The sequence below is a fragment of the Rhinichthys klamathensis genome, unplaced genomic scaffold (genome assembly GCF_029890125.1).
Source record: "Rhinichthys klamathensis goyatoka isolate OS25496 unplaced genomic scaffold, OSU_Roscu_1.1 h1tg000090l_1, whole genome shotgun sequence".
Lineage (NCBI taxonomy): Eukaryota > Metazoa > Chordata > Actinopteri > Cypriniformes > Leuciscidae > Rhinichthys > Rhinichthys klamathensis.
The window spans coordinates 2,894,295-2,966,383 of NW_026606629.1; the positions used below are offsets into that span (position 1 = coordinate 2,894,295).

General features: G+C 39.5%; 2 protein-coding genes and 1 long non-coding RNA gene across 3 annotated transcripts; all 3 read right to left on the reverse strand.

Moving 5' to 3' along the window:
* Positions 1–2,618: 2,618 nt before the first annotated feature.
* On the reverse strand, positions 2,619–39,310 carry zgc:113337 (uncharacterized protein LOC503741 homolog). Its single transcript, XM_056251828.1, has 9 exons — positions 39,223–39,310; positions 38,099–38,211; positions 37,924–37,999; positions 37,525–37,845; positions 34,394–34,723; positions 14,554–14,838; positions 7,665–7,766; positions 4,352–4,412; positions 2,619–3,922 (listed from the first exon to the last, which is right to left on the reverse strand). Exons 3-8 carry the CDS (start codon positions 37,991–37,993, stop codon positions 4,354–4,356), a joined length of 1,167 nt encoding a protein of 388 aa, XP_056107803.1. The 5' UTR covers positions 37,994–37,999; positions 38,099–38,211; positions 39,223–39,310; the 3' UTR covers positions 2,619–3,922; positions 4,352–4,353.
* Positions 39,311–42,689: 3,379 nt separating this feature from the next.
* LOC130085788 (uncharacterized) lies at positions 42,690–50,418 on the reverse strand. The gene is made up of 3 exons (XR_008807175.1): positions 50,338–50,418; positions 49,999–50,121; positions 42,690–42,744 (listed from the first exon to the last, which is right to left on the reverse strand). It is a non-coding gene; the product is annotated as an uncharacterized LOC130085788 (long non-coding RNA).
* Positions 50,419–60,430: 10,012 nt separating this feature from the next.
* On the reverse strand, positions 60,431–63,123 carry acod1 (aconitate decarboxylase 1). The gene is made up of 5 exons (XM_056251829.1): positions 63,097–63,123; positions 62,794–62,955; positions 62,611–62,700; positions 62,260–62,459; positions 60,431–61,591 (listed from the first exon to the last, which is right to left on the reverse strand). The coding sequence occupies exons 1-5, from the start codon at positions 63,106–63,108 to the stop codon at positions 60,622–60,624; spliced, it is 1,434 nt and encodes a 477-aa protein (XP_056107804.1). The 5' UTR covers positions 63,109–63,123; the 3' UTR covers positions 60,431–60,621.
* Between the last annotated feature and the right edge of the window lie 8,966 nt (positions 63,124–72,089).

Sequence of the window (72,089 nt, forward strand, 5' to 3'; positions counted from 1 at the left end):
ATATGGATTTGGATTTGCTTTGTGTATTCTTTAAGTGTAACAGCTGAATGAAGTATGCAAAAAAAAAGAAAAGAAAAAAAGAGCAAGAAATGTTCTCATGTCCAAAATCATGTGAAGCTCACTGTGCAAAAGCACACAGAACAGGATGAGTGCATGTTACGTAAAGGAAATGGAAACCGCAAGTGGGCTATTAAAATAAACAGACCAGTGACAGAAATAAGTGTTTAGCAGTTGGTTTGATGACTTTGAGGATTAGACTGGATTCATTTATATTTTAGAGACCATTTTTGTCCTACGGGTTGTGTTCAAGATGGACTGGCTATACCTGAGGAAGACAGCTTTGTTCCTGGATGTGTTTGTAGTTTTCATCCTCCATGTGTACACTGATGCACAAGGTGAGTTCATATTCATATATGATGTCCAAGATAAAATCCACCATTGATGCTGTGATTTTTAACTGACTAGTTCTGGGCTCATGAACGTTCTATTGAATTTACTTTTAGTAAAAGTGGAGCCAACTAGCATCACGGCTGTAAAGTTTATACTGAAACTAAATCATAGCTGTGTTCTTTTGTCATTGTGTTCTTTAGCGTCAGTTAGATGACGCTTCCGTTATGGGTAGGTTTAGGTCTGGGGTAGGGTTAGGTTTAGACCACTAGGAGGCGCGTCTCATATTGACGCTTAAGGGGTACCATGTGCGTCGGCATGTTGACGCATGGTCAAAAGCCCCAGTTAGATGACGCCTTGGGATGAGAATGGGCTGCTTAAATGGATGACTTTATTCAGTTGTATTGTTTGAGTAAAATGTACTTGAAACATATTATTGCAAAGTGAACTTAAAGGGTTAGTTCACCCAAAAATGAAAATTAAGTCATTAATTACTCACCCCCAAGCTGTACCAACCCCGTAAGACCTTCGTTCATCTTCGGAACACAAATGAAGATATTTTTGATTAAATCTGAGAGGTGGATCACTGCTACATAGGCTGCCTAAAGGAATGACACTTGACGGCCCAGAAAGTCATTAAAGAAAATGTTTAAATATTTCATGTGCCTATAGTGGCTCCACTATAAGTTTATCAAGCGACGAGAATACTTTTTGTGCGGAAAAACAAACAAAAATAACGACTTTATTCGACTATTCCATTGCTTCCTTGTGGGCCTGAGACGAGAGTTCAAGAGATTTCCAGGACGCATGCGCGAGAACTGACATTCTTCTTCTACTACTATGTACAGCACGCGTCTTCGTCTGCTTGTAAGACGCGCGCTGTGTAGTGTGTAGTAGAAGAAGAATGTCAGTTCTCGCGCATGCGTCCTGGAAATCTCTTGAACTCTCGTCTCTCGTTGACTTGAGCCTACTGTAGATTTTTGCCTTCATTTACAGGCTAGAGTCAACACTAGTTGCCGAAAGTCAGAGCAGGTCTACAGATTCTGGGTAGTCATAGTTCTGATTTTTGCCGACTAGAGTTAACTCTTGTCCTGTTCAGATTTAGTGTATTCCGGCCTTAAACCTCACATGTCTCAGACTAGAGGAGGCCAGCGGAGTCACGAGGCCAAAACAAATACGTGTCAAATGAAGCAGAATCTTAGTTAGTCACACTCACAGGACAACTCGCAATCTTATCCTCTCTCTGTAATATCAGGAACAAACTACAGTCTGTTTTCACAACGGAACAAAGCTGGTATCAGCAGCCTGACATGAGAACACAAGGGGCAGGTTTAGATCTATTAATCTGGAACTCTTCAGTGTGAAAAGAGTTTGATTTGGAAAGATCACAAGTACTGAAACACATTTTTCCTGGAATATTGTCAAAATTTATGACGCACGGTGAGGAACTAAAATGATGCCTATTCATTAAACTGACATCCCATTTACATTTATGCATTCACTAGAAACTTTTTTCCATGTGACTTACATTTTTTATGATTTTTGGCATTGCTAGCAAAATGCTTTACCAGCTATAACATAATAAAAAAAAGCTCCAGGCATATGTTGTGCATTTTTTTTAATCACCATATGATTTACACAACAGGAAAGAAAAATATTTTCCTATCTATCTGCTTTAAACCATCCCATGTGTACCAAGAATGTGGAAAACTGAAAATACCATAAATATAAATTAAAAATCTGTATCTACTGGACATTATTTTTCTCTTTCATGTCTTGACCACCAAAACTGCATCACATTAAATAGGTGCTGATGTGATGAAATGGACACTCTTTGAAATACAGTGGATCAAAACCATTCATCAAAGTTATACATGAATTTTGAACAATAACCATTCTTGTCTTAGGACAACTTTGATTAACTTTTTTGATTCACTTCAAATGTTGACTACTGTATGTCAACTTAATACAGTGATGATATTCATTTCAAGAGATCATTAAAAAAAAACTTCTGTTGCCCTCAGCACTTCCAAAGCAGCTATGCTAATAGACTGAAACTCCACATAATAAAGTACAAGGTGCAACACAATTACAAAGTCATTTAATATCATAACAGATTCAATAAAATCAAAGGCCGGACTTTTTTTTGCTTATTGATGCGAAGTTACAGAAACGCATTACATAAACGTAAAAGTCAATACCATTTACACAATAAATACAACATCCATATATCACAAAAGGAAAATAAAGTACTTTATTCCATAATTGGTTGAATAGACAAAATTCAGAGTGAATTTTTTTATTCTAATTAAAGGTGCGGCCTATACTCTCACATTTTCAAGAATATGGCAAAATTATTTAACATACATGGGACAGAATTAAAACTCTTTCGCCTTTTATCAGTTGTTATTACACTGGCTTGCACATATGCTCATGTTTAAAGCAACATGATTTTCCAGAAAGGAAGCCAGCAAAAATGCAATATTCGTCAGCCATTTAATTCCACAGCAGACTGCAGATAATGCATTTCCACTGGTACAGTGAACGCTTGGAGAAGCTGTCACGACCTCTCAGTGTTATCTGAGTGCATCTCCAGCATGGTTTAGTTTTCCCACCATTGCTCTGGGCTCAGAGACCAAAGAACTTAAATTGTATAGTTCTAGTTAGTCTCTAAATCTCTAGTTCAGTCTACTTAATCATTTAATAACAACAACAACAACAACAACAACAAAAAAAAAGAATGAGATATAAAATATTTAACGATTTCCTAATAGTATCCAAAGACTAGTGAAAAACAACTGTGTAGTTTTTAATCTACCTCACTGGACTTACATCCTTTCATCGGCAGTGCGAATGTCCACCTTAAAAATGAAGGGACAAAGCAAAATCAAAATTATAAGAAACTATGTATTTGATCATGATACAAGTTTTAGAAAACTGAAAAAAAGATAACTATAGATAACTATGCTTTTTTCAATAGAGAGTGTAATTCACGGTAGCGTTTTAATTAAGAGGCTGCTTACTGCAGAACCAATGGGTGGAGCTTGGCGTCCAGCCACGCCCTAACCTTATTCCTAGTTTTCTTATACTTTTTTGAGTGGATAGTTATTTTTTTTCAGAGAATACAAGAAGTTTTTATCGTACTTTTACATTTAGGGCTTCAGATACCAGACAGTAACATAGTGTCAGCCCAGATCCGGCCCACATCCGGGCCGTGTGGAATCCAGGTGTACCAGATGTGGGCCGGATCTGGGCCGACACTATGTTGCTGTTCGGGATGCCTTCTGGGTGGGTAAAATAACAGTATTAAAACAGACAAATACTAACTTAATTAAATTCCCTTCTGTGTTGAGATAAAATGCCTTCTACGGAAAACTTCATATTAGTGATGGATTTGCAAATTGTTCAGAACGTAGCATCTTTCCTCATGTAGAGATGTGTCACTGGTTGGAAAAGCACGGAACATGATAACAGGAGATTTCCGTCTTCACAGGTGTCTCAGCATATCCGCCTGCCTCGGTCAAAATTATCCACTCTGTGGAAACATGACCGAGCACAGAAGTGACTGTAACATCATAAGTTGTTAAAATATACATGTTAAATCCAATACTCTCACAGTTGTAACTTGACTATGTTTTAAATTCCAGAATGATATGAATGTCAGAATATGGGAAAATTTTGAAAATTAGAGATTTGTTGATCTGAATTTAAGAACTCATGACAATGAGAAGCCATGAGAATAATATGACATATGACATATAATATGACATTTTAGATAATAAATGTTACTATGTAAAACAATTGCTAGGTTAATTACTCACACACAATAAATAAAAAACTTGATTAATTTCTCATTTCAATAGATCAGGTCTAAAGGATTTGTGTTAAAAGGGCAGACAAGGCAATCACAGGGAAGCAGAAATAGGTCAAAGGAAGAGGCTTTGCACTTCCTGAAGACACCTACATTCAACTGTCTGTTTCTCTGTCTTCTCGGCCTCTTCTCTGTAATTGATGCTCTTCGGTCTCTGCTCATGTAGAATATGTGAACATCACAAACATACACATAAAAATCATAAGCCATAGCTATATTGGACAATGGTTTCACATTAATTTTAATGTTATCTATTGCTTCAAGTGTAAATGTGTTTATATTTATATATATATATATATATATATACACACTGAACAAAATTATAAATGCAACACTTTTGTTTTTGCCACCATTTTTCATGAGCTGAACTTTTTCTATGTACACAAAAGGCCTATTTCTCTCAAATATTGTTCACAAATCTGTCTAAATCTGTGTTAGTGAGCACTTCTCCTTTGCCGAGATAATCCATCCACCTCACAGGTGTGGCATATCAAGATGCTGATTAGACAGCATGTTTATTGCACAGGTGTGCCTTAGGCTGGCCACAATAAAAGGCCACTCTAAAATTTGCAGTTTTACTGTATTGGGGGAGTCCGAAAATCAGTCAGTATCTGGTGTGACCACCATTTGCCTCACGCAGTGCAACACATCTCCTTCGCATAGAGTTGATCAGGTTGTTGATTGTGGCCTGTGGAATGTTGGTCCACTCCTCTTCAATGGCTGTGCGAAGTTGCTGGATATTGGCAGGACCTGGAACACGCTGTCGTATACGCCGATCCAGAGCATCCCAAACATGCTCAATGGGTGACATGTCTGTGAGTATGCTGGCCATGCAAGAACTGTGATGTTTTCAGCTTCCAGGAATTGTGTACAGATCATTGCAACATGGGGCCGTGCATTATCATGGTGCAACATGAGGTGATGGTTGTGGATGAATGGCACAACAATGGGCCTCAGGATCTTGTCACGGCATGTCTGTGCGTTCAAAATGCCATCAATAAATATGCACCTGTGTTCGTTGTCCATAACATACGCCTGGCCATACCATAACCCCACCGCCACCATGGGCCACTCGATCCACAAAGTTGACATCAGCAAACCGCTCACCCACACGACACCATACACGCTGTCTGCCATCTGCCCTGTACAATGAAGAGAACACCTCTCCAAAGTGCCAGACGCCATCGAATGTGAGTCGACGAACTGCAGTCAGTTCGAGACCCCGATGAAGATGACGAGCATGCAGATGATCTTCCCTGAAATGGTTTCTGACAGTTTGTGCAGAAATTCTTTGGTTATGCAAACTGATTGTTGCAGCAGCTGTCCGGGTGGCTGGTCTCAGACGATCTTGGAGGTGAAGATGCTGGGCTGGTGTGGTTACACGTGGTTTGTGGTTGTGAGGCTGGTTGGATGTACTGCCAAATTCTCTGAAACGCCTTTGGAGACAGCTTATGGTGGAGAAATGAACATTCAATTCACGGGCAACAGCTGGTAGGCATTCCTGCAGTCAGCATGCCAATTGCACGCTCCCTCAAAACTTGCAACATCTGTGGCATTGTGCTGCGTGATAAAACTGCACATTTTAGAGTGGCCTTTTATTGTGGCCAGCTTGTGGCCAGCTCACACCTGTGCAATAATCATGCTGTCTAATCAGCATCTTGATATGCCACACCTGTGAGGTGGATGGATTATCTCGGCAAAGGAGAAGTGCTCACTAACACAGATTTAGACAGATTTGTGAACAATATTTGAGAGAAATAAGCCTTTTGTGTATAGAAAAAGTCTTAGATCTTTGAGTTCAGCTCATTAAAAAAGGGGGCAAAAACAAAAGTGTTGCGTTTATAATTGTGTTCAGTGTATATAGGGCACAGGTTGATAGGTCCTTTACATGCAACCTGCAAGCATTCACATTATTGGCCTCTGCTGATCCTTGCAGCAAATGAGATTGCTTGCTCAATTTAAATAGTCTGGTTCTTTGTATCTATTAGCAGTAGCAAGTCCATACTTGCTCTGTCGCAGTAGCAGCAGCATATCAGATCTAGTCCACCAAAACCAAATACATTGATATTACCATATTGAATAACATGCTAAAACTATACTGAATTGTCACAATTATATATATAAAATTTGCATGGCACAGGACAACAGTCATATATTGCAGTACACTCATATCATACAATAACTTTGATACACCTTTTCTATGAAAAAAAATTGAGGGAGCTTTTAAGTCAGGCTAAAATTCTGTGGAAGAAAACATTTATTTATTATCTTCTAAATGAAAAAAACATTGAAGCAGAATTGTTTTAAAATGAAAGAGGCTATTTTGTTGTAATTTCCCCAAAAAACTTAGAACCGTTTGGGTGGCAAACATCATGAATAATAGATTTGAAATCATAAAAACCTTGAAAAAAAAAACATATTTGAAAACTATCTTGTCTAAATGACAATTTTAGGGGCTGTTAGCACGGAACACATTTTAACACAAGTGCAGAGGAGTGAAAAAAAAAAGATGTGTTGAACATCTTTTAACTTGATGGCATTCTAAAAGTGTGCTCCTCATGCGTGAGATGCTGCACAAAAACGAAATGAAGAAAAAAATGCAACGTCTAGTGCATGTTTACATACAAAAATAATAGAAAAGCTAAGAGTCATTGAACCATTAAAAAAATAAGTTGTTGTTTGTATGACATAAATGATTTTAAAAAATAAATCAATCTAACAGAAGTACAAAGATTACTTTACAAGGTTTGTCCTTTTCATCCTCTTTGGACTAACTTAATTTGTCATTGACCCATGTTTGTTTCAAGAACCACACAGTAATGAACGCTCTTGTCAGAAGCAGCAGCAGTACTTTGACTTCAGAATCACTATGTTGGGTGTGTTTACATAAAAAAAATAGTGCCGCTACAGCGTGTACTGGCATGAACAATCTAGTAAGCCTTAGGTAAGTAAACATCATGGCCAGTCCACACATAAACAAGCTGCTATGGATCATTTTAATGAGTTATGTTCACTGCCCTGAGCAAAAGGCCACAAAGTGAAGCTGCACTCATACTATTTCCATGAAGCTATTCTCAAGGTTGTTAATTATTATACTTTCAAAACTGGACATCCACTTAGAGCTCAAACTGGAAAATTAAAGACAATATTTGCTTTTAATTGTGACAAACTATTTTCAACGACAAAACAAAACTGGCATCAATTTGTCAGATAACTGAACAGACATCTGAGAGCACAACAGGATATCGACATTTGCATGGTGGGATCTTAAACTTAAATAGGCTGGCCTGATGATGACAGAAATTTGTCTTTGTATATTACTTTGTATGATTTTGACTAAACATTTTGCTGAGCTGCATGTTCTGGATTGTTCTCATTGGTCTTTAAGATAGCTATGAATACTCACCATCCTTACGCAGGACACACTTCCACAAACAGAAACAAAGGCAGAGGACCAGAAGGAACGCTACTGTAGTCACAGAGATCAGGATAGTAAGTGCTGTGCCAACTGTTGAGAGAAGCAGAGAAAGCAAAATACTATTTTAGAGCATTTGTTCTCAATTACTATTTCACATTGTAAAAAAAAAATTTGAATATTTTATTTATTGAATGTTTCTTCAACTTCAGGCACTTTTATGTCACAGGGGTTGATTTTTATAAATCCCTTAAAAAGTTAACTTTTGTCATTTTCTTATAAGAAAGTGTTATATGAAGGTCTTGGATTAATTTAAATCAAAATAAAATGTTTACTCTCTCTGACAATTTGAAGTTTAGACAAATCGAGTCCCATTATTCATGTCCTGTGTTTGCTGAGGCGGCGAAACAGATTTTGGACATGTGGATTGCAGTTTGAGTGAGCTGTATTTGAAATGTCATCCACACTGTGTTTCTTGCCTGATTGATTTATGGCTGTATTTAGCTCTGAAGAAGAGTTTTAACTTTGGAGGTTCAAAGGCATATTTCCACTGGGCCACAGAACTGGCCCTCTGTGCCACTAAGCAGATGGCCTGTGTTTTTGGTCGCTCAACGCTGATATGGTTGTCGTGGAGAGGCTTCTGTGGTGTAAAACAAAAACAAAGGAAACCTCCAAGGGTTGTTTGGAAGATCCTTGATGCCAGTGGCTCAGGGAATTGAGGGGCGTAATGTATAATAAAAAATAATAAAATGAAAAAATATATAAAAATATATCACACCAAGTTGTCATACCCTCCTGACACCCTCAACAGATTGTCTCGCCAACCCCGCCACCTCAGTGTTTTTGGGAAGCAGCAATCTCCAGCAGGTTTTTTTCACCCTATTTCCACTCAGCAATGCTGTCGGAATGTGGCACTCGCCCCCCTCTAACAAAGGGTATCAGTACTAGTTCCCCTGGTCATTGTGTTCAGTTGATTCCCTGCCGGTGATTTGTTTAGGGGCACTGAATGAACAATTTCCAGCTGCTGAGAACACTGGAGTAGGCATCTCTACTTATCCCGCCACCACTGGTGATTCGGGAGGTGGAGGCGTCCGACGGGCCATTCGCCCCATCTTCACTCAAGAAGGCGAAAGCAGCTTCAGGGCACCAAACAGACAGATTCTATGTAAAAAATAAAATAAAAATCCTCTGTCAGACTTTGTGGCAGCATGGCAGCTTCTGCCCAATGTCTTTCAGTGGGTCCTGAACATTATAAGAAAAAGGATTCAGTTTGCTTTGCGTCCAAGGAATGTGTACCCTTCACAGAGAGAGGCAGGATTCTACAGTCAATATTTTATATTACCCAAAAAAGGGCGGGGCTTGCGTCAAATTTTAGATCTACGCGCCCTAAACAGTACTCTTTGGACATCCAGTTTCAAGAATCTAATCATCAAACTTTTAGCGCCACAAATTCAATTCTAGGATTGGTTTTGGTAAAGGATGCATATTTTCATTTTGAGATTTTGCCAGGACACAGGAAGTTTCTCAGGTTTGTTTTCGGGGGTGAAGCTTACCAATATCGAGTACTTCCTTTTGGCCTAGCTCTTTCCCCACGCATGTTCACCAAGTCCACGGATGCTGCTATGGCTCTGCTGCTACTTATAAATATTTGGATCAGTTAATCAAATTAACTTCATGTAGCTGAATTAATATTACTATCAGTTTATCTGTTCATCCAGCGAACACTCAGTATTGATCGTCTATCAACTCTTCAGAAAGGATATTTTCCATGGCCACAGAAAAATAACTCTTTCTTAGCATGTAGCTGTGATCATAATCGTTAAATTGACATTAATTTATAAGCAGACCCACACATAATACACATAATCACGCATACATGGGTAAAGTGAAAGTGACTGAAAAACCAGAACAGAGCAAGCTATTAAAAGAGTAATTTAAACTCCAGGAAGAACAATCAGTCCCTTAATACAAAGCTCCTTTCTTATCAATTTAGTATATTTTACGATACTTGCATTTGCATTAGCTGTTGAAGAGCCTCCGGATATACACTCACCGGCCACTTTATTAGGTACACCTGTCCAACTGCTCGTTAACACTTAATTTCTAAGCAGCCAATCACATGGCGGCAACTCAGTGCATTTAGGCATGTAGACATGGTCAAGACAATCTCCTGCAGTTCAAACCGAGCATCAGTATGGGGAAGAAAGTTGATTTGAGTGACTTTGAACGTGGCATGATTGTTGGTGCCAGAAGGGCTGGTCTGAGTATTTCAGAAACTGCTAATCTACTGGGATTTTCACGCACAACCATCTCTAGGGTTTACAGAGAATGGTCCGAAAAAGAAAAAACATCCAGTGAGCGGCAGTTCTGTGGGCGGAAATGCCTTGTTGATGTCAGAGGAGAATGGCCAGACTGGTTCGAGCTGATAGAAGGGCAACAGTGACTGAAATAACCACTCGTTACAACCGAGGTATGCAGCAAAGCATTTGTGAAGCCACAACACGCACAACCTTGAGGCGGATGGGCTACAACAGCAGAAGACTCCACCGGGTACCACTCATCTCCACTACAAATAGGAAAAAGAGGCTACAATTTGCAAGAGCTCACCAAAATTGAACAGTTGAAGACTGGAAAAATGTTGCCTGGTCTGATGAGTCTCGATTTCTGTTGAGACATTCAGATGTTAGAGTCAGAATTTGGCGTAAACAGAATGAGAACATGGAACCATCATGCCTTGTTACCACTGTGCAGGCTGGTGGTGGTGGTGTAATGGTGTGGGGGATGTTTTCCTGGCACACTTTAGGCCCCTTAGTGCCAATTGGGCATCGTTTAAATGCCACGGCCTACCTGAGCATTGTTTCTGACCATGTCCATCCCTTTATGGCCACCATGTACCCATCCTCTGATGGCTACTTCCACCATGTCACAAAGCTCTAATCATTTCAAATTGGTTTCTTGAACATGACAATGAGTTCACTGTACTAAAATGGCCTCCACAGTCACCAGATCTCAACCCAATAGAGCATCTTTGGGATGTGGTGGAACGGGAGATTCGCATCATGGATGTGCAGCCGACAAATCTGCGGCAACTGTGTGATGCCATCATGTCAATATGGACCAAACTCCCTGAGGAATGCTTCCAGCACCTTGTTGAATCTATGCCACGAAGAATTGAGGCAGTTCTGAAGGCAAAAGGGGGTCCAACCCGTTACTAGCATGGGGTACCTAATAAAGTGGCCGGTGAGTGTACAGTCGCGAGGAGAAAGTCTTGATAGTTAGGTACAATGGTGCTGAAGTTGTAATCAACTTCTTCCACATTGAATGAAGAAGCGATGGGGAACTTGCGGAGTTAGTTGGCTCTATTATGGTCGAGAAAGGTACACATGGCTCGATGTGTGTGAAGCCTGCCAGCACAACTGCGGCAGCGAGGCCCGGATGGGGTCTCATGTGAACAACCATCAGGAGCAGAAGTCAACGAGTGCTGAGGGAACTTTGTGTTGGCTTTTACGTTCCACAGAGGACACACCTTTACTCTGATAAATATATCATACACTGCATTCTATGATGTGACTCTACCAAAGTGTGAGTCATTAAACAAAGAGTATTTTGATAGGAAACACCACCTAGATGGGACTACATTAACTAGTTCTATCACCAGGCATGCATGACACTATACAATATTAAAAGACAATATACAAACAGTAATAATACACAAAGTGTACTTGGGAAATGCATGTTCATTCATTAGACAGATTTGTAAATGCATTAGTAGAAGGCATTCCATTTCTATGGGACTGCATGTCTGTTTGTTGTAGCCTGTACTTTTCTGTGCAGGCACTATCTCCCAGCGGATTGTCTTTGAAGTGTATAAGTTGGGGAAAAGGGTGGTAATGCTCAGTGGGGAAACCAGACTACACACAGTCTGCCTGGGTGAGGGGTGTGAAGATTACTGTAAGTGTAACAATGGTGTTTGATCCGTCCAGTCGTTACACAGAAGAGGTAACGGCATATGCTCAATCATATGAAGCATTTGGGGCTCAGAATAAACCTCAGGAAGAGTGTGCTTTCTCAAAAACAGAGAACCACTTTTCTAGGGGTAGTGTGGGATTTAACCAAGATGCAGGTACATCTGTCTCCTACACATGTAGATTTTATCCTAACCACTATGAGAGACATCAAGCTTGGCCAGCAGCTTTCAGTACTGCAAATTCAAAGGCTGCTAGGTATCATGGCAGCAGCAGCCAACATTACTCTTTTCAGTCTATTGCACTTGAGACCTCTTCAGTTCTGTCTCAAGAGCAAAGGATTTTATCTTTGGAATCATCCTTTTAGAGTCGTAAAAAAAGTAAAGTGCAACAGACTTCTTGTTATTTGGCTTGATTCCACAACAGAGGCCTGGCACTAGGGGCGTGTTGCCGTCGCAAGTCTCTCACGACTGACGCCTCTTTCACAGGCTGCGGTGCAGTATTCAATGACCAGCCCGTGGCCTTTAGGAGGGCCCTCATACCTCGTGGCACATAAATTGCCTCGAGATAAGGTCAGTGTTTTTAGCTCTGGAACACTTCATCCCACAGTTGAGGGGCTACCATGTGTTGGTCCGCATGGACAACAACTCGGTAGTTGCTGCATTTGCACTCTCTTTTCAAGCAGGTGCAGCAGATCCTGCTCTGGGCAGAGAACAAGTTCCTGTCTGAGAGCAGTTTACATTCCGGGGCATATAAATGTGGGAGAAGATTTCCTATCTAGGCAGGGGCCGAGGCCTAGGGAATGGCAACTCCATCCAAAAGTAGTGCAGTCCATTGCAGATAAACAACAGAGCAGAAGTGGATCTGTTTGCCTCCGAGGAGACAACCCACTGTTCCCTCTGATTCTCCCTCACACCTCCAGCTTTGTTGGGGCTGGGCAGCATGCTACAGGCGTGGCCGAGGTTGCGCCTACACGCTTCCCCCCCGATAGCTCTGCTCCCGTGAGTTCTAGCAGGTTTCGCCAGGACTGAGTTCACCTCCTACTAGTAGCACTGTTCTGGCCAATCCGAATTTGGTTTTCGTACTTAGTGTCTCTCCTGAACGGCCTCCCCTGGGGGATTCCAGTCCAGAGAAATCTTCTATCTAAAGTGCAAGGGACAATGCTGAGGTAACTGAAACAATCATAAACTCTAGAACTCCTTCCACTAGGAAGTTAAATGCCCTGAAATGGCAACTGTTTGTATCTTGGTGTGAGAAACTTGATGTGGATCCAGTTAACTGCCCTGTTAGTCCAGTACTGGAGTTCCTTTAAGAGCATCTCACAGCAGGGCTGGCTCTGGCTACCTTAAAAGTGTAGGTGGCTGCCATTTCCGCTAGCCACAAATCTCTAGAGGGTTCTTCTGTTTGGATGCACCCCTTAGTGGAGGATCCCTTTCCCACCCTACAGATAAAGCGTTGTGAATTTCGGTTCGCGTACCTCGAAGTGATAAAATAAAACAAAATTCTGTATCAAAATTTATAGGCAAGACAAGTAGTTTGTTTAGGCATGGGTTGTATGGAATTACAAACCTGCGCACATATTTTCAAAAGCACATAACTATAGAATCAATTCTGAATGTGCATGTGAACGCCGTCAGCGTTAATCACAGGTTCGCGTTTAAAGTCTGATCATTTCGACGGAGGTGAATCAATCAAAATTAACTTTACCTGGAAATAACATTATTCAAGAACCGCTATAAAGCCAAAACAATCTCTGTTACCTTAAATTATATGTTTATCTCTGTAAAGCTGCTTTGAAACAATCCATTGTTAAAAGCGCTATATAAATGAAGATGACTTGACTTGACTAGTGCCTCAGTTCTTGTGAGGTGCCAGACAATTGCGACCAATCTGCAAAGTGCAAGTTCCCTCCTGGGATCTAATATTGGTCCTGGGAGCCTTAACAGAGGACTCATTTTTGCCCTTGGAATCAGTCCCATACAAGATGCTGACTCTCAAAGTAGTCTCCTCCTGCTTAGACTTTGTTCCAGGTGATGTTAGAGCTATACTACACCCCAGACCAGACTATATTCCAAAGTTCTGGCTGGTCAGCAAGATATTGAAGGCTTTCTTCCCTCCCCCTTATGAGACATGAGAGCAAGAAAGCCTGCATCTGTTATGTATGGTTCGTGCTTCGAGGATCTATGTCCACTGCTCAGGCCAATGGACTAGATCAGGGGTCACCAACCCTGCTCCTGGAGAGCTACTGTCCTGCAGATTTTAGTTCCAACCCCAATCAAACACACCTGGACCAGCTAATCAAGCTGTTCAGGGTTACTTGATAATTACATGCATGTGTGTTGGAACAGGGTTGGATCTGAAGTCTGCAGGACAGTAGCCCTCCAGGAGCAGGGTTGGTGATCCCTGGACTAGATCTTCATGCTTTTGGTCTGTTTCAGTGTTTTCAATTAAGGGAATGCGGTCACCAAGCAGTGCATTGGATTACTGATGATGTCACCCTCTCCATAAGGCACGCAAGATTTGCCTCTAGGGGTCAGGGCTCACTCCACTAGGAAAATGGCCTCTTCATAGGGTCTTACTAGCACATATGCTTCATGATGTATGTGCTGTGCCTGGATGGTCCTCTCCACACCCGTATGTAACCCGGTTCACTGAGACGGGAATGTGACACTGTGTCGCGTTATGCCTGTGCTTCTTCTTAAAACAAATTTAATCTGTCAACGCGCATTTCTGTCTATTTAGAATTCCCATAGCATCATGCCAGGACGCAGTGACTCGTTCCCCTCTCAGGGAACTGAGTTGCATTCGTAACCTGAGATGGTTTCAGTTCAAGAAAATCAAGATCAAGAAAAAAAAAAGTGTATTCAATATAAACCATCGTAAGCAAAGTGCATAATAAAATAGTTCACACTCACTTTTAGTGTTCATGGAAACAGCAATGGCATTCTCCAGTCCTTTATGATGAACAAGACATTTGACAGAGATATCCTTCAGGAGTCCAGCCTGGATGGTCAATGTACTGATGACCAGAGTTGTCCCGTCACTCTGCTGGATAGCGGTGGTCAGAGGTTGACCAATGATCCGGTCATTTCCCTCCACGTTCCATACTATTTCAGCCTGTGGCCTGGCGACTGCAGTGCAGTTAGCCTCAATCACACCGGGAGATGCGGTCTTGTAGCTTACTTGAGGTTTTGGTAGGACTGTAAATATATATCATACAAGATATGGGTTTTGTGTCTTACTCCCAGAGAGTTTAGTCTGGGGGTGTAAAACATTTTTTTTTTACAATTATTTAGTCAGCATTCACAGCTACATTTGAATGACCATCAGTGGAGATAGATTACTTGGACCTGCAGAGTGAACAGTTACAGCATACTTAAACAGCATTAACATTAGAAATTACCAAATTGTCCACAAAACATTAGAAATTTTTGATGATACTCTGTTTGTTGTTAGGATGACAAATGTTTTAAAATCTAAATTTTAGGCTGTTTGCCTAGGCGTAAAATGTTTGAGATGGTCAATCAAATAATAGAAGGCAAGATTTACTGTTCACAGATACAGAACATGAATTCCAGATGCTTCAGTTTGAATGTTGAAAGAGTGCAAGGTAAGATTTAAATAGCTAAACATCAAGCATAGCGTCAGTTCTGACAGGTCACGTTAGTCAAGCTCTCATCAGCTGACTCTCAGCTGATCCATGTCTACCTATAGGAATACGATGCCTATCACTGTATACACATATAAGTTCCTTTAGTATTATCAGCAGCTATCGCGTTTCTCAGGAGCTAATTACCCTCCTCCATCCCCAGCTCCTCTCGCCCAGTCAGCATTTGGCATTCTGATTCCCCTTGAATCAGAATAAATTCTTGAATTATGTTGTATTTTAAAATCTTGAATTAATGATATCTGCAATACATTCATGTTGGTTCTGTTCTGTTTACCCTAAGGGGGGTTATTGCTGCTCTCCCTGCTCTTATCCATGCTAGGCTGCATGGATGCGCAGGGAGTTCTCGCCCATAATGGAACCATACCACCAATCCAAACTGTATGCTAATTGTCAATCATATTTGACGTCAGTGGTCCTGACAGAAATGTAATATTTGACAACTGTTTTACAACAGAACTGTTGAATGATCAACAGTGATATCCATTGGTGCAAACTACTCAACTTTTTTTCAAATGTAACTGTTTTAAATTAAAAATACAAGATAAATTTTTTTTGTGATTTTTGTAATTTATAACTACACTGAACAAAATTATAAACGCAACACTTTTGTTTTTGCCCCCATTTTTCATGAGCTGAACTCTAAGACTAAGACTCAGATCTAAGACTCTTTCTACGTACACAAAAGGCCAATTTCTCTCAAATATTGTTCACAAATCTGTCTAACTCTGTGTTAGTGAGCTCTTCTCCTTTGCCGAGAGAATCCATCCACCTCACAGGTGTGGCATATCAAGATGCTGATTAGACAGCATGATTATTGCACAGGTGTGCCTTAGGCTGGCCACAATAAAAGGCCACTCTAAAATGTGCAGTTTTATCACACAGCACAATACCACAGATGTCGCAAGTTTTGAGGGAAAGTGCAATTGGCATGCTGACTGCAGGAATGTCTACCAGCTGTTGCTCTGGAATTGAATGTTCATTTCTCTACCATAAGCTGTCTCCAAAAGCGTTTCAGAGAATTTGGCAGGACATCCAACCAGCCTCACAACCACAGACCACGTGTAACCACACCAGCCCAGGACCTCCACATCCAGCATCTTCACCTCTAAGATCGTCTGAGACCAGCCACCCAGACAGCTGCTGCAACAATCGGTTTGCATAACCAAAGAATTTCTGCACAAACTGTCAGAAACCGTCTCAGGGAAGATCATCTGCATGCTCGTCATCTTCATCGGGGTCTCGAACTGACTGCAGTTCGTCGTTGTAACCGTCTTGAGTGGGCAAATGCTCACATTCGATGGCTTCTGGCACTTTGGAGAGGTGTTCTCTTCACGGATGAATCCCGGTTTTCACTGTACAGGGCAGATGGCAGACAGGGTGTATGGCGTCGTTTGGGTGAGCGGTTTGCTGATGTCAACGTTGTGGATCGAGTGGCCCATGATGGGGTTATGGTATGGGCAGGCGTATGTTATTGACAACGAACACAGGTGCGTTTTATTGATGGCATTTTGAATGCACAGACATGCCGTGACGAGATCCTGAGGCCCATTGTTGTGCCATTCATCCACAACCATCACCTCATGTTGCAGCGTGATAATGCACGGCCCCATGTTGCAAGGATCTGTACACAATTCCTGGAAGCTGAAAACATCACAGTTCTTAACAGCCTAATAGGCCTTTTGTGTACATAGAAAAAGTCTTAGATCTTTGAGTTCAGCTCATGAAAAATGGGGGCAAAAACAAAAGTGTTGTGTTTATAATTTTGTTCAGTGTAAATATGTTTTCGACATATTAGACATATAAATAAGAGAGTATTTATGCACATTTTGAAATAAATATATTGTTTGCGAAGAGTTAAAATTGACTACTACTTGTTCTTTTTTCTGTTCTTCTAACTTTTTTTTTATTCACTTAAATCAATTTAAATCCTTTAATTATTGAATTGTTTTAAATAAAAAGGCCTTTACAAATAGTCCCCTCAATGTCAAAGACATGACTAATGTCCATGCTAAAAAGCTAAACCTTGACCCCTTGATCCCGACACATAGGCTGTGTCCGAAAACTTAGGCAGCTGACTTGTTGCCTCGCTGCCCTATCAGGCAATGGCTTTGCAGGGAGCGTTTGAGCGCGAAGGTACGTATCAAACCTTATTTTCAAGTCAAGTCAAGTCAAACTTTATTAAGATCCCTTATGGGCAATTTGGATGCAGCACAGATAAAGACACAAACTGACACACGCAGTACATCATAATAGTAATAATAGCAATACATATTACAAATTTCAAAATAGCATGAATATATAAAATATAGAATAAAAAATATAAAAACCTTAATAAATACCTTTAAGACGTATTTAGTAGTCTAATTGCACTCGGAACAAAAGAGTTCCGAGTTAAAAAAGAGTTAATTTTTGGTAATCTGTAACGACGACCTGAGGGCAGCATAGAGAACTCTGGATATAAGAAGTGTTCACTGTCTAAAATCACAGAATGGACTCGACTCAAAACATTTCTGTTAAACAGACCTGTCAAACATCTTTGCTCCTTACCTATGATCTTCCCACTGTTTTTGACTAATTTATTTAGTGAATTTTTTATATTTCACACTAAGATTTCCAAACCAGCAGCTAATGGAAAAGGACAACACTGGCTCTATATAACATTTATAGAACAATTCCATCAGTGTCTTGTCTATGTTAAATGATCTCAATGACTTCCGGTTATGAGGAGCGCATATTAGTCGCGCGCTCAGCCTGCTCCCGCCGTTTCATTTTTAATTTTCTTGCCAAACCTTCGAATTTTAAGTTATACTGTCAACAAAAGTTTAATAAACTGTAAGTGCTCGGAACACTTCATCATGTCTAAGGCTAAAGGAAAACATGCAGAAAAAGAGAAGGAGGGTTCTTCAACGGCTAGCATTTCCATGGCTGACATTAGCTCACTGCTGGATGAACACAGAGAAGCCCTTTTGGCTGATTTTAAATCCTCATTCGAGTCTCTTGCATCTACACTGGACAGCATTCATTCCACCATTACTGATCACGGGCAACGCATTGATTCTCTGGAAGTTAACGCCACTTCAGTTGACCAACGACTTCAGCATCTCGAGGGTGCCTACTCCGCTTTGCAGAAAGACAACGAGTTGCTCAAACTCAAAGTAGCTGATTTGGAGGGACGTAGCAGACGTCAAAACATTCGGATTATAGGCCTACCTGAATCGATTGACGGTCCTCGTCCATCAACGTTCTTTTCTCAACTACTTGTTGATGTCCTTGGTACGGAGGTCCTCACTTCGCCCCCTGAGTTAGATCGTGCGCACCGGAGCCTCGCTCCTAAGCCGGCTCCGGGAGGGAGACCGCGGCCTGTTTCCACCGATTCCAAGTTAAAGACGTCGTAATTCGCGAGGCTCGTAAACGGGGTGTCCTGCTTTATAAAGGCCATACGATTCGCCTGTTTGACGACTACAGCCCTGACGTGGTGAAGCAGCGCGCCGAGTACAGAGGTCCCATGACGGAGCTATACAAGCGCGGGTTCAAGCCGGCACTTCTTTACCCAGCCAGACTGCGCATCACTCTACCCAACGGAGATAAAACATGGCTCCAGTCCGCTTCAGATGCTGTTAAATTCATCCAGGACCAGGACTTAAACAAGAACTCGTAAGCTAGCAAATTGGCACTTTCAGTCTGCGGCTGATGTTGCTAAAACGGTGCAGACCTTTTTCCTGCCTTATTACGGACGGTAAATGCATGTTACTTTTTTTTTATATAATATAGGATATGTATATATTTTTTATTTTATTTTATTTTTTATATATAAGTCTTGTGTATTTGGTTTCTTATAACATAGATCTTTGTATGTACACCGGCTGTTACTATACTAAAACAGCAAGGTGAATGCTGTTTTAGTATTTTCTGTTGATTATATGACCTCATGGGTCTTACAAGTCCAGGCCTTGTTTTTTTTTCAATGTGTTTTATTCGAGTTGTTTGATATGGTTTAATTGTTCTCTTAGGTTTAATTGCACTTGTTTGTGGGGGCAGTGCGATTGTTTTAGGGAAGTAGTAATATTCGCTGATCGTTGTATCAGAGGTGTGTTCGTTGCTGGTTTCGTTCTCTACAGCAACCGGGTTGGGGTTAGTATGTTTGGTAACGCTTTAGATTACAGCCCGGAAAGTACTGTGTAATTAAGAGGAATTTACAGTGTAACTTTCTGTAATTATAGTGTACCTATAACGTACTTCCAATATAAGTATAAGGGAACAATATTTTAAGTTTGGGGAATAAAGGGGTAACAACCAGGAGAATTAAAAAAAATATTTATACTGTAAGCAGAGGTGGAAAGTAACGAATTACATTTACTCGCGTTACGTAATTGAGTAGTTTTTTTGTGTACTTCTACTTTTTTAAGTAGTTTTTAAAATCTGTACTTTTACTTTTACTTAAGTACGTTTTCTTTGAAGTATTGTACTTCGCTACATTTGAAATCATATCCGTTACTGAGTAAAAAATAATAATACAAGAAAAAAAAAGAAAAAACACACTCCGGAAACTAGCTACTGCATTGACTGAAGGGCGGGAGAACAAACGCGCAAAAAAGGTGACGCAGAACCAGCTGAAGCTGAAACCGAAGCGCCAAGCGAATTATGGCCAGTATGAAAATACTTTGTAGAAAAAAAGCGTGGTTGTCCTCGAGGATAGATATCCATTTTGCAAGAAATGTGGACGCAAAGTGGCTGCAAAAGGAGGATAGGACACCATCCCTCCTGCAGATAAAGATGTCCCGATTTACGTGATGCAGAGGGAATCCCGGAATCCAGTCATGAAAATGAAATTCACTTAACGCAGATGTCACGTAAAACACGCAAAATAATGGATGGATGAATACATGGAAAGTAGAACTGTGCAATAAATCCAATCGCGACATGGTCTGTGAATATTTAAGCTAAGCACAAATACTGCATGTAAATATATAACCCTATTTCTGCTGAGCTGCGCCGCTTTGTTTACTACATACTCAAGTAAGCGTTACATTCAGCGTCTCACAAACAATTTGAGGATATGAATACATGAACATTTCCAGAGCTGCTCTGAGAGAACGCCTAATGAGCATTTTCATAATTTTATTTGAGATAAACCATTGTCACTTTGAAACACTTTTTTTTACACTTTTGGTCTTCACTACAACCCGTCAAAATAAAAGTTTGGTTTTACTAGGAGAAATTAGGACAGAAATATATTACTATTATAGGCATACAATAGAACGTAATCTACTTCTCTAAATAATAATAATAATAACAACAACAACAATAATAATACATTTTATTTAAACATTATTTAAAGGAATATATTTTTTGTCCATGGTTTAATTTAGTAAATCTGTTTTCGCAGCGCTTCCCCAAAAAATAAAAGGACACAATTTTAAATTTACATTTGATTACAACCGTTTTTGATAATATATTTGGATTAAATCATAAAAAGAAACATTAATTTTCTGAATAAAATTTCATAGAACAATATTTTTCTTAAACATTTTAATAAATTATTAATGTTAAAAATAAGTTGTTAATCTAATTCATTATTAATTGTCAAATTTAATTGATTAGACATGTTTTATTGAAATTTGAATAAACAAAACAAACAAATGGTTTCAAGTTTGTTATAATAAAAGCATTTGTTCAACCCAAAAAAAATCCTGTTTTCATTAAAGGGGCACTTCACCTCTGGGAAGATGAATGTGTATTTAAAATGGGTCATTTATGTTGAAGAAATGTGAAATTATTTTTGAATTTGGAGCTTTCTAGACTGAGAAAAGCCAGAAAATGTATTTTTGGCTTATGTGGATGAAAGACAACAACTCCCAGAATGCAATTGCTTCGCTGCCCTAGGAGGCCATGCCTACCGGTAACAGCGCAGTAGTTAAACAACAAGTCTAGGCTACTAGTGAGTCTCCGTGACGAGTCTGCCCGGGATTTCGAGATCGTCCAAAATGTCCGGGATTCGGCTTTTGCGTTCTACAGTCGCCATTCATTATGTTTACTGTGGACGAGCATCACGAGCAGGATGAGTGAGGGCCGCGGGAGAACGTGGCCCTCACGGAGGAGCGGGAATTTTCTTAGCAATGTCAAAACACACATCAACCGATCACTTGTTTAGCGTTCATGTAAACACTACATTCAGATTCACCAATCGGAATGAATTCAGTTAGATTGAAACAAAAGGTGTGCATGTAAACAATGAATGGCGACTGCAGAAAGCAGAAGCTGAATCCCGGACATTTTGGACGATCTCGACGTCTGGGAAAAAGAGGATGGTAACCCCTACTACTCCGCTTTCTCCACAGAACAAGAGCCTGCTAGCTTAGCTTCCAAACAAAGATGGCTGACACTATGTGTACATTCTGTGAGTGAGATCCCACCCTCTATGGGCGGGTTGAGAACATGCGGGACAGCTCCTACTACTGGCTGTAGTCTTTAGCCTCTGGCCAAAAAATCCTCCGATGACGCAAAATGACGATTTTTGCGTCATCGGAGGATTTTTTCCAGACTAAAAATACATAAATCTCTCATATCAGGGGATAGGAGGGGGAGGGGGAGGAGGAGGAGGAGGAGGAGGAGGAGGAGGGGAGGCACGGTAATTCGAAAATACTACAGGTTTTCTACTGATACAAAGCTTAATGCTAAATCCTGAAGTGACCCTTTAATTTAACTGTCATTTTAACTGATGATAATAATAATAATACCCATAATTTAATAATACAGTTTATTTATTTAATAATTGATTAATACTGTAAACCGTGATATTTTCTGAGACGTTATCATACTGTGAAAATCTCATACCATTACAAGCCTACATGGGAGAGTCCCACCCCACCCCCGCTGTTAAAAAAGTTACTCAGTAACTTTTACTCTGAGTAAATTTTAAATGAGCTACTTTTTACTTTTACTTGAGTAGATTTTTAGACAGGTACTTTTACTTGTACTTAAGTAAAATTTAATTGAAGTAGTAGTACTTTTACTTGAGTAGAATATTTTATTACTCTTTCCACCTCTGACTGTAAGTATTATAGAACTAAGGGGTACTTATTCTACTATTATGATATAACAATCTTACATTTGGGAGCAATTTAGCAAGAACGTACCTTTTTGAAATAATGGTGAACCAGTACATACTGTATAGGATTTTAAAGAAATGACAGGGTACATATCTATGCATTTATAGAGTAATCTTTTTAACAAAAGTGCACTGAAAACGAAAACTATTGCAACTTTTGCTTAAATATTGGGGAAAGATACCGTTATAGCAGTTATACTTACATGTAAGTATAAGGGAACAATATGTAAAGTTTGAGGAATAAAGGGGTAACAACCAGGAGAATTAAAAAAATATTTATACTGTAAGTATTATAGAACTAAGGGGTACTCTACTATTATGATACAACAATCTTACATTTGGGAGCAATTTAGCGAGAACATACACTGCATACCTTTTTGTAATTGTGTACCAATACATACGGTATAGGCTTTTTAAAAATGACAGGGTACATATCTATGCATTTATAAAAAAATGTAATTTATTTTTTTTGATAGCAAAAGCTAAGACTACTGCAATTTTTTTTTTAAATATACTTGGAAATATGTCTGGTTTCATGTGGTTACAGGGTAAGTGGTACTTGTATAATAAATAAAGGTTTCCGAGTCAGTGATATAAGATTGTGTATGCATTTTTATTGTACTTACCCTGTAACTACATGGAACAAGAGGGTAACAAGCACCACTTTAATTTACAGCCCGCAACGTCACACTTACCCTGTAACTACATGAAACAAGAGGGTAACAAGCAACACTTTAATTTACAGCCCGCAATGTCACACTTACCCAGTAACTACATGAAACAAGAGGGTAACAAGCACCACTTTAATTTACAGCCCGCAATGTCACACTTACCCAGTAACTACATGAAACAAGAGGGTAACAAGCACCACTTTAATTTACAGCCCGCAATGTCACACTTACCCTGTAACTACATGAAACAAGAGGGTAACAAGCACCACTTTAATTTACAGCCCGCAATGTCACACTTACCCTGTAACTACATGGAACAAGAGGGTAACAAGCACCACTTTAATTTACGGCCCGCAATGTCACACTTACCCAGTAACTACATGAAACAAGAGGGTAACAAGCACCACTTTAATTTACAGCCCGCAATGTCACACTTACCCTGTAACTACATGAAACAAGAGGGTAACAAGCACCACTTTAATTTACAGCCCGCAACGTCACACCTACCCTGTAACTACATGCAACAAGAGGGTAACAAGCACCACTTTAATTTACATCCCGCAACATCACACTTACCCTGTAACTACATGAAACAAGAGGGTAACAAGCACCACTTTAATTTACAGCCCGCAATGTCACACTAACCCAGTAACTACATGAAACAAGAGGGTAACAAGCACCACTACATGAAACAAGAGTATCTTTCCCCAATATTTAAGTAAAAGTTGCAATAGTTTTCGTTTTGCACTTTTGTTAAAAAGATTACTCTATAAATGCATAGATATGTACCCTGTCATTTTTAAAAAGCCTATACAGTATGTACTGGTTCCACCATTATTTCAAAAAGGTATGTTCTTGCTAAATTGCTCCCAAATGTAAGATTGTTATATCATAATGGTAGAGTACCCCTTAGTTCTATAATACTTACAGTATAAATATTTTTTTTAATTCTCCTGGTTGTTACCCCTTTATTCCCCAAACTTAAAATATTGTTCCCTTATACTTATATTGTAAGTACGTTATAGGTACACTATAATTACAGAAGGTTATGCTGTAAAATCGCTTTAATTACGCAGTACTTTCCGGGCTGTAATCTAAAGCGTTACCGTATGTTTTGTTTGTGTGTGTGGTTTGGTTTGGTTTCTTGTGCTCTGTGTGTGTGTGTGTGTGTGTGTGTGTTTTCCCTATTTTTTTCTTTTTTTCTTTAATTTTGTGTGCTGCCTGCTCCTCCCTCTCTTCTGCTGCTGTGAATCTGTCATGGGTGCAGATTTGTTGGATTATACCACCTCTAACATATCCTTTCTATGTTAAACTGTAATGCCAAGTCTAGTGGTGGGTTGAGGTTTGTCAGCTGGAATGTGAGGGGGCTTAATTCACCTGTTAAACGCAATAAAGTGATTGATCACTTAAAACATTTAAAACGCTAAAATTGCTTTTTTGCAGGAAACCCACCTTAAACCATCTGATCATCTTAAACTTTGTAGAGGATGGGTAGGCCAACTCTACCATTCTTCATTTTCAAGTAAGGCTCGTGGGGCTGCAATATTAGTGCATAGGTCAGTACCTCTGTGCATCTCTAAAATCATATCGGATCCCAATGGTCGCTTTATTATTGTTACAGGTAAAATTTTTGGCATTTATCTGACGCTAGCTAATGTTTACCGCCCAAACTGGGATAATGAGGATTTCTATAAAAAATTTCTTTTTTCAATTCCTGATATAGTGTCTAGTCACCTTATTCTCGGTGGAGACTTTAATTGCTGACTGGACCCCTCACTCGATCGCTCATCCACTAAGCCCATCTCTCCATCTAAATCATCTAAAGTTGTTCATGCTGTCTCGGATGTATGGCGCTTCTTCAATCCCAGTGATAAGCAGTTTTCTTTTTTTTCTCCTGTACATGGTACTTTTACTCGAATTGACCTCTTTCTCATTGACAACAAGCTGCTTTCTTCTGTTAACAATTGTTTCTACAGTCCTATAGTTATTTCAGATCACGCTACTATCATAGTTGATATCTCATTTCCTGGTGTGTCCTTCACGCGATCCCCATGGCGTTTTAACTCGTTTCTTCTTACTGACCCGGATTTCATAAAAAACATTGATGGTCGCATTGATCTTTTCATTTCCACTAATGTTAATTCAGACGTGTCAGCGTCAACAATTTGGGAGGCATACAAAGCTTATTTACGTGGAGAGATCATTTCTTTCTCTGCCTTTCGGAAAAAAAAACACTGTTGAAAGGAGTATCTCTATCTCTAGGGAATTGGCTGACCTGCAGTCCAGATGCGAGGATGCACCTGAACCCGAACTTATAAAAGAATTGCTTACTAAAAAGTCTGAATTTGATATATTGGCTTCCGACGGCGCAATAGAAGCATTACTTAAGTCTCGTCACAGCTATTATGAATCTGGTGATAAGCCAGGCAAAATATTGGCTCACCAAATTCGACAATCTGCCTCGGCTCAACATATCTTAAAAATTAATACTGTCAATGGCACAACTATTAACCCTCAAACTATTAATGACCAATTCAGGAATTTTTATGCTTTGTTATACACTTCTGAGTGTTCATCTGATGAGGCTCAGTTGGATAGTTTCCTTAGGCCCTTAAACATTCCTTCCATTGACCCTGAGACATCTTCTAGGATGGATGAGCTTTTTACGGTAGATGAAATTAAAGATGCGTTACACTCCATGCAGAATGGGAAATGTCCGGGGCCTGATGGTTTTCCTATTGAATTTTTTAAAGCATTTACAGATAAACTTTCCCCACTACTGCTAAATATGTTTAACGAATCTTTACAATGCGGCATACTCCCTCCTACTTTAAGACAGGCGACTTCACTTTTATTGAAGAAAGGCAAGGATCCCCTTCTCTGTAGTAACCATCGCCCTATTTCTTTATTATGTGCGGATGTTAAAATATTAGCTAAAATGCTGGCAAGGCGTCTAGAGGCTGTTTTGCCTTCAATCATTTCTACAGACCAAACAGGGTTTGTCAAGGGAAGGCACTCTTTTCACAATGTCAGGCGTCTATTTGACATATTGTACTCTCCCTCAACTTCTACCACCCCTGAGTTGGTTATTTCGATGGATGCAGAGAAGGCATTTGATCGTGTGGAGTGGCCTTATTTGTTTCATACATTAAAAAAGTTTGGATTTGGCTGTAAATTTATCTCGTGGATTAAACTTCTTTATGCTTCTCCTTTGGCCCGTGTCCGCACAAACAATGATTACTCAGATTATTTTCCCCTTGGACGTGGTACTCAGCAGGGCTGTCCCCTTTCCCCCTTATTGTTCGCCATCGCTATTGAACCATTGGCAGTGGCCCTTAGATCTAGTCAAATGATGGGCATTATAAGAGGGGGCGCTGTGCACAAACTGTCTTTATATGCTGACGACCTTTTACTTTTCGTCTCTGAGCCAGACAGATCTATACCCCACGTTTTAGATCTACTGAAGGTATTTGGGCAGGTTTCGGGGTATAAACTGAATCTTCATAAGAGTGAACTCTTGCCTATAAATTCAGCAGCCATAGCTTACCCTCTTTCAAAATTGCCATTTAAGACATCATTAAATCAATTCAACTATTTGGGCATCTGCGTAACTAAGAACTACTCTGACCTGTTTAACTGTAATTTCTCTCCTCTGTTGGATCGATTGACCGAAGATCTTTATCGTTGGTCTCTATTGCCTCTTTCTCTTGCGGGTAGGATAAATTGTATAAAAATGAATGTACTGCCTAAATTTCTGTATCTTTTTCAATGCATACCGGTTTTTATTCCAAAACGTTTCTTTCACTCTTTAGATTGCACTATTTCTCAATTTATTTGGAATGGAAAAACTCCAAGAATACAGAAAGGCATTTTACAAAAAACTAAGGAGCTGGGGCGTTTAGCACTACCTAACTTCTTGTTTTATTACTGGGCTGCAAATGTTCGTAATATGTTAATCTGGTGCTGTTCCAGCGGTCAGCCTCCACCCTGGTTAAGGATCGAGGAGGCTGCTTGTGGCAGCACTTCGCTTACGTCTCTTTTGTGTCTTCCTCTCTCGTTATCACCTTTAACCTTCTCCAGTAATGTTATAGTTAAAAATTGTCTTAAGATCTGGCGTCAACTCAGGCGGCATTTTACTTCACAGTCAACACCTCTTCTATGCCCTGTACATTCTAACCCCCTCTTTCCTCCCTCTCTCATTGATAAGGCTTTTGCGGCCTGGGTGGACCACGGGATCATTTCCATTAAACATCTTTACATTGACGGAACATTCGCTTCTTTTGAACAATTGACTCAAGTTTTTAACTTACCAGGGTTCCACTTTTTCAAGTACTTGCAAGTCCGTGACTTTGTCCGTAAGCATTTTCTGGGATTCCCCTTGATCCCACCCTCCACCATTGTCGATACCATATCAAATATCAATCCTTATCAAAGAGGGGCCATCTCTACGATTTATAATACCTTTTTCACATGTTGCCCTTTGGATTCTGACAGTCTGCGGATTACCTGGGCTAGGGATCTTAATATAGAGATTGAGACAGAAACATGGCATTCGATTTTGAAACGTGTTCACACGTCATATGTTTGTGCTCGACACGGGGTTTTACAGTTTAAAGTGGTCCACAAGGTACATTGGTCTAAAAGTAAATTAGCCCGTATGTTCCCTGACATTGATCCAAGCTGCGACAAGTGTCATGTAGAACCAGCTAATCTAACTCATATGTTCTGGACTTGTCCTGCTTTATCTCTTTTCTGGGAGTCGGTTTTTGACTCACTTTCCGCTATTACTTCAGTCAATATCCATCCCTCTCCGCTAATCGGCTTGTTTGGAGTTTTACCTCCTAATTACTCATTGCCGTCTCATTTCGCAGAGTTGGTAGCTTTTCTTACACTGCTAGCAAGACGTTGCATTTTGATGAACTGGAAGGGTCCTCGAGTCCCTTCTCATACTCGGTGGATAAAAGATGCCTTATTTTTTGTTAAATTGGAAAAAATTAAACACTGCCTTCGTGGTTCCATGATTAAATTTTCAAGAATTTGGTTACCCTTTTTTGAGCATGTTAAATCTCTGCAACTGGACGCAGTCTCAATTGACTGACTGACCACCCAACCCTGCACTTTCAGTGGTTTTTCAGTTTTCAACTGGTATTATCGTTAGCAGCACACATTATTTTCTAAGTTTTGAGGTTACTCAACTTTACTTGCTGGACCTAGTTAAGGCTGACCTTGTCCTATTTCTGTATTATGACATAAAGCTCTTTTATATATTATATACTATACTAAACCTGTTAGTACTGTGAGGGATTTTGTGTTGGTGTTTTTGTATTAATGTTTTTATTTTAAATTTTTTTTATGTCTGTTTTTTTTTTTTGTGTTTTTTATTATATTATTAGTTTTTATATTATTTTTTATATTGATTGTTTGTCTTTGGTGTTGTGAAAAATTAAATAAATAAATTATATATAAAAATTAAAGCTGCAAGCAGCATTTAGCGGTGTTCAAGCAGTTAAGGCCTTTAAGGCCGTTAAGCACAAAAGCATCAAAAGACATTAAGTTTTATGTAGCAAGCATGATTTACCATGATATACTACATTTCAGTGTGATTTTTCATGATTTACCATGTTCCAGTATGATTTAACATGAATCTAACATGATTTTCCATAGTTTACCTTGATATACCATGTTATATGATGATTTACCATGATATAGCACATTCTAGAATAATTTACCAGGATTCTAGCATGATTTACCTTTTTTACTATGATTTACCATGTTTCTGGCATTATTTACCATGATTTACCACGTTGATAGCAATTATATGAAGCATAAGAACAATTGAAGTGATAAACTCTGACAAAATATGAATGTGTTATAAGAGTAATTGTTATATAAGTGATTTTATAGTGTCTATATACAAAAAAAAGACTATTAATAAGAAGAGTGGCCAGCAGAGGGCAGTAGAAGACCACTTATTGGCTCACTTTCATTTTCAACTACTTTGTTTCTCCAGTATTCTCCACTGAAGCAAACCATTTTTTTCATGTTAACTCCATAATGCATGCTTACACACACACACACACACACACACACACACACACACACACACACACACACACACATTTTTGGGATATGTTATTGTAAAAATCAGTTTTAATGGTATATGAGCATTTCACATATTTCTTTGCAATGTAATAATATAAAACTAATTAAAGAAAATGCTTTAAGCATTTGTTTGTTAGCCAATGCTGAAAGCTGATAAAAAAAGATTAAAAATGTCTAATGCTGCTGCTCCATCTAGTGGACAACAGTGCTATTACAGCCTACTTATACAATAGGCCATGTTTTTCATATAATTTAATCTACACACGCTCATTCTGATGTAGATAGAGACATTTGGAACTTCAGGAGCCAATGTGACTCAATTGTCACTTTAATAGACGATTTTTGACTAAATGTTATTGTAAATGTTAAAATAGTGAATTTATAAAGTCTAAATATTAATTATAGTTGAGTAGTGTGACAAAATGACTTTTTTTAAACAGCAGGGGGCAGTAAAATACCACTTATTGGCTGTTAGCCTTTTTCAAGCTGTTATAGCTGTTCTTGACCTTTTTTTAAGAAGCTATGAGCATTTATTGCAAAGATATTGGCTTTCGCTCAAGGCTACATATTGAAGTGACCCTATTATAGTCATCCAAATGAAGAAGTTATACATTTTCCTATAATTATTGTTCTAGAGAGTACAGAGCAATAGATGAATTTTGACAAAATGTGATTGTAAATGTTAAAATAATGATTTAATAAAGTCTAAATATCAATTATATATAAAAATATTAGAGAGTAGTATGATGAAATGACAGCAGGGGGCAGTAAAATACCACTTTTTGGCTGTTATAGCCATCCAAGCTGTTATAGCTGTTATAGCCATTCGATTTACACTCTATTATAGCCATCCAAATGAAGTAATTATACCTTTTCTGATAATTATTGATCTAGAGAGTCCAGATAATTGTACTGCACTGGTTTTAAACATTAAGATATGAAAATTATACGATCATAGATGGAAAAGACCATTTACAGCCAATACAGGCAATTTACCATAGGAAATGTATGGTTTTAAAGCTTTTCAACAGTTATAGCGCCACCTATTGTCCGATCTCCATGAAACTTTGCATGCTTCTTCACCATGGTATGACACATATGCTCATCAATTTTTGTGAAGTTCTGACTTTTTATTGATGATTTATAGGCTTTTGAGTGTGTTTTGACACGCCCCTTTTTATAAATGATCCTGTTATAATAAACCAAATGGCAAATTTCAACTTTTTTTCAATAATTATTGATCTAGAGAGTCCAGAGAATTGTCCTAGACTGGTCTGGTTCCGATCAGGCAAAAAACCAGGGACTAGTTCGCAAAAGTAGGTTTTGGACAAAATTGGCCATAACAAATTTTACATATACATCTTGTCCGTCTTGAGCCAAGGAACACAGTGGTGCAAAAAGCTTGATTCCAAGTCAAACGGTCTAGGAGTTATGAGCAATTTAGTACTTTTGGTTGCTGTAGCGCCACCTATGGGCCAATCGGGGTCATACTCTGCTAGGTTCTCCCCAAACTGAGGCCCTAGCACCTGGCCAGGTTTCAAGTCTCTAGGCCTTACGGTTTGGGCTGCACGATGCGTTTTAGGTTTTTTTTTTTTTTCAAATAGCAATTACAATAGGTTTTCAGCACTTCGTGCTTGAACACCTAAAAATGATCTCAATTTTCTAAGACAGTAAAGGCGCTGCTGTCCCTTTTTACACAGAGCTTCTGTGTTCAAATCAAAACGCAATCTTTTATCAATAATTGTCCCCAGATATTTATAGCTTTCCACGTATTCCACCTTCTTATTCTTAATAAATGTGTCTTGGGAAGGATGTGTTTGTGTTCTAAAGTCAATACTCATGTCTTTTGTCTTGGATACATTGAGCTGCAAACAGGCATCATCACACCATTTTACGAAATCGTCAACCACTGGACCATGGCACATTTCATTGTCTTCTAGAAGACTCTCAATAACTGTGTCATCTGCAAATTTTAAGAAATACCTATTTTTATATTTGCTTATACAATCATTTGTATATAAGATATACAATAAGGGAGACAAAACACATCCCTGAGGAGAACATGTAGATGTTATCAGGGGGGCTGAGAGACTACCATTTACTCTCACTTTCTGAGTTCGTTCAGTTAAAAAATCTAAGACCCAACCTACCAAGTTAAGATCGAGACCAAAATTAGTGATTAACTTATCTGCTAAAATATGGGGTTGTAGAGAATTAAAGCGGATGAGAAATCAATAAATAAGAGCTTGGCGTGTGTTTTACTACCCTCTAGATGCTGCAATACCATATTTAGTAGAGTTGCTGTTGCGTCTTCAACACCTCGCTTAGTTCTGTATGCAAACTGAAGAGTGTCTAACAGATTCTTAGTTTTACTTAACAATTCTCCTTTCACTAATTTCTCAAAGCATTTCATTATGAGGGATGTTAAAGCTATTGGCCTTAGGTCATTTAATGTTACAGCATGTGCAGTTTTCGGCACTGGCACTACAGTGGCTTCCTTTCAAAGTTTCGGAACTCTCTGGAGGGCAAGTGATCTTTGAAAGATATTACAAAACACTGGTGCCAATTGTTCTGCACAGACCTTAATTAAACGCCCTCCGATTTTATCTGGACCAGGGCTTTTTCTCACATTACAACCCTTGAAGACTTTCATCACAGACAATTCATCAAAAAAAATTATAGGCACAACCATAACTCGTTTTAGATTTCATAGACTCTGTCACAGGACCAAATTCAGGGACATCAAATCATAAATAAAACTTATTTAAGTCCTCTGCCAACTGACTACTAGAGTCATACCCTGGCAATTGAACTTTCTTGATCTCACACCCTTTAGTTCCGGTTATAAGCATCATCCCCTTCCAGACAGACCCCAAATTGTTCATACTCAACTCTTTCTCAAGATTTATTTTGTAATTTAACTTTGCTTTTCTCGCTTCTATTTTTATTTCCTTCTGCAGTTCAAGTTTTTGGCCAAATTACCCTCATGAAATGCTCTACATCTTTCGTTCATAAGTGCTTTGAGAGAATTAGTGAACCATGGCTTATTGTTTGGGAATATTTTAACTGTCTTGCGGGGTATAAGCATCTCTTCACAAAAGGAGATATAATTACTAATGACATCTGTAAGATCATCTATATTTGAGCAAGAGTCATAAAAAACATCCCAGTCCGTACACTCCAGACATCCTTGCAAGGATGCAGTAGACTCCTCAGACCACAAGCTGATGTTCTTAGTCTGTGGCCGTACTCTTTTTAAAACAGTTTTATATACAGGGACAAGTAGGACAGTATTTTGGACAGACTTCTGAGGCAGCATAACAGTTTAATGATCTACAACAAAATAGAGCGAGCTTTGGTGAAAACTAAGTGAATATTTAATGTCTACAATAGTCATTTCCCGCTAGAAATGACATCATAAGTGGAAAACGTTGATCAAAACTGTACATTTACACAGAAACTGACTACCAGCCGCAAGTTTCCGATGCCATCTTTATTTTTCTAGCTCATCTGTCAAAGAATGGAAAGCACAGGATTTGGGGATATCAAAGGCAGCGAAGGATGCATCTATGCTGCCTTCAAAAATCTATCAGATGAAGGTATCTCAGGAAACCGGAAGTGAAACTAACATTGCATTCGGACGTGCCTTGATGCCTTCCAATCTTGGAATGCGTCCTACGAATGCAGCATTTATCACTTTTCGGACTCAACCGCAATCATACATTGACTCTGAATGATAACCATTTGTGTTGGCTTGAAAACCAAGAGTTGGCTTTGTACAAAAACAGATCTGCATGCCTTCTCTGAGTGTTTACAGCCCACATAGTTTCACCAGTATTTCAAAGCTACAAAGATGCCCATTCAATCCACAGCATAGCCCAAAAAGAGGTATATGCTTGTCATTCCAACAGAGGATAAGCAATTCACATTCTTACAAAACCATGACACCAGAACAATACAAGATTGGTATGAATAAGAGATGAGTGAATGTAATTAAATTAATAGTTGATATATTGTGTCATCATTTACTCACCCTCATGTAATTCTGAACACATATGACTTTCTTTCTTCTGAGGAACACAAAATATATTTTGAAAATATTGATTTGAAAAACACAAAATATTTTTACTTCATACATTGAAAGTCTTGCTGTTTTGGTCCCACTGACTGTCATTGTATGAACAAAAACATTAATCAAAACATCTGTTCCACTGAACTGAAGATATAAAGTCATACAGGTTTGGAACAATACGAGATTATAAGTAAATATTGACATCATTTTAATTTTGGGGTAAACAGTCCCTTTAAGTAATCATTGGTGGTTGCATACTCTAGTTTGAACAAATGCAACAGTACAGCGCAAACGCAATAAGTGAACATCAATCAGAGAGAGACAGGGCAGGAGAACAAGAGCAGCACATAGAGAAAAGCACTGTTAGTGGAACAGTGACACAGTCATTCACTGACACAGTCTGAATAAATCATAGATCGCACAGTCTCACCCTCCAACAATGAGTTTCTTTCATATCTCTCTCTCTCTGTCTGTTGTCATCATTTTCTCTAGTGCTTTCGTGTTTAGCCTTGTCCTGCCCTCGCTACCACTCTGTGCAACAGCCCAACCAGCTATATACACTGAGGTGGATTTGTGTTTCACTCAGTTCAGAGTCTAAAAATCAAATATCACTGTTGAAAAATACACTCTGAACAGAATAACTGTATTATATTAAGTAAAAAAATTAATAATACATAAAATGTATATAATAATTATGTTAGGCTTGTGTGTATTTGGTTAAAGCTGTTAAAGGGATAGTTCACCCAAAAATGAAAATTCTGTCATCATTTACTCACGCTCAAGTTGTTCGAAACCTGAATGAGTTTCGTTCTTCTGCTGAACAGAAAAGAAGATACTTTGAAGAATATGGGTAACCAAACAGTTGATAGACCCCATTGACTTCCAAAAAATACTATAATAAAATACTATGGAAGTCAATGGGGTCCATCAACTGTTTTGTTTTGAACAGTAAACACTGCCTTATATGATTTCAATGGCCATCTTGACACTGATGAGCACTGTTAGCTCGCTGAGACAGGTCAACCTAAAATTAAACTTTTAAAACTTATTGTCATCTTAATGACAAATATTGGCATTATCCAACTAATGAAGATTTCACTGTAACAGTGGACTAAAACCCTGATGGACTTACCAAAAATAGTAAGGCAACTTGTGGCACTCTTTGTGCCATCCGGGTATGTGTGGAACTCACAGGTGTAGCAGGCCTCATCTTCAGCTCGGACCGGCCATAAAGTGAGCTCTGTGTCAGACAGGGAAGGGTTCAAGCTCGCACGGTCCACAAACTCTTCTTCTATTACAGGGTCACTCTGCTTTGCAAAAAATGCAACTTCACGGGATTCTGCTTTATTCACAATCTTCTTCCACAACACCTGCTTGACTTTCTCTGGCAGGGCATACCGACAGACCAGAGAGGCTTGTTTACCACCCACTGCAGTCTTATTGCCCTCTGGGATCACCGTTGCTGTAAAGCAATCAAAATAAGTGTATAGTACTAATAATGGCATGACAATATACATGTAATCTGTTATAGATATGAATACTAATATGTCCCCAGACAAACTGCATTAAACAATTGAGGTAGACTTTGGGAGTGAGAGATCTTGTGAGACCCAGATGAGACAAATAATATATCAAAAGCATCCAGAATACAACCCCCACATGATCAATGATATATTGGAGTGAGGGAAGGACAGTAGTCAACACATCCTCCCTAGAAATGATTGGCAGATGCTGAGCATCCATGAGACCAGCTGGATCTCTGCCTGAACCAGCAGATGTTTCTCATCTACATTCACATTCTCCTCCAGAATCCACAACGTCACATCCAAAAACACAACCATACTGTTTTACTGTTCCCACAATGTTATTTTATATGAGCCAAAGAACAGAAACTAATGAGATAAATGAGTTGATTATCACTGTTTCAAAGCATATAAAAAAAACAACTAAAGTAGTAAAGACACTTGTCTTTCATTCATTTAGCAGTTGCTGCATATCCCCGTGGCCATAGCTGCTTTGTCTTAAACTGATGTTCTATCACACTATAATCCATTGCGCTCTGAAAGGTCACAAAACTGTGGGCTTTTGATGGTACAGGGGATATCAAAGTCTACTAAAGGAGCTAAAGCTTTTTCCCATTTGTCTCCTGAACTCTAGAATAGCCTTCCTGACAATTTTCAGAGATCAGACACAGTGGCCCTCATTTATCAAAAGTGCGTACACCAAATTTCCAGCGTACACCTGGCGTACACCCAAAACCACGGTGACTTTGAGATGTATCAATATGGATGTTGGCGTATGGCACGCTCAAATCCTACGCCAGCTCAGGAGGTGGTGTACGCAGAAATGCGCAGAAAAACAATTCCTAACACCACAAAATGCACTGACAAACTAAAAGATATTATATATTATGACCCACTGTAAAACAAAAAAACAACAACATAGTAATTATAAACTTCAGTGTTTATTTTTGTGCAACATGGACTTCAATTTTTAATTTGTGTGACTTTACCAAAGCATTTGATTTGTAAGCATATGTATTCCTTCAGTTGCGAGCCTGTGCGCTTTACCCTGACGTTTCAGGGTTTGGCCCGGCAGGTGCGCACGGACTGGGTTCGGTAACAAAAGGCTTTCAATGACCAAAAAATTAGTCAGACCGACAAAATAATAAAAAATACATTCTTCTTCTTTTAAATAATACAAATAATAATAAAGACATTCTTCTTCTAAATAACAATAAGCGTCATTAATAATACAAATCATACTAATAATAATAAGAATATTACAAATTGTCATGCAATTATTAATGTGAATGAATGGTACTCCACATCACATCATCATCATCACTATTGTACACCCCAATACATGTAACGTGATTCGAAATTGAATGCTAATTCAAAAGACGTGCTGTAAAATATTGCATTGTGATAGGTCATTTCGGCTCCACGTCAGTGAAGTTTCTCTTCTTTGCCGTCTTCCGTGTGTCCACGGCGTAAAATCAGGGCGTGGGGGAAGCGGAGACTTGAATATATAGGGGCGTGTTATTCTAATGACGATCATTTTCAGCCGCAGGATTTATCAAGGGCAGGTATTGCGTACACCTGGATTTCAAAGGTACGCACAGCTTCATAAATCAGGCGGTGAGAGGAGTGTAAGCATAATCTTACGCCAACTTATACGCCCGTTTCTACGCAAGAATGATAAATGAGGGCCATTCTCTGTTTAAATCTAGACTAAAGAATCATCTAGCCAAGAATTCGCATAATGCTTCTCATAAACTTGTCCTACAATTATACCTGATGAAATAGTATGAACAGAAGCTATGCTAATTGTTTTCGTGCCAGCTTCAGTTTGGATCCATGCAGCCAACTGCGAAGACTTAAGATGATGCCAACTTTGGATCAATATAATAAAACTATCAAATATTATCCTTATATTGTTAAATTATCCTGTATTTTTTACTGTATCTTGTATTGTATTTATTACGAGCAGAAGTTGCAATAGCCGCCTATAAAAAGTACAATCAACTTGGATGTTTAAATTATTTAAACTTAAATTGCATTAAACTGACTTTAAAAAATGAGCTAAATCTTGTATACCAAAAAAAGTTGAAAATTGCTTACCTTATTTTGATGAGTTAAAGCAATTTAAAAACATGTTGTCATAACTTATTGATCATATACGTTTTTCAGTGTAACATGTTTTTACACTGAAAAACGTGTAAGCAGACACAGCGTCTGCTTAACTCAATACATGACGTTATCTAAACCACATAGCTGTATATTACTGCCATATGGATATTATTACTTCAATATTTTCTGCTTTGAAACAAAAAGTATTGCTAAAAGCACTATACATATAAACTTGAATTGAATTGGACTGAATGGAATTGAATCACTACACAGTAGTGGTGTGTTTTGTTCCTGAATGAATCTGCGTTTTTTTAACTAATCGGTTTTTAGTGAATGATTCAATGACACATTCATCTGATTCAATTCCTGTATAAATCAGCATTTTTCAACTAATCAGTTGTGTGAATAATTCAATCATTTACTCATTCAAACTTGTCGCCACCTACTGGTGTAACAATGTAATCTGCAAAATGAGTTTACATTTACAAAATGAGTTGCAAAATGAGTTTACATTACAATGAAAAATCCCCACCGTCAATTAAAGTCTCAGTGTTGTTGCACTGTAATGATGCTCACGTCAAATAGAACTTGCGTAGATGCATTTTCCCTAAATATCTCACCCAAGACTCACCTGTAACAGTAAGGCAGGTCTGTCCTTCCCTTGAGCCTCTTGGATAAACTTCAAAGATGCAAGTGTAACAGCCCTCATCCCTATAGCTGACACGTTTGATGGTGATGGCACTGGCATCCCGTGGAGAGGCCGCTAGCTCCACATGTTGTTGACCGCTCACGCTGTCTTGTTGACCAGGCTGGTAATTGATTAACGTCTGGTTCTGCACATCCAGCCAGCGGATCTGATGAACTGATTCTCCTTTAGCCTTGACAAGCGTACAGCTCAGAGTAAAGGGCTGTTCAACCATGGCCTCCAGACGTGCTGGAGCTGAGACCCTGCCTGAGACACACCAATACTGAGACTAATCCAAATAAACCACTTGCACACAGAACAATCAGACTACTGCAAATCACACACCTTGTAGTCTGGACACCATTACCAAAGACATACAGATCTGTAGACATCTTGCCAAGGAGACCACAAACATTTTAGCCTAGTGGAAAGGAAGTATTTCAGTAACTATAGCACCAAATTATACGCTATAATTGTAAAAAAAAAAAAAAAAAAAAAAAAAAAAAATTGTCTTTTGTACCTTTTGTATTGAGAGCGCATTTAACAGTCCAGGTTGGTCTTGTGGGATGAAAGTGAAGGTGGTGATTTCTGTCGATTAGAGTCGTTTCCAACATCTTACTGAAGGGCTGCCATCTGTGTTCACATTCCAGACAAAAAGAACATTTGTGAAAGTATACATTTGTAAAAAGGAAGGATTAACAATGTAATTAGATGTAAAAAAAGAAAAGAAAAAAATATTTAAAGATTTAAAATAGACTTATAGATTTGATATGTGCATTATAAGGTAACACTTTATTTTGATAATCCACTTTAGACATTCTTAACTATAAGTAACTTTGCAACTACAAGTCAACTTACCAACCCGAACCGTAACACCTAACCCTAACCTAACAGACAGTCTAGTACACTCTACTAATACTATGAGAGTTAGTTGACATGTAGTTGAAAAGTTACTTTTAGTTAGTAGAATGTTTAAAGTGGACTATCATTAAAATGTTAGTACAGTACATGTTAAATACACTTAATATAAAAGAGGGACCCATATACTTTGCTTACATATTTCTTTACCAACATTTTTTTTTAACTTGATGATCTGGATTGTATTGAGAAGGAAAAAAAAAAAGTATAAGATGAGTTTACGTGAAATTTTATAGTTTTCACGACTTTATAATTTCTAAAATAAATAAGAATGTATATTTAAACCAAAGACTTAGTTTTGATGTCAATGAATATTTCAGAAAAACACATTAAAGTGTGTTTGAGCAGTGTCATCTATAACTACACTAAAACAACAACATTCATGATCGTAAATCTTCATCTGTTTTAAGAGGTCAAAATGATTCCACAAGGGTTATATAAATATAAATAAATATATGCTTAGTTTAGTATAGACAGAATTTGCTGAGTAGATTGATTTTTATAAATAACATGTTTTTTAAACATTTTCTGTATATCTGAATCAAAATAATGTTTACACAATGAAATAAAATGTAAGGATAGTAAATATTAGACCTTGATTTTTAATAAACTGATCATTTATCAATGCTCAAATAAAATAAAATCATCTGACAGTGCCTTTTAGATAACAAAATGAGGCTTAAGTTTGATATGAAAGTAACCTAAGATGGTCAGACTGTTACATACCTCTATGTGGTGTAGATTCCTTCTGCTCTCAGCTGTACATGCACAACACACTCTTCAACACACTGATTCAACTGGACTGCAAACGGTCTTTTCTCCACCCATACTAACACACTGTACCAACGTCAAGCACGTGATGGCTCTGTCTCAATGCTCATTGAGCTGCCTTCTTAGACAGCATTGTCAGGCATCACAGGCATCTCAGCTCGCACACACATACTAAAATGGCACCAGTGTCCAAATACGAAGCTACATATTCAAATTAAACAGCCACATCATTTATAAAACTATATTTTAGCTTGTGCTGTAATTTATAAAGCTAGAATTCATGTCTTTACTAATCATTTTCAGAAAAGTCTTAAAATAATCATTATTGATGTACTGTACAGAGTATGTATTGGTATGTTACATTTCATTTTTGGTCCCACTTTAAATTAGGTGGCTTTAACTTGTCGGGTCGGCACATTCCAGGGTCGGCGGTGACAGGACTGGAGCAAAGCACGGGAACCTGGCTGGACAGGCAAGGAAAACAGGGCAAGGTAGGTAGGACACCACAGAAACCTGTACAGGGAAAACATCCACAACAATCAAGCACAAGACAGAGCACACAGGGGGAATCAATGAGGAAGATAATGAGAGAGTCCAGGAGGGGCAAATAAACCAATGACGAGGTAACAAGGTGGCAGGGCCAAGACTAGAGACTGACAGAATGGCACATGACACACAAAAACAAACAAAAAAGCCACAAAAGGCACATAGAAAACAAACATGACAGAAGCCATGGGTTCACACAAACACATACGACATGTAGAAGAGCACAACAAACAAACTTTCATCAGACAAGTGCTCAAACAGAAGAAAAAAAACAGTAGTACATGGAACATGGATGTCTGGACCCGACACTGAAACTGAACCGAAACTAGACTGAAGTGTCAGAACCCATTCACCATGCCCTGAACACCCAAAACATAAGACATTTGAGCACACAGCCCAGAGAACAACCCAAAGCCATACATTCACACAAAGGATAAGACAAACAATACACGAGTGTCAGGAAGCTGCTGTCACGACTAAACCAAGAATGCAACCAATCAAGGTGACAGAACCCTGACAGGCAGGCACAATGGAACCTTTGGCTGAACTGTAGTTTCTTTAGCATTGTTTAAAGTTAATATGTATGCCTTAGTTTAATACACAAGGGCTCGATTTTGCAGACAGGGCTTAGATTAAACCAAGATAAGGCCTTAGTTTAATTAGGACATTTAAGTAGATTTTATAAATGTGTCTTAAAAAACACATTAGGGCCTACGGGTGTGCATCTTGAGACTAAACAATGGCAGTGACATATTTTAACATTATGTCAATGCAAGTTGTTTTCAGTTAAAACAGCTCAATAATGCATTTAATCTGGGACTAGGTTTAAACCTTGTCTGTGAAACCAGGGGATATAATCCTAATTTGATACAAATTTAAATTTAAATTGAAAGACCTCACAGCTCAGGACTGTTCTCAGTCTGACCTCTAGTGTTCAAAATGGGACTGACAATTTTACTCAAATCTGAATGGAAAAGGAAGAAAATAATCTACAAATGTGGTCGTTTATTTTTTTGTCCAGAGATTTCAGTTTTAGTTTGCATGATCTGTTTGCCTTGGTCTATCTCAAGTGATTCCACACCACTGTTAATGTTCTAATTATAAAAACTGCTCAATCACCAAAATACAACAGAAATAGAAAAGTAAAAATGAACAAATACAGTACTGGTATTTTTGTTAGCCGTCAAATGCTTTCCGTATTGACACACTTAAGTGTGATTTCTTTAATAATAAGACACCACAGTAAAAAAAAAATCAATGTTTACAGTAACAGATGCATGTGCACCAATTTCCGAATTGCAGCCTTGACCACAACACACCACAGATGTCACAAACTTGTTGGCCTCATCTATCACATTCACCATACAGTATTCAAATTTCTTTGAAAGTCAAGTCAAGTCATCTTCATTTATATAGCGCTTTTAACAAAGGATTGTTCCAAAGCGGCTTTACAGTGATAATAGGAAATTAAAGTAACAGAGATTATTTTGGTTTTATAGCAGCTCTAGAATAAAGTTATTTTCCAGCTAAAGTTTTGATTGATTCGCTTCCGTTGCAACGATCATTAGTTATTAACTTAGGGGCCGCTAACACGACACCGTTTTAACAGAAAAGGTAAGGGATATGGGAGGGAGGCCTTCACAGGGGAGGGGCTAGTTGACACTTCAGGACTGCATTGTCGTTGTGTCCAGAAGCAGGTCCTTCATCAGATCTGAAAGTCCTCAACTAGTCTTTAGTCACTTTGTTAGTTTTATTCATTGTTTAGTTTGTTGGTTAAAGGTGCAAAATAATCTGCACACATTTAATAGAGCACACAACTACAACATTTTATCTATAGTTATAAAGAGGTCAGTTAACCACTGTTGCTAGATCACCACAGGACCACTGTTGAAACCAGCTGACATTGTCACTAGATTTAGAGACTTTTCAGTTTGACAAACAAGCCATTTGCTCTTGCAAACAGTTGTACAATGATAGAAAACCTTAATATCAAGTGTGCATGTTTCTTTCAACATACAGTATGAAGTATTTGCATTGAATCAACTGGAATTTAAAAAAAAAAAATCAAATATATACACAAACACACACTGCTTGCAGCACCACAGAACTGTCACACATTATATTATATGTCTTTAACTATATACTTACATTTAGACAAATAGGAACAATGTTCTGATTGAATTCATTTTCTGTTGCAAAACACTTGTGCTGCTATTGATGTGGGATACGGGTAAGGTTGGGGACAGGTTTAGTGGTATGGGTATTTGTGTAAGGGTGGGTTAAGATGTAAGGGAAGGGTAATTGTAGATGTAATTACAGAAATTAATTACAGATGTATTTATATGCAGATTTTATCAAAAAGTACAATGTAAAAAACACAATAAGTCCATTATAGTTTTTTTTATTTATTTAGTTGTTAGTACATAAATGCACTTAATATAAAGTGGGTCCCGCAGAACAGTAAAATAATAATAAAAAATTGTTATGTTGCTAATAGATACCACAAATACAAATACAAAATGTTTTCTGACATTTTACACAACAATTTCACTGTCAGTGGTAAACAAAGATTTTAGCGGTGAACTATCAAAAATCTACAACATCTACACTTAACACATATGAACAGCAACAGAAAAAAAAAAATCACTTAACCATAAACCAAAAAATGTTAGGTTTTTGTTGAGGGAACCAGGGTGGTGTGACTTCCGGTTTGGCCTACAGAAATGCATCATCACTGCAAGTGCAACGCTCACATTTATTTCTAAGAAAAAAAACAGAGGTAGTTTATTCACTGCGACATCATCATGGGTTTTTGCCTCTTTACAAATTAGGGGGGCTTTATCTGGTTTTATTATCTGACATCCTTCTGCCCACATGTGACCTTTTATTTCCTTGAATTATAAGCTGTTTTATTTGCGTAGATGGGCTCTTCTGCAAAACAGAGCAAAAGCAAAATCTGATTAGGTAGTAGCATGTCAAATGATTATTTATGTACTTCTTTGATTATGCATATTTAAATAAATACTGTCCTGTAAAATGTTACATGTACTTTATGTTTAGTTTTGGTTGTGTTTCTTCTGTTCCTGTTTTGCCTGCTTTAGTTCTCTAGTTCAGGGTTTCTCAACCTTTTGCCTACTGCGACCCACTTTTCTTTTGTATGCCAGTCATATGACCCACTAAATAAATCTTGAATCACTGAAATGCCTCTTTAGATCTATAGGCTACAACGCAGGCCTATATGCTTATTATAATTAATGATAATCACGAAAACACACAAACATTTTCAATAATTAGGCAGACTATGAGGCAAACTGATTTTTTTACTCACGTTAATGTGATAGCCTTGAGACTGCCGCTCTGATCAGGCCAGACTTGGTGGAATTTGTAAAAGTGTGACTCGTAGTGTCGCACACAAACTGTTGTCAGCCTATTCCTGCTTTTTGTTTTCGTTGCAGACACTGTTGAAAATCCCGACTCACAAAGATACCATAAAACTTTAAATAATAGCCCGGGCTTTTATTTTCCCAAATCGTCGAACTGCACCGGCTTGTAGGCCTATTTGAGACAGGCGTCTATATGAGACAGGCCTTTATAATTTAGTGTTGAGATGTTGTTCATTGAGATGTTGTTCCTAGAGTCTCTAATCTCTAAAAAATCTCCAAATGCTCCGCGTGAAACTGCGGTCTTCCAACCTTTTACTATCGTGTCAATTGATTTTGATTAATATGCGCGAGGGATAGAGAGCAAGACAGCGCTCGTGTTGTTTGAAGACGTGAGTGCGCGCGCGCGGCCGGGGCGCTCTCTCTCTCTCTCTCTCTCTCTCTCTCTCTCTGCGCGTTAAGCCTTGAAGTTTTACGGTAGTAGTGCTAAATGGGAAGAGAAACTTCGTTGCACAATCTGCAAGTTGTGGATATTCATTTCTGGTTTGAATCCAAGCAATGAAAATAGCCTATGATTCGTCGGAGGATCGGCTACGTTTACATGCACAACTTTTGTTTCAATCGGACTGAATTAATTCCGATTGATGAATCTGAATGTAGTGTTTACATGAACGCTAAACGTGCTGGGGTTAATGTGCGCGTTTATATGTCACAAGATTCAAATCGAATTATATGTTTTTGACATGCGCACACTGCACGAATACAGAGTTTCCCGCTGTTTGCGCATACTAACTATTCTCTTACATTGGTTCTTTATTTGTTTTAAACAGCAGACTTAATATTTATCCATTGCTGGTCATAATTTGGAGACAATGAGCATATGAACCGTTGTGCCGTGCCCGTGCTGCTTATTTATCACGCAGTAAAAATGCCCAGCACCCAAAACCAGTCTGTGAATGAGAGTCTGAAACAAGGACTGGTGGGATGTTGTCCTGCTCCACTTCACAGACGCTGAGTGAAAGGAGAATTTTAGAATGATGGTACGCTCATTTATACGACACTTTACTCAAAAGGAAGAACAGCTCGTTCAGCGCGTCATACATCAGTATGCTATGCGCAGTCCTTTAGTTTCGGTTTTCAATCCGATCAAGCGTTTATGTCCTCCCAGTTGGATTAGAAAAGGAATAAACCACCCCTTTCAATCGAATTGAAATTTTATTCGGATCGAGCTCAATCGGATCGATTAAGGTGTTTACATGAAGGCTTTTTAGTCCGATTGAACCGTCAATGCGTTTACTAACGTCTCTGGTTACTCACGTAACCGTGGTTCCCTGAGAGGAGGGAACGAGACATTACGTATGGGGAAATCCATTTTCCTCGAATCATGAAGTCTGATAGAATAACTCTTTTGCTTGCAAATAGCCAATGGCGGTCCCGCCATCACCTGATTGGCTGACACTGCTCAATATAGGTGACAGCGGGCGCCAAAAACCTCAGAATCTTAGCTGAACGAGAGTAAGGAGACTGAGAGTCCCTCCCACACGGCAGGTTACGTAATGTCTCGTTCCCTCCTCTCAGGGAACCACGGTTACGTGAGTAACCAGAGACGTTCCCTTATCGAGTCGGTCTCTCGACATTACATATGGGGAACAATAAAACCCCCGCCGCGTGGGAGAAACCCCGCCCAGCTCTCAGGAACAGACACCGGACCTGGTTGAAACATCTATTGGCACAGAGCCAACTCGGCATCTGCACCAACGAAGGCCCCTCCCATCAAGCTAAGCACGCTGAACTGAATGGAGGGAGATTGCAGCAAGTGATTGGTGCTTAGGAAAATACTGCCGGCTATGAATGCGGACATAACAAAGGGCACAATATAGTGAACATGATAGCTATGCTAATAATAACTCGCACTGTCTGACGACTAGTCGAACCGTGGCTAGAGCGCGCGCCATCGGGGCAGTCTAGCCTAGTCCAACGACAGCTCAGCTTTCTCTCCCTGCACTGACAGACATGTGGTGCGAATGAAGGGATATTCAAGTTATAGAATCTCGCGAAGGTATTCCGAGACGACCAACCTGCCGCGAAACAAATGTATTGAATAGACATGCCTTTCGCCCACGCCCATGATGACGCCAAACTCCTAGTGGAGTGGGCGTGCACCCCTATAGGGAAACGGCTTCCCGTGAAGCATAAGCCAGCCAGTGCACAGTCTCCACTATCCAGTGAGATAGCCTCCGTTTCGACAGCGCGCCGCCTCTTAGCACCCGCGTAGCAGACGAAGAGCTGCTCTGAAGTTCGAAACTGGCTAGTTCTGTTCACATAAGCACGCAGGGCACGCATGGGGCACAAGCGTACTTCTGAGACTCTGAAACACTAACCTCATCCGGGCAAAATGCTGGAATTGCAACCACCTGGGCTCTGATGAATATACGCAGTAGATAATAGCCCCATAATAGCATAGCACCTCAGTAAACAACAAACACATAGCCGTAGCTACAACTGTGAGTAGACGAGTTAGCACCGAATAGCCAGTTGTACTGAAGGAAACGGGGCAACATAACAGCATAGCACATGTACGTAACAGCATCGGTCGCTGTAGCGCATCCATGCATGTACATAACGCAGCATAAGTCGCCGTAGCGACAGAACTGCGTAGAGACAGAAACTGAGATGTACAGTTCGATCAGGATGGCTAGCTGCACGGAAACGGGGCAGCATTACAGCATAACACATGGTAATTGCACATCCGTGTACGTACATACATTCAGAAACTGTGAGTATGCACAGTAGATTAAGATAGCTAGTTTTGCACTGAAAGAAACAGAGCAACAAAATAGCAACACGCGTCCTTATACGTACATAAGTGCAGTGTAGTCGCTGTAGCGACAAACTGAAGCAGTTAGATAGGATAGCTGGTTGTTGCACTGAATGATAGAGGGCAACATAACAGCATAACACATCAGTGTGCACATTTTAAACATCTGTGTGTATAATGCAGCTCAAGTTACTGAAGCGACCGAAACTGCATGAATATGCGTACACAATGGTCCATTACATTGAAGGGCAGCATAACGCTTCAATATCTACACAGATGCAATGCAAGTCGCCGTAGCGACGACTGAGACTATGCACAAGCATAGTTACATTTTTGTGTACAAAAAACACAGCGTCAGAGGCATAGCGACATCGACTGTAAATACGTAGTTAATCGGAATAGCCGGCTGCACTGAGGATACAAGGCAACATATAACGGCATAAATCATAGACACATATCAATGTACATAACACAGCGTCTGTGGCATCGCGCAACAACTGTGACTACACAGTAAAAGAGTAGCCAGTTGCACTGAAGGATACAGGGCAATATATAGCGGCGTAATAGTTACACATATCAGTGCGTTGTGTGTACACAGCGTCAGTTGCATCGTACAACAATTGTGAATACGTAGTGATCAGAATAGCCATTTGCACTGAAGTATAGGGCAAAATATGACGGCATAGATCATAACACATATCAGTGTGTAGTGTGCACAAACACAGCGTTAGTTGCATCGCACGACAACTATGAATACGCACTGCGTAGTAATCAGGATAGCCATTTGCACTGAATGACACAGGGCAATATATAATGGCATAAATCATTACACATAACAGAGTGCGGTGTGCACAAACACAGCGTCAGTTGCATCGCACGACAACTATGAATACGTAGTAATCAGAATAGCCATTTGCACTGAATGACACAGGGCAATATATAAGGCATAAATCATAACACATATCAGTGTGTAGTGTGCACAAACACAGCGTTAGTTGCATCGCACGACAACTATGAATACGCACTGCGTAGTAATCAGGATAGCCATTTGCACTGAATGACACAGGGCAATATACAGTATAATGGCATAAAACATTACACATAACAGAGTGCGGTGTGTACGTAACACAGCGTCAGATGCATCGCGCACGAACTGTGAATACGTAGTAATCAGAATAGCCATTTGCACTGAATGACACAGGGCAATATATAAGGCATAAATCATTACACATATCAGTGTGCAGTGTGTACAGCGTCAGTTGCATCGCACGACAACTGTGAATACGTACTGCGTAGTAATCAGAATAGCCATTCCACTGAAGGATACAGGGCAATATACAACGGCAAATTCATATAGTGTGCAGTGTGTACATAAACACAGTGTCAGTTGCATCGCGCAACAACTGTGAATACGTACTGCGTAGTAACTAGAATAGCCATTGCACTGAAGGATACAGGGCAATATACAACGGCAAATTCATATAGTGTGCAGTGTGTACATAAACACAGTGTCAGTTGCATCGCGCAACAACTGTGAATACGTACTGCGTAGTAACCAGAATAGCCATTGCACTGAAGGACACAGGGCAATATATGGCATAAATCATTACACACAACAGTGTGTAGTGAGTACGTAACACAGCGTCAGTTGCATCGCACAACAACTGTGAATACGTACTGCGTAGTAACCAGAATAGCCATTGCACTGAAGGACACAGGGCAATATATGGCATAAATCATTACACACAACAGTGTGTAGTGAGTACGTAACACAGCGTCAGTTGCATCGCACAACAACTGTGAACACGTACTTGCAGTAATCAGAATAGCCATTGCACTGAAGGACACAGGGCAATATTTAATGGCATAAATCCTTACACATAACAGTGTGGTGTGTACGTAACACAGCGTCAGTTGCATCGCGCAACAACTGTGAACACGTACTTGTAGTAATCAGCATAGCCATTGCACTGAAGGACACAGGGCAATATATAATGGCATAAATCCTTACACATAACAGTGTGGTGTGTACGTAACACAGCGTCAGTTGCATCGCGCAACAACTGTGAATACACACTGTGTAGTAATCAGAATCGCCATACAGGGCAATGAATGCTGCGGCGGGGGCTGGGCACCAGCCACCGGGAAAGCATTGACTGCTATATGAAATGGTATAGCTCGTCCGCGGCATCATGCACGGGGACATAGATAGCCATCTCCTCGGGTTTCCCCGAGGCGGGTAATAATGTTGGGGAGAGAAGCTCTTTTGCTGAGACATGTAATGTACCTAGTTATTGAAACAGAACACAGCGGTTTCAGAAACAACACATTCTCGTCGAACTCTGGGCGGGAACACGCCCTCTTCGCACCGGTCCGACGAACACGTCCCGCGCTCTTTCCTCCCTGACACGCACATCAGGAGCGCTGTTTTTTTTTTTTTTTTTTTTTTAGCGACTTCCTGAACTGCCTCTCGCTTCAGCTTTACGGCCCGCGCCGAGGCCACCTTTCCGACGGCAGCTCCTTGGGCGCTGTCCACTCCAGCACCATATCTGCCACCGCCTCAGTGAGAATGGCCATAAGCTCCGCATCCAAAGAGGCGAGGGCGCCTTCAGACGGAGACTCGGACCATTGGCGTCGTCATCGTCGTAACCGAACGAGATAATTCCCGTGCTTCCTCAAGAGGGCGGTAAATGGCCTCAAGAGTAACTCACGGGCTCTGCCACGTGAGGATGGCGTGGACCTTGGGCCGACGTCAGCGCCTCAACAGAACCCGCGAATGGAGATCTCTGCCGTCTCCCGGTCCGCGGCTCGACGGCGGCAGACTGGGGAGAGGCAGGAGACACAAGGTCGTCGCTACGTGTAACGGCCAGCCTTGCACGAAGGATCTGATGGGAAGCTCCTCACAGGCGGGACATCCCGATCCCTCGAGTGCCGCCTCTGCGTGGTCCCGACCCAGGCACAGCACACAAGTTGTGTGCGTCCGGGGATTCAATGGGTCCACCACACGGGCGACAAAGAGACATAATATAATCCACCGGAACGCGAGAGGGGAATTAAAACTCCTTAATATACTCCGCTCTGAATGCGTACATCAACGGTGAAAACAGACTCGAGTGAAGAAAAAAGATTCTGAGGTTTTTGGCGCCCGCTGTCACCTATATTGAGCAGTGTCAGCCAATCAGGTGATGGCGGGACCGCCATTGGCTATTTGCAAGCAAAAGAGTTATTCTATCAGACTTCATGATTCGAGGAAAATGGATTTCCCCATACGTAATGTCGAGAGACCGACTCGATAAGGGAACGGATTATTTGGATTTGGTTGCATGTAAACGTAGCCTGTTGCAATGAGCCTTTTGTGAAGCCCATTTATTGGCTGTGCCGGTTAACACAGAGAAAGTCTCGCGACCCCCTATGGAACGAACAACGACCCACTAGTGGGTCGCGACCCCCTGGTTGAGAAACACTGCTCTAGTTTGTTTCCCTGGTTGTAAATTAGTTCCCACACCTGTTCCGTTTTATCCTTGATCGCATGTATTTAACCCCAGTGTTTTGTTCAGTTCTTTGTCCAGTATCGTCAATGTGGTTGTGTTAAGTTGTTTTCCCACTCAATTTTCAATGAATCTGAGCATCCTGTATATTTTTGCTGACCTCTTGTCACGGGACAGATTATAGTTTAGACACCCAATTTTCCGATCATAACAAAATTCTTATAAAACGTGTTATATTTAATTAGATAAAATGAATATAGCTTTTGAATGAGTCATATTAACCAAGTTTCTGCATAGTACTTTTATGAAGTTTTGTCATTTTGGAGCATTTACCACACTAGTTCACATTGACATTAATTATAATGGAAAAGAGGAAAGAAAGATATATAGGGTAGTATAACATGAGGGATGAGTAAGTGATGCATTGAAAACATTTTTATTTGGAGTAGACGTATGATTAATATATAAGAGAGAAATAATAAAATACAATAACACTAACCTGAAGTGCAGCGACACTTTTTTCTACATTTAAAGATGAAAATAGCGGCTACAATTAAGAGGATTGCAAGTGCCGAGCACACAGATATTGCGATCAATGCTGTGCCAGGAATGCGGGTTTCTACTGAGAAAGGAAAAGAAAGAAAACAAGATCTGTATGATATATGTATATGTAGCATTTTCCAGTACAATGTAGTAAAGTGGATTTTGTATTTTTGCTACTCTGTTGCTTAAGGGCAAATCTTATTTTATTTTGTGTGTGTGTGTGTGTGTGTGTGTGTAGAATGTGCCTTTAATGTGAATCTAATGTTCACATTAAATGAAGTGAATGAAAAGGTACCTGATGGTTTCAATGTTGTGGTGTACAGTGTGCTGTTTGGTGGTTCAGTCTTCAAGTCTTCAGCAGAAAAAACAAATGATCATTACCAAAGAATACACATTCACTAGTGAAAAGTGCCCGTGCAAAATAATTTTTTGTGTGTGTTTTTAGTAATTGTTGGTTTGGTGTGTTTGAGTGCTCATTGTTACAATTACACAGCAAAGGTTCAGTGACATTTTTATTTGTGCATGGTAGAAAGCAGATACTGACATAACGACATACAATAAATGTGGAAAATTGAAATACAGGATTCAGGGAGCAGGCTACACAGTGAACTCAGAGAAAACGCTACGCTTGAGCAAACAGTTTGTAAATAGGCTACTACAAATGATGGCCGTGAATAAAATATAATATTCAGATATTTTTAAACCACAACCCTCTAATGTCAGAATGTTTATTTTGGGGAGTGGCCACTCAGTGTGCAGTGTGGAGGAGGAGTGGCCACTCAGTGTGCAGTGTGGAGGAGGAGTGGCCACTCAGTGTGCAGTGTGAGAGGGGGAGTGGCCACTCAGTGTGCAGTGTGGAGGAGGAGTGGCCACTCAGTGTGCAGTGTGGAGGAGGAGTGGCCACTCAGTGTGCAGTGTGACAGGGGGAGTGGCCACTCAGTGTGCAGTGTGGAGGAGGAGTGGCCACTCAGTGTGCAGTGTGAGAGGGGGAGTGGCCACTCAGTGTGCAGTGTGGAGGAGGAGTGGCCACTCAGTGTGCAGTGTGGAGGAGGAGTGGCCACTCAGTGTGCAGTGTGACAGGGGGAGTGGCCACTCAGTGTGCAGTAGAGGTCTTCTCGGGTCCTAAAAACTGTACCCGACCCGAATCGACCCGAATCACTACTTACCCGAACCCGACGTGCATAAATTTTTTTTTTTAAAGAAAAACCCGACCCGAGACAGACCCGATAAAATTAGACCCGAGTCCGACCCGACCTGACGGCATTTCCTTTAGAACCCGACTGGACCCGAACGTAAACGGCATTTACATTGTGCACAGCCTGGAGCCCTGCGTTTCTCAAAAATGCACTTAACATAGACGCGCAAGTGTAAGCGCGCTGAAGTGCTAAAATGTCAATCACACATCACTGTAACCCATTACGTCCTATAAAATTTGGCATAATGTTATTTACCGGTCCATACGAGGATTAGAACCACCATTCGTTTTCCCTGACATTTTTCGCAATTTCTGTTATTGCCTCCATGGTTTTCTGACAGTGTCATGTATTTTTAAAATTGATTGACAGGCCTGGCTAAACGACAATTCAAATACTTGCATTTAGTCAAACATCCATCCACATGATGGCGCACTAGTTCTTCTTGGCAAAGGGAGGGGTTGGTTTATGTGGAGCGAGCAACTGAGTAAATAAATGCAGAGGCAACCGTGCTTATGCTTATAGCCCATTTGCACGTAGAAGCGCGGATTCGCTCTCTCACTTAGAAAAAGTGAGAGAACGGTGTCATAGAGTTGTTTTAAATACTGCAATTTTCTTAAATGCCCAACATAGTTTAAAAGAATTCGGGTCTTCTCGGGTCCATTTGGAAAAGGCATATTTATTTTAAATTACCCGAGACCTGAGGCCACTAATACCGAACCCGACCCGTGTCCGAGACACTCGTCGGAGTTTTGGACCCGAACCCGTTCGGGTCTCGGGTCGGACCTCGGGTTTTCGGATCCAAGTGGACCTGTGAAGACCTCTAGTGTGCAGTGTGGAGGAGGAGTGGCCACTCAGTGTGCAGTGTGAGAGGGGGAGTGGCCACTCAGTGTGCAGTGTGGAGGAGGAGTGGCCACTCAGTGTGCAGTGTGAGAGGGGGAGTGGCCACTCAGTGTGCAGTGTGGAGGAGGAGTGGCCACTCAGTGTGCAGTGTGGAGGAGGAGTGGCCACTCAGTGTGCAGTGTGACAGGGGGAGTGGCCACTCAGTGTGCAGGAGGAGTGGCCACTCAGTGTGCAGTGTGAGAGGGGGAGTGGCCACTCAGTGTGCAGTGTGAGAGTGGGAGTGGCCACTCAGTGTGCAGTGTGAGCCAGAGTGGCCAGCGGCTAGAGCGGCAAAAGCCAATGTGTGCTACTTTTACCAATATATTTACCAATATCTTTTGCATTTCTAATCCTAACAACTTCAAACTCGGCACTGCACTTACTCGTGGCTGTAGCAAGACACCTGTCAAGTTTGAAATCCATCGGACTAACAGTTCAAGAGATATGCGAATAACAGATATCCAACTGTTCAAAATCAGTTTTTGTGTGTGTTTTTAGTAATTGTTGGTTTGCTCAACAATTGTTGAGTGCTCATTGTTACAATTACACAGCAAAAGTTCAGTGACATTTTTATTTGTGCATGGTAGAAAGTAAATACTGATACTGGTGACTGATATGGAAAATTGAACTGCATGGTTGCAAAACTATTTATAATGGTGATATTAGGTGACATGTATTTGGGTATCAGTGTACAGGTAGCAGGTTTAGTTTAGATGAGATTAGATTTACATTAGTGTCAACTTTGTTGTCATTGTGCAGATTACAATTACCCCTTTCACACGTATGTTTAAAATATTCTAACTGACCCCCCAGCGTGAGTTTTTCGTTATTTAGAACTTGTCACTTTAATGTTTCCATGGTGACGCGTCATTGCTTGTCACGTGACACAGCGCAACCACAACACAGCGCTGAATGAGTGATGATGATCTGCTTTTATGTCATTTTTCCTTTTTTATTAAAAATATTCACAAATGTATTAGCTATAGCATGAAACACTGATATTCCGATTGTCAAATATGTACAAGTGGATGGGTTTTGTTGTTTAAACATCTTTATAACGATCGCGTTAGTTGAGCTGTATGCACAATGGGCGGCGCCATTTTAGTTTGTTTTACAGTTCAGAGAATCGGATCTGTTGGATTACAACACGTCAATTCCTTTACTTCTCACGAAATACATGAAAGTAAGTGGCCGGTGAACTGGGAGAAGAATAGGGTCAAATGTAAAGCTACTTTCACAATGTGTATCTGACTAAAATGTGTCGTCTTATTATAATGGAAAGGATTATTATTGCCGCTTCCATAGACATCAGTGTGTATTTTACAAACTCAAAATCATTGTTTTGCTTGTACTTATGTGTATTTAAATGTCTGAAACCTAAAATAAACATTATGTGGTTGAAAACACTCAATAGTTGTGATATGACAGCACTGAGTGCGTCCGTCTCTGGCTCAGCGACAGCCAACGCTCGAAAGCACGTTTGAATTTAGCAGTTGATCACGTGATGCACTGACCGTTCTAATCATAGACATAATAAATACATAGACGCCCTATTGGCCGCTGTCTATGGCTGGAGCGTACGTCAACGGCGCCGCCATGTTGGGGATGGCAACTTTCCCATACCTCTCATACCGGGAATTGAGAAAAATGCATGTTTTGTGCGCTGTCTGGGGCTGTACACATCGCCACACAATTGAAAACAGCTTTCGAGGAATTACCTTTCACAAGCAAGACTGAACGTTTGTTTTTGGTTGTATTTGGTCATGATTTAATTAGTAATAGTAACGTTCAGAGGATACATTTAAAAATACTACTGTTATTGTGTCACGAAATGTAGTTTAAATAGTTTTTCAGTCGACAATGTAGTTGTTTAAAGCTCAAATATGTGGTTTGTTTATAAAGATAGCGCCTATTTAAAAATTTGATCTGACGTTTTCGGAGTTGTAAGATGCTATCACCGGGGCTCAGCGCTCGTCTACCCCGCCTGGAACGTAGTACCCCAGAGTGCAGTCTGGACGATGGGGCGGGGCGACACTTTTGGGCAGGGCGACACGTGTCGCTCCGCCCACCCCCAATTTTATTGGTTTATAATACCGCAATCTTATTGGTGTAGACGATTCAGGTCTGAGCATGCGCATTCCTTTAAGTACGATTTTATGAATGATTTGGCCGTATTAAAGTACTATTAAATACTTTAATCGTATGGCTATCTTTTCGGTTTACCATGGTAATTTTAGTTAAGATCTATTGCTGTTTTATTGTACTTAAGACACAGAATAGATTAAGTTATTGTTTAAAAACGAACGCTTGGTGACACAGCACCTGTAGGCCTACTTCAGTGAGATGTTTTACATTATAGCGCGTCATTCACTTGGCTTCTTTATACTTCTATCAGGATCGGTGGATCAGCACAAACTCGGGATTTTACGCAAAGGATGATAATTCACTGTAAGAATGTAGCCTAATAGCAGCTGATTTTAATTTTTAAAGCACGACCGTTTTTGTTTCATTTTTTAACGAGATGTTGTCCAATGCGTGCATTATTTGGTAGGCTACAAAGTGCAAAATAAAATGTTTAATGGCAAACTCATGTTTCATTGTTGTTTACCTGTTAATAAAATGAGGGCCTATATATGGTTCTGTAAAGCCCTATGTTATAGTTTTAAAAGATTCATGTTTTCTAATAAGTGTCAACTGGTTAACATGTAGGCTAGCTACAACTATCTGTGACTGCGACATTATAAAAATCCTATAATTTATTTATCCACCCCCGCATTACGTGTCCATGTTTTAATCTGCGTAGTATAGGCTACGGGATAAAAATGGTTTTAAATATTAACACTCACATATAGGCTAGCTGCATAACCATAAAAAAACACTGCTGTAAATCTGTGCAATTATAAGGCCTATAATAAAATAAATAAAATACCCAGCAGAGAAGTGATATGAACATGTAGGCATATTGCTTAAATACGCTCTTGAGCACATAAATAATAATATTTGCTATAGCCTAGATCGACATAATAAATCTGTTTTAGTAAATAAATATATATATATTTTTCCACATTTCAGCAGTGCACGGTTTTTATTCCTTTTGTAGCCTACTCACAAACCCCAATGGCCAGGGCTTGTATGCTATTTGGTAGCCTATCATTGTCTTATTTGTCACCGTGGTTTTGCTTTAAAATAAAATAAAACACACTTTTGGATTTATACAATGTTTTACTGAAATACAGTTATCATCATTTGTGTAAAATCCAGAGTTTTTGTTTATTCACTGATCCTAATGGAAAAACGAAGAAGCATTTACGAATGATGTAAAATTCCGGAGCCCTGCATGAAATGCGGAAAAATATTGTCTAGCCTAAATCAGCCTATAGAAATTATCTCTCCTTCTATGCCAGTAATTTCATGCCGTCATGATCATTGCTCACTAAAAGTGGCACTGACTTTATCTCCAGGGTAAATTAATAAATACAATAGTATCTAGGCTAAATCTCAAACAGTGTATCATCAGCAACATAGGCTATTTCGTGATATCGCCTAGCCCTAAAACTGCTCAATATTATAGCCTATAAAGCTTACAATATTACTTTTTGTAAAGCTGCTTTAAAACGATGTGAATTGAGCGCTATACGAATACATTTTGACAGGAACTTCATCTAACTTGATTCGTAAATTCATCAAAACATTATCCAATTGATCGTTACTGAAATAGGAAATCGCCATGGTTATAACTTAATATTTCTGTAGTAGGCTATGGCCAAACAGCGTCGTAGATCATCCATAAACTCCTACCATAGACTCGTACATAATGGAATGCGCATGCTCATGCCTTAAGCATCTACGCCAATAAGAGTGCTGTATTATAAGCCAATAAAATCAGGTGTGGGCGGAGCGACACGTGTCGCCCCGCCCAAAAGTGTCGCCCCGCCCCATCGTCCAGACTGCACTCTGGGGCTACTCCCTGGAACATCCGTACCTCGGCCAGTGCTTCTGAAATTTTGCCGCTGCTCGGATGTCTGTAGTCTAGTGGTTAAACATGAGATATAATTCGTCTTGTGTATATCTAACGGGCGATCTTTGGTCTCATTAATCTATAAATGGTTCCCTGGTAAATCGTTTTGGCTGAGGGCAAAGTGAAGTTTCATAACTTTATATTTAGGCTATTTTAACGTTGTATCCTGCTGTATGTTTGACTGAAGCTACTTCTGTTATAATGGCTATTACTGATCAATAAAACTGAAATTTAACAAAAAGAGTAAAATATTAAAGTCACTATTTAACTTATTTTTTATTGTGTATATTCTGTAATTGATATTTCTTATTCTATTGCTATTATTATAGTATTATTAATAAACTATGCTATTATCAATATTTTTATGATTGTATTATTGTACTTATGATATTATATAATTATACTAATCATTACTATTTTATTTGCTGTATACTATTTGTTTATTTTATTGACTAAACTATTTACTATTACTTCTCACTTTATGTTATATTTACTATTTGCATTGCACTGTAGTTGTACCATAACGTATTATTATAAAGGATCCATCAGTTATCTTTGTTATTGCTAAAATCTGGTCAATCACAGAAAATGCTTTTTCCACAATAAGAAAACTTAAATTATATCTCAGTATGGGGGTCTTCACCATTCTTATCCAAGAATAAAAAGCCAGATACATGACAAGCCTGAGCTTAATTGACCATTCTTTATTAAAAAAAAGTATTTTACAAGTCTAACTATCGAGATTTTAAATAACTAGAGATGGAACTTTTTGTACACCACATACAAACCACTGAAATCGGTTGATAAATGTAAAAACAGTTTGTTTTTATCTAGAAAAAACGCAGCTCCCCCGTTTACTTACGTTTGTTCACAGCGCAGTCTTGCCCTCCGCAAAATGGCGGACCCGTTGACGTATCGCAGCAACATTCCAAAGCGGCCAATAGGGCGTCTATGTATTTATTATGTCTATGGTTCTAATCACACCGGTGTGATCGGACGCTCCAGGGACCAGCCAAGACTGATCACACCGGTGTGATCGTACGCGTGAAAGGGTTATATAGAGCCAATGAAAGGCAGTTAGCGTCTTTTATGTTTAGTTGGTGAATAGCATAGGCTACTATTACACAGTAGCGACAATGTTAAGCGAACCAGAATTGCACTAGTACAATAAGCATTGCACTAGTACAATAAATATGGAAAATTGAACTACATATATAATTAACTACTGACAACTAACTACTTCTGAATAACTACAATATTCAGAAGTAAACAGTGTAGCTGACTTAATGTTTAGCTGACAGAGTGTTTATGTCAGAATGTTTATTTTCAAACCACAACTTCAATGTGTGCTTCTTTTACCGATATATTTAACGATATCTTTTGCATTTCTAATCCAAACAACGTCAAACTCGGCACTGCACTTACTCGTGCCCGTAGCAAGACACTTATCAAGTTTGAAATCCATCGGACTAACAGTTCGAGAGATATGCGATTAACAGGCAGACAGACAGATAGACGTTCCTGTAATTTATAGATAGATAGATAGATGTCACAGTGTTATTCAGGCCTTTGAATGAATGAATTAATTATGAATATGACCTCTTTAAAATGTTTAACTATACTTATTCTTCATGGGTAAGTGACATATTGCTTTGCATCTTGCACAATGCAATGATACACCCATCATTTTAAAACTTTTATTTTTATGAATTTGTAGGTGACTAAGCAAAGTGTGAAAAGGCTAAATCAAAATTTTCTTTGTTATGGCGCTTTTCCACTGCTGGTACGGCTCAGTAGGGTTCGGCTCGCTTCGCTTTTCCGCTGCGTGGTATGACTCGGCTCAGCACGGTACGACTCGGCACAGCACGGCACGGATCGGTTTGGTTTAGCTCGGTTTGCTTTTCCACTGCGGTTAGTACCGCTTCAAAGTGGGTGGGATTATAGTCTGACCGTTATAGTTTATCCGGTCCTCGGCAACCAATGAGAGGAACGTCTGCACTTTATCCACTGACCACGATTCAGCCATTTCTTTTTTTTGAAGTTTTCTTTCTTTCTTTCTTTCTTTCTTTCTTTCTTTCTTTCTTTCTTTCTTTCTTTTTTCTTTAAGCAAGTCAAGCAAGTAGTTTTAAAACAGGTGCTACAGCGGTGGCTGTTACTGGCTAAAGTGGCTATTTAAATCTAGCAGGTTTGATGTCTCGCAAATACAATGACGCTGGTAGTGACGATTCTGTCTGACCAATCAGTGATCTGCAGTGTGTTCACGTCACATTTTAGTATCGGTACGGTACGCTTGGAACCTCAACAGAGGTGGTACCATTTAAAGCGAGCCGAAGTGAGCCGTACTGTACCGTACCATGCAGTGGAAAAGCGCCACAAGTGAGCTGTACCGAGCCGAGCCGTACCGTACCAGGCAGTGGAAAAGCGCCAAAGCGTGCCATACCGAACCATGCCGTACCGTACCATGCAGTGGAAAAGCGCCATTATAGAAGTAGAATGTGCCTTTAATCTAATGTTCACATTAAATGAAGTGAATGAAAAGGTACCTGATGGTTTCAATGTTGTGGTGTACAGTGTGCTGTTTGGTGGTTCAGTCTTCAAGTCTTCAGCAGAAAAAAACAAATGATCATTACCAAAGAATACACATTCCTTACAGAATACATTGATGATATTATTATTGACTATAGCTTCTGCCAAAGATAATTACTCTATCATCCTATTGTCTGATTATCTTGAGAAATGACCTTAAGTAATTTGTAAGATATAGAATGGTACCATTAAGTACTTGAAGAAAAATCTGCTCTGTCTTCATTCTTTGATCATGGAAAATGATGGTGCAAGAGTAGTTCCCAGAGTCTTCATCTTTAATATCTTCAATTTGAAGTGTACCATTCTCCATTATTTGTATCCCAGTCCTCTTGCTGAACATTTTTGAACGCTTTTCATTTAGATTGATCCTGGCCAGCAGGATGGTTTGGTTGATTGTGTGGTATTTCCATTCGATCAAATTAATGGTCTCCAATGAAAATTGATGGAGATGAAATATTACAGTCTGTCCCTTCCATGTGGATGTGTGTATACCTTTTACAAGAGAGATAATCAAGATATTAATCGATTAAAGCAGGCATGTTAATGGCACATATTGCAGTCAAGCCATTAATTTTAGAACAACATTCCTACATATTTCTTTATTAAAACATTTAACAATGACCAACATGTTGAAATGATTGGAGATGGTTTGCTTCAGGATAGAGTTTAAAAAGCTTTTGCACCGGTACATGTTAGGAGTCAATGAGACAACATGTAGCAGTTAGTCAATGAGCGTGGATGGAAACATCTGTGAAAACTTAAAACTGTGGGACAAATCCAGTGGATGCTTGCAAGACTGAAAATTGTTAAAGACAATGAAAATCAAGTTTTTAATGTAGTTTATGTCTATATGGTGTTGTTATGCTTTAAGACAAACCATGTGCAAATTAATCAGTGAAAACCGTTTCTGAGTATTTTCTCCTTAAAACGTTTTAGGTTACTAGACTGGGTAACACTTTATTTTAAGGTGCTTGTAATAAGCAGTAATTAACAGTTAATAAGACACTTATAAGACCTTATAAGATGCATATAAGCACTAACTAATGATAATAAATAAATTAAATTAAATAATACATTTCTCAAGTATCAATACATTGCACTTTTAGAACAGCCGAACAAACATAAATGGTAACACAAACTCCCAGGCCCTTAAAAATGTACCTTCCCAAGAGGGAGTAGTTTCCCTGATCTCTTCAGGGCCTGGACCTTTAATTAACCCTTATATGAAGTAGTTAATGCTTATATGCATCTTATATGCATCTTGTAAGGTCTTATAAGTGTCTTATTAACTGTTAATTACTGCTTATTACAAGCACCTTAAAATAAAGTGTTACCTAAATAAATTATATATTGTAAAAAGTTATATTAAAACAGAAAATAAAAAATACAGAACAGAAAACACGGTGACATAAAATCCAAAGAAGAAATTGATGTGAAACCTTTCATTCAGAAAGTGTAAAAATGAACAGAGCTGTTCTGTTTTCTCTCGTTACTTTCACTTTGACTTTCTGCATTCTGGGAAAAACGACATCTGACGAAAGAGCACTGTTACTTAATTCTGTGTATTTACAAAAAAAAAAAAAAAAAAAAAAAATCTGACATTGCTGAAATAGGCTAACCACAATACCCTCAAAATGCACATTATAGACAAGGTTCAAAATGAACACTTGCTAAACTCTAAATTACTTGTAACAATTTCAATCACAATAGTACAGTGGTTCTCGTGCTTTTAACTTTTACCTCATCGGAATTTACAGATTTATCATAGTTACCATCAAATGTTTGCTAGAACAAAAATAAGAAAATGAGGAAAAGAGTCATCACAGGTTTCAATAAGACAAGTGGTTCACCAAGATACTTTCTATTAGCCTGAACAATGCAAGTGACATTACACAATAATTCAAGCCAAAGCTGAGTAGCGACGCTCATGCTTGTGCATCATGTGCTTATTAAAGTGCATGTATGACCAAAGCATTGAGCAGTCTTGGTTTGTGTCCAGACGGTCTACAGTGTAAATAATAGCCTCCACGACATCAGGGGTCAGCACGGTCGAAGCATTAGCCCTGAACTTCTTCACGAGGTCCTCATGACTCAGTGGTTTCCTCCAGTGACCGTAAAAAGTGTTGCAGTGTGCGTTGAGCATTTCCCCTTGTGTTGTCTCCACGGCGATTTCGCAATACATCTTTTCAAAGCTTGAATGATTGTCTTGTGGATTTTCCAACTCTACTTTCAGAAGCATCTCCTTAAGGGCACTCCTGTTCATCTGGCTTTTGCTAAAAGATTCAACTGTGACCTGACCATCAAGCAGTGCGGTACAGCAGTTGAACTGGAAGGAGTGTCTGGCCTGGTGTTCGCTAACTGGAAAAGGGCAGTCTACATATCTGGATGAGGGCACTCTGAGTGTGATCTTCTTAATTTGACTGAGATCTGCATTTGGGTATTTATCCAAAAATGTCGCCCTTGCTTCTATTGCTGCATCCGCCACCCAGTGCATGCCGAGGTGTGCGGGAAAGCGCTTCTGTGCAACGTTCTGGTCTTCTAACACCCACCTGTACTGAGAAGTAGGGGTGAACTCAGCCAGTGGGCGAGGGACATAATCTGGATAGAAGGCCCCGAAGCCTGATGCCAGATCCAGAATCTGTGTATTGCCCTCAAGGCCGAGGAGAGCGAGCTGGGAGGCCTCCAGACCCCCGCGGGCAGCATTGCCCATGTGCAGAGGTTTGGTTTGAGTAGCAGCGTTTGCCATGGGAGCTCCAGCAGAAGAGCAGGCTATCGCTAGAGCCGCTATGCTCTGGGCTGCTGGGAGACCCAAAAGTTTAGCCGAAGCAGCCGCGCTGCCCATAACCCCAACAACTGCAGGCGGGTGAAATCTGAGAGGGACACATGAATCAGAATATATATATAATAAATACATTTAGAAAAAAAAAAAAAAACTTTATTAATTAAAACAGTAAAGGTGTGGACAGTCGTTCTGCTTGCATTTTATGAATAAAGCCAATTTAAGTTTTTTTTTTTTTTATTAAATATACCCAATTGATAATTAGTTGATGCTTATTCAAATAATTGGAAATGTACACTACTATTCAAGTTTGGGGTCAGATTAAAAAAAAAAAATACTTTTATTGAGCAAGGATGCATTATATTAGTCAAAACTGATTTATAATGTTACTAACTATTTTTATTTCAAATTATGTAATTGAGGACTTTTTGAAAAATTCTGGTTTGGGGTGGATATATCAGTTTCCACAAAAATATTAAGCACAACTGTTTTCAACATTGATAATAATAAGAAATGACAATCACATTTTTTTGATCATTTGCAATTTTGTTTTTTGTATAGATTATATAGATTGCCACTTGCTTCATTCAGTACTTATACTTTGATATTCCATAAATATCAAAGTTTCAGCCATATACTCAAATTTAAAATGATTAGTCTATTTGAGAAAAAAAAAAAGTTATAAAATGGGGGCCAGAATTTATTTGATCTAATTTGATATTTCATTTAAAAAGTGCATAATTGTACAAAATATTTTACCTTTTGGGAATGTTATGAGCCTCTTTAGAAAACCTCATGAGTCTCCCCTGAACCTCCATGCCTACATTGAAAGCCAGCAACAGCTCGAGGCCAGAGGGTTTATCAGGCAGTGTTTCAGCCAGTGCCAGGAGAGCCGGCAACACAGCGCCAGAGGGGTGAGTGGCTGGATGCCAGGTGTCATCAAAGTCCATAGAGTGCACCTAATAGCACAGGAACACATCCCATTATCAAGCACCCATCTGAGAGAATACATACATGCTCTAGCAGGACCATCTTGATTATGCAGAAATTATTGATTTTATCACTAGTTCATACCAGAGTATCTGAAGGGGAGTATTTAAAATGACCTACCGCAACACCATTAACAAAGGCAGCATACTGAGGTGGAAGAGATAATCCTGGTCTTCCCCAGACTTTGCTGTTTTCCACTGCTTGCTGCCTCTAATTTATAAATGATCAAAGAAATGTGCATAAGAGACAGACACAAAGGGAGGTTAACCTAACAATATCCCTCTATTGAAACAGCATCCTTACTTGGCTGCTCTGAAGGACTATGTTAAAGACTGGAGTACTGGTTCCAAGTAATCCCACTCCCAGCGTGTCCAGTATCATTCGCTTACTCCTTCTAATCACTTCATCTGTCAGATGAGATGTGTTCAGACAGGAGACTGCTGCCCCAAAACTCTCAGTAACACCCTGAGCAAAGAAAAGATCAAACCTATTAGCCCATCAACAGCATGAATACTTTTTGATGCATTTGAATTTTAACTGTAGCAAAAGAGGTAAAAAACATAACGCTGGATGAATTATCTAACATAGATGATTAAAAGTCAGTACCTTTCTGATCATTGTGCGACGAATGAATCCTACTGTGAGTTCAGCGTGGTAACATTTGCCTTATATACCAATGTCCCTATGAGCAACGTTCACTACCCACCAACTTTCCAAGGTTACTTAACCATAGTGTGAAGTGCATTGTTTCACAATTTGTGACTACCTTGGAATTAAATCAGTTCAAACTTTGTACAAAAACATTACTATACTGTATCATTTTCAATCATATTTTTTGATTTTACAATGTATTTCCACAAAATATTTAGTAATATTTTTTTAAAACACAAATATAAAACAAACAAAATAATAACAATAATAAAAGTATTATTATTAATAAAACTTTGTATCAAATTATACATAATACTGTGTGGAGGTTGTAAGAAATTGTCTTCTCATTAACAGTGATTAGATGTGCCCACACATTAGAAAAATACTGTCTTTTTACAGGTTGAAATTTAAATCATTTCATTAAATCAGAGTGCTTTCATGGAATAAAATTGACAAAAGATAATCATGAAATCACATGATATGACACTTTTGCATCCACAGTAAGTGTGTATCTCCAGCATGTGTGAAATCCGGAATTTCTATTGTCTATGTCAGAGACAGTGTTCTGTCAGTCACTGGTTCCTCAAAGTGTCACATGAGTGTGACCCCTGTAAAGTAAAAGAAATATAGCTTATCATATTGGCTAGTGTACTTTCATATTCAATTATTAGGCTTTCCAGCGGTCAATGTCATCAATATTAACAGGACCGTTTTCAATGAAAAGATTTAAGTTTTGGATTTACTCTTTAAATGTCTTACGAATGTTTTATAGAACAGTTTAAAGCCAGTCTTATTGACTGGCTTTAAATTGTTTTTTAAACAGTTTTTTTTTTTTTTTTTCAGTCTTGTTGTTTACTGAACCATTCTGGTTCAGTAAATGCTTTTATCCCATCGTTATGCATGAATTGAGCTTATTAGCTCCTTACTAAAGTACTCGTGAGCTGAACTGGGTGTCAAATAAAGGACCTGTGCAAAATGTGCAGTTGGTGCTCTGGGATGGAGAATCACTGAAACCTGTAAATACGCTCTTTATTTTGGCTTTAAAAGCCTTCAATATTGGAGTAAGATGTGGAATATATATTTTCTATAAAAATATAACAAATATATTTTTCTAGCAGATAATGTAAGGAAATGCAGACATATATATTGATTCGCAAGTTAACAAACATAAAACAGTAAACAAACCAAATACTTGCGTGCTTTAAAATAAATACAAATTATTTGTTGACTTACTTTTCTGATAGGATACAAATCTAAACCAAGTGAGCAGTCAAATATTATTAATGACTAAAGATTACTATATAAATTTTGATAAATCAATGTGTATCTTTGCTTTATTCTTTTCAGCCGCACAATATTTCGTTCACAACCTCAAGTTTCTTTTCGCCCTTGGTGTCTGCAATAACAAAATCAAGACAGGCAAAAAATAGAATAAAAAAAATGTGAACAGTAATTGAACCCTATGGTGTATCGTCTTTATAAATGGTGCAGAGAAAATTGCATTTAAAAAACTAATATTCAACCAAAAAAAAAAAAAAAGTGCCATGAGCTTGACATTTTTGGCAACAAGGAAGTGAAGGAGACATTAGCACATAGGTCACATTCTGCCAAGGCTCCATTGTGAGTTCATTTTAGATTGGGAAATACATATAAATTCTATTTTTAAATAATAATTGTAAATCCAAATGCTTATTCTTAAAGGGTCACTCCACCCATTTCAACATTAATCTTTATTGAAAGTGGGTTATATATGTAGTCGAAATGTAAAAGAAATTTTGAATTTGGTGCCCTCTTGACCGAGAAAAGACAGAAAATAACTTTAGGGCGCATTTGTATGTAAGACAACAACTCCCACAATGCACCACGTTGCACAGCTCCGCAAGCCACTCCCACTAATCCAGAACAGCGCAAACATCAGAGAAATCACTCTTCCGTCTACAAGAAGGCTAGCTGCTAAATGAGTTTGAAATTCATTTCACAAAAAATGTCTAGTTAGTTGGCTGTGGCGAGCAGGACGAGGGCGAGGGACGTGAGAGGACGACGCGAGTGATAATGAATGGCACCTGTGCAGCGGTCTCATATCTCTCACGGAGGAGCGGAAGCATAAAAGGAACAGGCCTGATTTTATGTTTTGTTTCTGTTGTGTGTGGCCAGCTGGCTTATACTTTTGTTTTGTATTTGTTTATTTTACTATTAAAATGTTTAAATGTTCGCCGTTCCAGCCTCCTTCTTCCCACAACAACGAACCCCGTTACATTGGCAAACTCATTAGTGAATTACTCGTTTGTATTTCTTTCTATATGGTGAATTATTGCATGATACCTGGATTTTCAGTCAGGCGAAACTAGGATGGTTCACATCACAACACAAACGTCCGTGTGGTCGTCTGATTCAGAGATTTCGTCTAGGAGAAATTGCGATCGTTGAAATTCTTTGCAGCAGACGGACTCTATCTGTGTCCGTAGCGCACAGCGAGAGCACAGGCACCAGCAGTCCGCCTCAGCTCGACCCAGTCCGGGCTCCTCGTTCGCGACAGGCAGCCGCCTCCTGATCCTCCATCAGCCTCAGCTGCTCTTCACTATATTGCGGCTCGTAAAGATAGCCACGAAGAGCGAATTCGAGCAGCAGAATTTCAAAATCCTCTACTTCCATATCATGTTTAGTTTCTTCCGTCATTGTCGTAACTTCCTATCTCCACAGCGCTTGTTAGCTTAGCTTATAAACAAGATGGCTGATATTGCTTTCAGTATCTGCAAGTGAAGTCCCACCCACTGATCTGTGATAGCTCTGTTAGCGCATTAGGCACAACCCCCTATGGGCGGGTTTGAAAGGGTGGGAATTTGTGCTTGTAGTCTATACAGAAATCCCCCCTTTTTACACTTCCTCCTACAATGACGTCAAATGACGATTTTTGCGTCATTGTAGGAGGAAGTGAAAAAGGTAAATAGTAGATTTCTCTCGTCTCAGGGGAAAATGAAAGAATGTTGCACGACCATTCAATAGTATGACTGGTTGTCTAACAATGGACCTCTTAATGCAAATGGGTGGAGTGACCCTTTAAGTTTTGGGTCATTTTTAATGCACATTTTGTAAAATCAATAACTCAAAGAGTTAAATAAAAAAAATCTGTGATCAATGACAAAGACCTTTTAGGGGGTACATATTTTCTGTGTAGCTACACTATTGTTCAGTACTGGCAGGCAGTATAATAGCCTTTCTGCCTGTGTTTTAGGAGTTTATAGAAGACAGAGAGGAAAATCTGTACCTTTTCCAGAAAGTATCGATGACTGGGACGGCAGTGCACTAGAACACGAGAACGTAGTAAGAAGTGAAGAAGTTGAAGATCAAGGAGGATAGAAACAGTGAGGGTGTTGGCAGAAATGAATAATATAAGTCCTAGATTGTTGTGGAAATCAGACATTTTGGTACATTCTCCTATGCCAGTTTGCAAGATGTGATCCATACTACAACCAGAGGTCAGGAAAGATGCCACTGCCTATTGGCCTCACTACACTCATGCTCCAAAAATGACGACTAACAGGTCAAAATCGAGTTACGTGTGGAAAGTGTGGGTTACACTGAAAAAGACGCATTTTGATGAAATGCACTTCAATCATTGATTTGGAATTCCAAAAAAAGAAACAATGTTAAAGATTATTTTGAAACACCAATACATGGTTTCACTACTTTCCAGGTTAGATTAGGTAAGGTTAGGTCAACTTTATTATCCCCAAGGGGCAATTTGTTTTACAGGCAGCAGTAATCCATACAAGAGAGAGAAAAAAAAGTAGTGAAGTTGCATCTGATTTTGTGTCAAGTTTTTGACATTTTCACATGTGACTTCCAAATGAAATATAGTAGAACCAGATGAAATGGAATGTTAATAAAGCTTTTTAATGTTTTTTTTTGAAGCACAAATACCTTTTCAGATAGTAAAAATGCATTTGAATGTGTGTGAAGTTTCAGACAATTTGCCCAAAATTATTTACCCTAATAGGATAAAGTCAGTTATAAATGACAGCACCCAAAAAAAGGTCAAAGGTCAGATGTAGAAAACTATTTTTGGACAATGATTTTCGCCTTAAATATATGTAAAACACTCTTCTTCATTGTATGTGGCAGTGTCCGGAACTTCAGATTTTTTGGAAGGTTACTACATTTATTTCCCGTTTGATTGAATGTAACATGCCAATGGACGGTAAACTCTGCTTACTGCACATTTTTCCTAATGGTTTTAAAGGGACTACAAAAAAGAGGAAGCTTGTTAGTTTCTGCTTATTGCAGGCTAAACATGTAATCGCTCTGAACTGGAAGGACACAGAAAGACCAAAGATAAACCAGTGGATTAAACTAATGTCTAGCAACCTGGCACTGGAGAAACTTACCTACATTGTGAGAGGAAAACTTGAGGATTTTAAAGATATGTGGTTGCCTTTCTTGCGCCTTGTAAAAGCCTGTGACATGTAAACTATACTTTTTGCTGATGGAGTGAGCATGGGGTTCTAGGGTGGGGGGAGGCCTTGTCTTTTGTTTTGTCTTTTTATGTTTCTTTGTACATTTTTTCTTTTGTATGTCTGAAAAACGTTTAAAATTTTAAATAAAGATATTTTTGGGAAAATGCTGTAATTTAACAGAGTAATGCTAGTAATGCTGGCTTTAACAGACACCACTTCACACACCCATATACACACACACACACACACAACTAATAAATGAAGATTGTAATGGTAATAGAGAAGCACATAGTACATGTAACATAGAGCTCATGCTTCTCTAATTGACCCTTCGCAAGGAGCTTGATTGACAGGTGATCTGATCAATCATACTTCGCCATCCGCCATTTTGTCCGACAAAGCAGTCAGGAGAGTTAGTAGATTAACATGGGAGGATTTGAACTTGAAAAACGGAATGTACTGATGCCTTTCTGCGGTTAAAACAACATTCCTTCTTATGTTCATTCATGTTTATTTAAAGCTATAAATGAACTAGAAGGAAGAGATGATCGGATCACGAGCAGCTTTAACTTATGCTCTACAGCGATCTGCCACGACACATTAAAGAGCCACAAAAGGGTATTTATTGTTTAAATTTCTTTAAAAAAATGTCCAAATTTGAAAGGTGAGACTTTGTTTAATATCAAAAGTAACCTGGTCTGCCCTGTCTGTCAGCGTGTTGTCAGTCCGCGATGTATTTTTCACTGCGTGAGAACATGGTGTGTGTGTGTGTGTGAGAGAGCAGCGTAGCTTGTCGGACATAGCGACAGTAACTAAGGGGGGCGGGTCTTTGCGAACGGTCAATTGACTTACTGCTGATATCAAGTGTTGTTTACATTTAAATGAGCCTATGTCTGTCCAGCAGCTTGAGTTGATATTTGAAATCAACACAACTGTTTCTGAAGCCTTGAAGCCTGATCTTCACAATTCTACCATTTTGCTAAGTTTCATCAATTTGTCCAATTTGGAAAGCTATTCCTGATTCATAATCATGGAGCAGCGTCTCTTCCAGGGCTCTTACCACACACCTAAGGGGATTCTTGGTGGAGGACGTCTCTTCCAGTCCAGACCCCTGTGTGCTTTCACAGCTGGCAGCCGTAATGTTAGTCAGGTTAGATCACACTTACAGCTGCATCTCTGCCAGAGCTCAAAGACCCACAGGTTTGGAAGAGCGCTGAAGAATGCTGCTGTCCTTCCCGACATCCGTCCAGCATCCTCAGTCTCTTCAGTGGAAGTGAATCAGCAGGAAGAGTCTGTCTCCATCCACGGCTACAGCGTACAGGCCTACCAGGACATCTACCGCTCTGTGGCGGAGACCATGATGAAGACACGCAGTGGTCGGCGGCGTCCCTACAGTCTTAAACTAGGACTGAAGATCAAACAGCGACTGTGGTTGACACTCAACTGCCCTTCACTGGTGGAGACGGAGCATCCTGATGGACGTGTCCTGATAACTGAGAGCTTCTTCCTTGAATCCACGTGGACATCAGTGAAGAGCCCCTGCCTGAGGAACCCCGAAGAAAGAAGCCCAGACACTGAGTCATCGCAGTGTCACATGGAGTATCTCACAGCGGGACCTACGTATGTAAATACATATAGAGTAAGTTTACAGTTTGTAGAGTACGTTTAATTTTGTACATTAAGTGTTTTGCACATTGTTGTGTGGTTGTTAGGATGTTGTTGGTGATTGTCAGTGCTTTGATATGAGGTTCCTGGGTTGTTCTAAGCTGTTTTTAGTGCTTCGCTACATAGATGCCAGGTTGTTTTGGGTGGTTTTTTGTGCATTGACATGCGTTTGCCAAGGTTTTCTGTGTGGTTGTTAACCTTTTTTATGTGGTTGCTGGACTCTTCTGAGTGGGTTTTCATGTTTTGCTTACGCGGTTGTTAGATGTTTTGAGGTCTTGGTTGATATGCGGTTGCTTTTAACCAGTTACGTTAGGGTCCCTCACACGGTTTGCAGCTTGACGTGCTGTGAGGGCTTGTGTGCATCAGTGATGCTGAGATCTACACCACTGGTACTTCACAACTACTGGTAGGGTCTCCCATAGTGGACAGGAATCAGCCGAGATGCCAGACGAAGACAAACCACCTGATTCAGGACAGCAGCAGATTGACATGATGTTCCTGGAAGAAGATCACAGTCTTGTGATAACGGCAACAACATCAGATGAAACGGATGAACGGATGAAAATTCAAGCTGATTGATTATATACAAGGAAGTCACTGATGGATTGATGCAAGCAACTTCTCAAACAGAACAAAAGTAACACAGAATGGTTTAATATGATAAGCATATTGTGTGATAAATATTAAAAAAGTCACTTCTAAACTTAGGCACATGATCACGTAAATACAGGCAAGCAGTACAAATTATTAAAATACAACAATTACCATTTACTATTTAAAAACTATTTATAACAGTATACAGTAACAGTAATACTATTTATCACAACAATCTGTACACTGGGGCTTAAAAAACCGACTGTCTGTAACATGCTTCTTTGTGCATCAATAATCAAAACATGTTAAACATACCGTAAAAACTAGTGCTGTGAGTTGATTAAAATAATTAAGATTAATCACAGATTTTGAAAGTGCTGAAATCTGAAACTTTATATATAGGCTACTTTTGCACCTGCTAAATGCATTTTGATCATTCTTCAGGTCTTAAAACCTTACTAAAACTAAAATACAAAATGTATTGAGAACCTAAAACTATAGAAACACTGAAAAAACTAAAGTAAAACAAACAATCACAACATGAAAACTATCTAAAACATCAGAAGCTCAAAACTAAAAAGACCATGTGTTGTGGGTTGCCAGAGCGTTGTTATGTGGTTAAAGGAGCACTTCACCCATTTCAACATTAATCTTTATTGAAAGTGGGTCATATATGTAGTCGAAATGTAAAATAAATTTTGAATTTGGTGCCCTCTTGACCGAGAAAAGACAGAAAATAACTTTAGGGCGCATTTGTGTGTAAGACCACAACTCCCAGAATGCACCACGTTGCACAGCTCCGCAAGCCACTCCCACTAATCCAGAACAGCGCAAAGTCGCAAACATCAGAGAAATCACTCTTTCGTCTACTCTACAGGGCTAACGTTAGCTGCCAACAGAGTTAGAAATTCATTTCACACAAAATGTATAGTTAGTTGGTTGTGGCGAGCAGGACGAGGGACGTGAGAGCGGCGCGAGGCCGGTGGCGTGAGTGATAATGAACGACACCTGTGAGACGCACCGGTCTCTCTCGCGTCTCTCACCGAGGAGCGACGACAGGGCAGATCGAGAGAGGAACAGGCCTGATTTTATGGTGTGTTTTGTTTCTGTTGTATGTGGCCAGCATTGAGGGGCTGCTGGCTTATACTTTTGTTTTGTATTTGTTTATTTTACTATTAAAATGTTTAAATGTTCGCCGATTCCCGTCTCATTCTTCCCACAACAACGAACCCCGTTACATTGGCAAACTCATTAGCGAATTAGCAGCTACTCCTCGTTTGTATTTCTTTATATATGGTGAATTATTGCATGATACCTGGATGTTCCAGTCAGAACATATGGGGTGCGACACTAGGATGGTTCACATCACAACACAAACGTCCGTGTGCACAAAACTCCATGTCCGTGTCTGCCTCTGACATTTCTTCTAGAAGGAATTGGCATTTTAGAGATTCTTTGCAGCAGACAGACTCTAGCTCGGTGTCCATAGGCGCACAGTTACAGCACGAGCACCACCAATTCGCTACAGCGCGAGCAAGCCCGGGCTTCTCGTCTGCGCCGGGCTGGTCTCCTGCGACGCCGCCGCCGCCGCCTCTTGTTCCTCCATCAGCCTCAGCTGCTCTTCGCTATATTGTGGCTCGTATAAATAGCCACGAACATCAGTTTCGAGCAAAAGATTTTCAAAATCCTCGTCTTCCATATCGTGTGTCGTAAATTCAGGCATTATGGTAAATCTAACTGGTTGAGCGCTTGTTAGCTTAGCTTGCTGTCTTCCAAGCAAGATGGCGGATTAATAGTTTAGTTTCTTCAGGTTTAGTCCCACCCACTGATCTGTAATAGGCCGGTGGGGTGAGTGGGTCCCACGCCCTTGAATAATAATGAGCTAAAGGCTGTAGTTTTCTTAATATGCAATGAAATTTATCTTCCGTCCTATCGTGACGCAAAATGACGATATTTACGTCACGATAGGACGGAAGTAAAACACTTAAATCCTTTTTTCTCCCATCTCAGAAAAAAAACAAGCAAAATTCCACCATCATTATAATATATGACAGGGTTTCTAACAATACAAACCTTAAAGGAGCTGTATGTAAGATTGTGGCCAAAACTAGTACTGCAATCACTGTCAAATTACTGTAGAGCGGTGTATCCCCTCCCCCTCCTCCCTGACTCGAGGTTGCCAGATCGGCTGCAGGATCCAGCAGGGACGTGACGAGCTGCAGCTGTGGTAACTAG

Bases quoted from the DNA above. Each gene is read 5' to 3' on its own strand.
- zgc:113337 (XM_056251828.1), bottom strand. From the start codon at position 37,993: ATGTTTGTGGTCTCCTTGGCAAGATGTCTACAGATCTGTATGTCTTTG. The intron at 34,724-37,524 runs GTGAGTCTTGGG...ATTGCTTTACAG, and splicing joins GACCTGCCTTACTGTTACAG to CAACGGTGATCCCAGAGGGC. The intron at 14,839-34,393 runs GTAAGTCCATCA...ATATATTTACAG, and splicing joins AAGTTGCCTTACTATTTTTG to TCCTACCAAAACCTCAAGTA.
- acod1 (XM_056251829.1), bottom strand. The intron at 62,460-62,610 runs GTAGGTCATTTT...CTGTGCTATTAG, and splicing joins CCTTTGTTAATGGTGTTGCG to GTGCACTCTATGGACTTTGA. The intron at 61,592-62,259 runs GTAAAATATTTT...TGTCCCTCTCAG, and splicing joins GCTCATAACATTCCCAAAAG to ATTTCACCCGCCTGCAGTTG.